The sequence below is a fragment of the Nannobrachium achirus genome, assembly GCF_963921795.1.
Source record: "Nannobrachium achirus genome assembly, chromosome: 3".
NCBI classification, from domain to species: Eukaryota; Metazoa; Chordata; class Actinopteri; order Myctophiformes; family Myctophidae; genus Nannobrachium; species Nannobrachium achirus.
In genome coordinates, this window is record NC_137812.1 from 45,853,485 (window position 1) to 45,925,573 (window position 72,089).

General features: G+C 41.7%; 3 protein-coding genes across 3 annotated transcripts in view; 2 read left to right on the forward strand and 1 right to left on the reverse strand.

The window, feature by feature from the left end:
• Positions 1–5,069: 5,069 nt before the first annotated feature.
• On the forward strand, positions 5,070–5,872 carry LOC308281747 (retinal cone rhodopsin-sensitive cGMP 3',5'-cyclic phosphodiesterase subunit gamma-like; the record flags this gene model as incomplete). The annotated part of the gene is made up of 2 exons (XM_080722032.1): positions 5,070–5,179; positions 5,755–5,872. The coding sequence occupies 2 exons, from the start codon at positions 5,070–5,072 to the stop codon at positions 5,870–5,872; spliced, it is 228 nt and encodes a 75-aa protein (XP_080578158.1).
• A 655-nt stretch (positions 5,873–6,527) lies between these two features.
• Positions 6,528–45,440, reverse strand: rbfox2 (RNA binding fox-1 homolog 2). Its single transcript, XM_080722306.1, has 13 exons — positions 44,413–45,440; positions 36,067–36,117; positions 23,929–24,135; positions 22,624–22,785; positions 20,907–20,960; positions 20,625–20,717; positions 15,898–15,997; positions 15,456–15,530; positions 14,971–15,121; positions 14,054–14,099; positions 10,926–11,017; positions 10,318–10,399; positions 6,528–10,219 (listed from the first exon to the last, which is right to left on the reverse strand). The coding sequence occupies exons 1-13, from the start codon at positions 44,659–44,661 to the stop codon at positions 10,175–10,177; spliced, it is 1,407 nt and encodes a 468-aa protein (XP_080578432.1). The 5' UTR covers positions 44,662–45,440; the 3' UTR covers positions 6,528–10,174.
• A 24,844-nt stretch (positions 45,441–70,284) lies between these two features.
• The window catches only part of LOC308281122 (epithelial membrane protein 1), a 6,160-nt gene continuing 4,355 nt past the window's right edge, over positions 70,285–72,089 (forward strand). Inside the window, exons 1-2 of the mRNA XM_080721215.1 lie at positions 70,285–70,334; positions 71,880–71,963. Coding sequence (XP_080577341.1) covers positions 71,889–71,963 — 75 coding nt within the window. The 5' untranslated portion in view covers positions 70,285–70,334; positions 71,880–71,888. The remainder of the gene's footprint in view (positions 70,335–71,879; positions 71,964–72,089) is intronic.

The following is a 72,089-nucleotide window of genomic DNA, read 5'->3' on the forward strand; positions in this document are numbered from 1 at the left end:
AGCGGGAGTTGCAACATCTGCCATTTTGTTCAGGTACTGACAAAGAAAGAGAAAAGGGTAAGCTACCAGAGAGTACTACCACCCTAAAGTCAGACTACTTTGCCATTGCGCCATATCTCATAATTTGCCATACCATATTAAAATAGTATTGAAAGCTTGCTTGTTAGCTTTGAACAAATGTCTTGTACTTACTACTTATACATCTCTCTTCAACTCCATAATTAAGCTCAAGTAAAGAGAAGAGTTGCTTAACTGACTAGTGTCTAATCTGGAAAGGTTTGTGCTGAAACATAATCAATTTCAGTCAAAACTCTCTGCAGGACCACACAGTAGATTCCACCTCCGCTGTGATATTCTATCAAGAGATCACTGCTGTGTCTAACTCTCTGACAGATCTCAAATATCAAATGAATCAAGTGTAGCAGGCTAAACATAATGTGGTTTCATCTCACCTGATTTGCAGTAGTGATACTGTAGATGATTCTGCTGGTGTCTCTCAGACGAGTTGCTTTCTTGCTTTCTTCTCTCTGTCAACCTGTGGCTCCCTTTATACTCATCCCGCTAATGCTAATCCCTTAAGATGTTCATTGATGTCATTACATCATCTCATGTTACGTCCCACTCTATCTTTGGTTTCAGCTCACCCACAAATAGACTAGAGATACCATAAAAGTATTCTTTGTCATCTGGAAATAAAAAGGTACAATCAATCATGTAAAGGGAAACAATACATAACAATAAACATCAAAATAACGCCACGTGCAAAATACTGTAGAAAACAGCAGAACACAGCACAGAATGAAGCAAAAAGGTTGCATCCTGCTGATGAAATACATTTCAACAAATACAGTATGCTACCATATTTGCCCCACATTTACCTTCTCATAACTCATCAAAATGGCACATTTGAGTATCTCAACATGTTTATATTTGAGTAGCCCAACATATTTACATTTGAGTATCCCAAAATGTGAGTAGCCCAACATATTTACATTTGAGTATCCCAACATGTTTATATTTGAGTATCCTAACATATTTACATTTGAGTATCCCAACATGTTTATATTTGAGTATCCTAACATATTTACATTTGAGTATCCTAACATATTTACATTTGAGTATCCCAACATGTTTATATTTGAGTATCCTAACATATTTACATTTGAGTATCCTAACATATTTACATTTGAGTAGCCCAACATATTTACACTTGGTTGAGTACAAGAAGCATCAAGCCTAAGTTGACTTTTTTGTGTCTCATCCATTTGCCGTTTTAACCTGTTGTACTGCTAATGTTTAAAAATGCCAAAAAAAAAAAAAAGATTCATCAATTAATTGTATTATTTGAAGCCTGCAATAATGAATTGAGTTATTCACTGTTTTAGGCAATGCAAGGTTTAAGTTGTTTCCTTCTCCCTTGTCTACTATAGTAGACCACATCGGTATTGCATTTTTTATACTGTACATTATTCAGCTATGTCCTCAACTGTCAGAAACCAAAACTAGTTAGATTTTAGCCTTGTCAAAAGTTTGGCCCTCATTTCTTCTTGTATAGTTAGTTGCCAGAAACACTATTTCTGTTGTAAGGTTAAAGTCAAAGTTATGAATAGAGGACTGTGTTAATTATCCTTGAGGGAATTAGTTACTCAGTGATTACTTTAAGAACAACCCACTGTTCCTTTCTATTTCAGTCCCCCAGTTCATCCATCAGAACCTATTTAGAGTGGAACGAAGAAGATTACATAAGAACAACACGGCACCAATATTTAACTAGTTAAACCACTGAATGTTAATTGGTATAAAATATGAATAATACATTTTGACTTTAAATGTAAATTAAACTTTGAACTTTCAGAAACAAAAAAGGCAAATGTTTGTTTAACCAAGGGTCTAAGGAGAACTATAACAGTAACGAATTAAGTGATATAGCTAGTTTACTGGTTAATGCACAGGAAGAGTTGAATTAACACATTCAAGAAGATTCTCATAATTTATGAAAAGTGGAAATCTAAAGCATATAGCTGAATGCAAATATTTCCGGGTAATGGAAGGCTCTACTGTATAATTCAAAGATATACGCGTATATAAACGTGCTGAATTAACCAAGAAACTCAGATTGTACCAAAAGTCATTATAAAGTCCTTACATAATACAGTACTTAATTTTCATGATTTGATAGCAGTTAAAGTTGTTTAATATTACAACTGGTCTGGATGGGAAACCTAACCTGTTCACTGTTAGATGTTACCAGTAAAATTTTCTGTGTGTGTATCCATACATATGCCCACACCTATGTGTACAGATCCATCTAAAATTAAAAAAATATTATTGTGTTAAAAAAAGAAGAAGAAGAAAAGCAGCAGATGCCATAGCACGCCAAATCATCACTGACTGCGGAACTTTGACTTCAAAATTTGACATTTCTGAATTATAAATCCTTGTTTTGGGTTGTCTCATGTAATAGTGTAATATTTTGAGATATGGATTTATCTAGAATATATGAAAGTTTCAAATTTTGAATTATATTACAGAAGAATATCAACTTTTACACACAATATTCTATCTGTATATCTGACTGTATATATCCATTGTATACTTTTGATGTATTAATAGACTGATGGACACTAGCTTATATTTGACCTGCTGTATATTTTAGATTACTTAAATTCCCAAACAATGGGTCGGGACCCATAAGTGGGTCACGGAAAAGAAATCACGGGTCGTGAGTGATTACCCTAACCTTAACCCTTTATTTTTTATTTACAATTTCTTTTTACATTATTATTATTTCAAAAGATTTTCAATTAATTCCCAGCAAAATGTTCAATTTCTTCACAAGTTAAAAGCAAATTCAAACGTGTTATTCAAAAGAATTCCATTAAAAACATCCATGATTTTTTTTTTTTACAATAATAATTAGATCTTTTATTTTGGGTCTAAAAAGTGTGGGAACCACTGCTGTACAGTATACTTAATACATTTGATGTATATTTCTCAACTATTTTATTTTTTTAAATTTAACATTGCAACTACAGTTGTTGGAAGCTTGCGCAAACAATTTCACCCACCGCTTTATACTTTGTAAAACTTTGTGACATACTAGTATCATGTCCAGTGGTACATCAATCTGCTTCATAGCCTATAAGGGAACAGGAGACAGGCCTATGGGACACATGACGTGGTAAACGTGGGTTCCCATGGCTACTTAATGGCCAGCTTATTTTAAACTGTGATGTTAAAATAAAGTTGAACCTTGAAAAGTCACCACAGAGCCTGTGATTGTAACTAAAGGTAACCCAGTTACCACATAAATGTAGTAGACTAAAATCCATCAACACGTTTGAAAAAGGTTGTCAAATAATAGCAGATTCTTTTGTACAGTTCAGGCAAAACTAATTTGTTTATCTGTCCAAGCGGTCATAGTGAAAGATAGTGTTATGTAAGGTAGCCAAGTAAAGCCAACAGCCCCTCCTAACAGAATGTCTCTTCTGTTTTTATCCTTAAAATTAGGCTGCTTTACCTGAAGTACGTGTTACACGTTGTCACCTTTTGATCCCTGACTTAATCTGGAGGCCAGAGGGAGCGTGTGAATGCGATCAGCATGTCAGAGGGATTAACAAGAGGAGTATAAAAGGGGACAGTTGGACAGAGAAGAAAGATACAAGCAAGCAAGCCCGAGACCAACCACAAGAATCTATTGCTACTGCAAGTGCAGGTAAGTTGAAACAACAACTGCTACCCAGGTTGGAGTTTTGGCTGATTAATTAGCTAATCAATCACTTGCTTTGTCAAAGGATGTTGAATATTGAGTTTCAGAGAGAAGGAGCAAAGGATGGCTTTATATTCAAAAGTAACTGGCTTCATACAAGTAGGCCTAGCCTAATATGAAATAATGGGTGTTTCAATAACAGTATTATTACATCATTGAAACAATATAATTGCATTTCTAGTGTTGGTTTCATTATGGAGGAATATAACCCTGTGAGATTAGCTTTGTTCATGGAATTGATCATCTTAATTGTTCAGTGATGTGAAGTCAGACATTAGCAGGATGGTTTATAATTTACTGTTCTGACACAAAATGAATATGTTGAGGAGATCATCAGAATGTTTTCATGATCACTGTCTCATTTCATTTGTCTTTATCTGATCATCTATTTTCAACAAATGAAACATTATTACATACATTATATATTATGTTTTAATATTTTATAATATATATATAGGCCATATCAATTGTTTGTAATCACTCTGCCTATATTGAATGAAATTCTAAAAAGTCTTATGAATGTAAAGATGTTGAGCTTCATTATAACCAACTAAGTTGCAATAGCATATCTGCTTATAATTGGTGCTCTTAGGCTTGTCCATTGGACAGTACTGTATATGTAGGATAAGGTTGCAATAGGAGTTATTTTGGGGATTATGTTGTTAGTGGTTGACATCAAGGCAGAAACTAATACAGTATAATACATACAGTATAGATCCAAGTTCACAGATAGGCTTAAATTAAAGCCTTATATATGTTTGTTTGCCCAGGGTAGCAACATGTTCTGGAGAATCTGGATCAATAGCTATGAGTTAATAAGGATTTTTTGTCAAGACCCCAGTCAACAGTTTACCAGAGCTCTCCTGTGTTGTAGTCAAGGGAGGTCAAAAAGGGATAAGATTAAAAGCAGACTGAAAATGAACTGTGTAGTGAAAACTCTTTGACACAAGCTAAACGAAGGAATTAGGTGGAATGGTTGCAAGATGTACCCTCTGCCAAGACTAATCTTTAAGCTAAGGTGCAAAAATAGACAGAGATTAGGCTAATTTTACAATTGGAGTGGTTTGCGTAACAGGTGCTTATGGAGTTATGTAACAGCTTTAGTCATTAATTTCAACTAATCTGAAGATTACAGAGATTATTGCTGTGGTATTAGGCCAGCAAACAACTTAAGGTGGGGTGGTTGGATAAACATAAATATAAGATAAACACGAGAAGAAGAAAAGAAAGAATAGATGAAAGAAAGAAAGAAAGAAATTGAATGGCTTTTGTCTTTCTTTCCTATAGCAACTGAAAAGAAATGGCAGACGCAGGTGTTGCAGCTCCCGCCGACAAGAAGGCACCTCCCAAGTTCAAGCAGAGGACCACCCGCACCTTCAAGAGCAAGGCCCCCAAGCCTGGCCAGAAGGGGTAAGCTGGACTTTAAGTACCACTTTAATTTAGCTCAGCAAAAACTCTTAATTTATAGTGTTTCACATCGTTGCCTGCTTATTTTTATGATGCCTCGTTTGTTGGATACAACAAATAAAAAATAAAAAAGCACCTCCCAACGAAGCTTAAGTAACTGAATACGTTAGAGATGTCATGATATTATTGGTTTAAATTGGTTGGGTCATGATTGGATTTCTTTTATATATATCAAAATACAAAGAAAAGAAAGATACAATTCTGGGAAATTGCAAGTGAGATTTCCTATAGTATGGATAGCCAAATGTCATGTGAAGCTTGACCAATAATCAAGCTTGCACCACTCCTCCATTGAACTCAATGGACTTTGGGGGTTTCTTTGAGAACAATAGTGTGTTGCCCTACAGGCAACCAGCCAACCACACTAATTACAAAACATGTGTACATGGTATGACAGAAGATGGGACCTAAAAGGCTGAAAACACACTGACTTTAAGTGGAATTTATTTCATACTCTATTAAGACTCTGATACCCTTTTTCTAGCAATTCATGAGGTCTCCTTTGTCTTATCAATCAGATTCGGTGATGATATCCCTGGCATGGAGGGTCTTGGCACAGACATCACAGTGGTCTGCCCATGGGAAGCCTTCGGTGACATGGAGCTCAGCGACCTGGCAAAATATGGAATTGTGTAGAATCCCTACAGCCTCTCGACTACTGCAACACCCCTGCATTCATCTTCCATAACTCCTCAGTCCCCTCCAGGGCTGGACACACTCTGAAGGACGTTACATCATGACACCATATCGCACAAGGCACCGTTTTGGTGCACACATGGATGTTGTTGGGACACAATTGACCTCCATTTGGATTCAATAGCCACACTGAAAATGTAAAGCTGCTTATTTTTCTATGAGTATGAGTATGGCTGTTCCCCTTTCCTCTCCTGCCTTTTCCTTACCCCACCCCCATCCCTGAAATTTATTTTTTATGATCGGTGAATGTAAATTTTGAAAGAAATTAGATCTGTCAATAAATGTTCCTATATTTTCCCAAGAAACATTGAGGTCTTCTTTCCTGATTATATCAAATGCAAGCTTACACGTAGTGGATATTTTTGATTTAGAGAAATAATAAAATCGATTGTCATTTCCATAGACTACATGACACTGACATCACAGAGTTCCATTTAAAATAGACTGCCAGACTATCAAACCAAACATAGCACACCGTATTTCAACAAAATAGATTACCCAAATGACAACAAACTCAGCGCATTTTCACAACAAAACATTTTATATAAAAGATTTTATATGGACATTCAATAACAAAATTAACATAATGGCAGTCAAGGGATATAGACATGACAGAGGGGAAGAAGATTAGTCATTGGGTTCCGTAGCAACTATGAAGAACAACCACATTGCTAATATAATACAATGAGGAGAACTGTGACAGGAAACTATCTACCTACCCCATGGTCTTTGGGGAGGCCATTTGCTGTCAGGAGGCCCTTTTACTAACCAGCACTGTGCTCTTCAGAACAGGGACATGCTGGGCCCCTGATTCAGCCCGGGAAAAAGAGTTGGAGAGGCTCATTGCGCGCTATAGAGAGAGATCTCTCTCTATAGCGCTCCTGCTATACTCAAAGATTTGCCATTTCAGATCATGACAAGTGACAAGCCAGTGGGCCAATTACATGAATTAGGCCTATATTTCGTTGTTGTTGGGTGGAAACCTTGTATGTCCAAAACCGTTTGTTTTGTATTTATCATTTTAAAAATGATTTAAACTATTGAAAACAGCCGATCTACAAGCACACGCCTCGCGGTGCGAGGCGTTGTGTGCTTGTAGATCTGCTGTTTTCACTACTTTTGTGCGACGGCCTTGTACGATGAAGCAAGGCTTTGCGAAAGAAATGTACAAATTTGAAACTTGGAGATACAAGGTTTCTGCCCAACAGTGACGATTTACTTTGTTGACTGCCCAGCCCCCAAAATGGAATGAAGGCTGACATTTTATTTTTAAATATTTCCTAATGAACCGGCCGTTCGGGAGTTGTCCCGCTTTTCCCAATGGCCAGCACGTCCCTGTACCTACCCCATGGTCTTTGGGGAGGCCATTTGCTGACAGCAGGCCCTTTTACTAACCAGCACTGTGCTCTTCAGAATTATAGCTAGCATTTAGCATGATGAAATAGCTAGCTGCCTATCATTCTCTGTGGGGTTCAGTGGTAAAGAAGGAAAAAAATGCAACTGGGTGCTGCTCAAAAAGTCAAATCTGAAAGACACAAGATCATGCAAAACAAATGTCAAACTACAAGTATCACTCATGCTGGTTGTCCATGCCTTCAATGGCTCAAGAGTCCATCTTTGTATATTTTGTGTAGCACTTCTCAAGTGGGGAACCGGAACGTATAGGGAGACAAATTGCTTCTTTGTTACTCATTTTTTTTTCTCCATGTTTCAGATCACATTCAACTGTAACACACAAATATTAAAGAGTCAAAAGTAACTAGTTTAACAAACCCCAGCAGCACATTTACTTACTTAAAATACCTCTTTGACTGTCTTTGAAGTGGTAAACACGTAGGCAGCAATGAGTCGAGAGTAAATCAGAAAATTGAGAAAACACAACGTTGTAATCATTGATTCTTGGTACTCATACCATGCTGAAATATTAACCGTCGTAGGAGTGATAAGATAACACTTTCAGAAGTTGTAAATCTGCTTCAAAATGAGGCTACCTTCCAAAAACCTGGAGTGACAACACTGTCTGAGCCAACAAAATGCACTATTGAAATGTAAGGAGTCATTAAAAGAAAAAGAAAAGAAATATATATAAATATATATTAATAACTAGAGGAAAAACAATAAAAAGTAACTGGCTTCAGCCTTGAGAAGTGCCACAGGCCTGTGCTCGTTCATGCTGAAGAAGGGCTCAGTCAACTGTAAACTTGGAATAAGAATAAAATGATAAGGACCAATGTATCCATCCATTTGTGCATACATTATGTTGATAATTCAACCTCAATGCCAGCCACCCTCAATGACCAAAAACTAAACCAAAACAAGTGGTGGGGGGTAAAAAAAAAAAGTCTCTGGATTGACTGAATTTTTGGCTGAGTAAAAAGTAGTGTAGTGTCAACATGCATTTCATGTTTTCTTCCTGTTTAACTATGAATGTGTTCCCTCTGCCTTAGAACACCAAAATAAAAAGGTTATTCTTGATGAATGAAACATTATTAGGAAGGAACAACTCTTAGTTAGAAAAATAGAACATGAAACTTAAGGGGGGGGGGAAACAGCAATAGGATCATCAGGGATCATGATAATAACCACAATAACAAAGATAACATACTTATACACAAGCAGAAAAATGTGCTTTCTACAAATCTTTGGAACCAAAAACAAAACAAAAGGCAAAAAACAACCACATTCGGAAATAGAGTATAAGGATATAGAAATATGCACAATAGTATCATGTTTTGCATTTAAATATTTTCTACTGACTCATATCGATGGAATCTCTTGTTCAGTACTTGTACTTGCTGACAGCATGTCAACTATAATAATCAACTATTTTTGTTTTTCAGGAAGACTCTTTTTTTATGTTTTACTTGCTCTATAAAAGATGGAGCAGGTGGGTTAATCCAAACAATAAATCTCAAAATTAAATTAAATAACTCAAGGAACAGCAAAGAATACTTAAACCCAAACGGTAATGGTAATGATCTGGTGATGGTGCTGGTATGACTGAGTCTAAGCCTAACATCAGCTAAGCAATGACACACTAGTAATATTCTGTAGTGTTTGTCACGTGTGACGTGCTCTGTGGCGATTACACATGGGGTTTTTGTGCATGGAAATTAGAACGGAGAAGACATGATAATATAGTAATGGTCATGGCGATGTATTAATCATAATCACATGGAGGCCATGTGATTATGGCCCATGAATGATGGAGAGGGCTTATTGTAGCATGATATCCCCAAGACTCCCCAGGCAACAGAATTGAAATGTTGGTGTACTAAGAGACCCACAACAGCAAAGTGAATGCTGAGTACTTGAGTCAATAATCATAGTAATAATAACGATAACTGTGGCATAACAATTTGGTAACTTTTCGACTCTAAACTAATTATCTTTGCATATTGTAACAATTTTAATTTTAAAGGTTCACCATTCCCACAAAGAAAACTTGAGGTAAGGAACAGCACTAATATCCTTTCCTCCTTCAGTCTTCTGTAGTGATTTATACTATTATAAATCATCACACCACCTTCTCAAGACACGTCTTCACCTCAGTCTCCCTATGTCAGAGCATTACACGAACGGAATTCCTGTCATCATCAACCGCCCAAAGGGGAATTGTAAAATCCACCCGTGGACATTTGAGCATTTTAAAAGTCTGTGTCTTGCCATTCTGATGTCGTTCAAATGCTGTAGGCTGCTCCTTTGACGTCGTCTCTCTCTCTCTCTCCCTCTCAAGTTTTGTTGAGAGAAATGCCAAAATTATTTCTCTGTTACTTGACCTCCATTTTCTTTATGTCATGTTTGTGCAGTCCACACATAACTTGGCTCACTCTTGTACACGGGTGATGGCTGTTTTAGTGTCTGTGGTCCATGCACCAGTTACAGCTACTGGAAGAACATCTGGGCATCCATCCCGTGTCTTGTGCTGCCGAGTGTCGAGGGTATAACGAGGGCAGGGAGGGGACGGGACTATAATACAGCCGTGCAATAGATTTAAGTTAAAATGTTCTTCTTTTTTTATATGTTGAGCCCATCTGTACGTCTTTAAAACAGCATTCCTTTATTTTTGTAGTAGTGTATGTAAGAAAAAGTAGGACTGCAGTAGGGTGGGATCTGAAATATCTTGATTGCAGTTGACTCCATAACCCATAAACAGGGTGTAGTCCACCGTCAGGACAACAGAGGGGGCTCTTTCAGAGTATTTCAATGGAAGTGAGAGGAACTCCTGGAAAGGTAACGTCTTTAGTAGGGGGCAAATCTACTGTAGCCGCCCCTGTACAGTGTGGCCTAGAAAAGAAAGAAAAGGACAACCATGAAATGCATACCGTATATAAATAATAGTTGCATGCTCATCACATTTAAGCCCATTATGAGTGCAGTCGTACCATGGCTCCAACACCGTAGGCAGCAGCTGTAGCTGGGTTTAATGCAGCGTGGTAGGGGTCTGTCGTATACACCCGTCCATAGCTAGGGGAAAAATAGGCACAATGGAAAACATCAAACCTCCAACAATTCAACAAGATCTTAATCGTTATATGATTCTGTTAATGTGAAATGTTGTTTTGTCACTCAACAGTAAACAAACTAACCCAACGATTAAGTGTATAGGGGTATCTGCACATTTCTAAAGTTACAATTTAAGGACTTTGTAATACCTCTAAAATGACAAATTAAACATTGGTCAAATGCTCAAATATTAGAGGCAGAAATTGTGAAAATAGCAGATCTACATGCTCACAACACCTTGCAAATATTAGAGGTAGAAATTGTGAAAAATAGCCGAAAAATAGCAGATCTACATACTCACAGGCGTTGTGAGCATGTAGATCTGCTATTTTCACAATATAACCGTGTTATATAAAATGTAATTCCTCAACTCATAGTGCTTGTCCCCAGTTAAAATATGATTATTTTGGGGGTTAGGGCCTGAAAAGGTTGAGAACCCCAGCTTTACACCGCTGCATCCAGCCACGGTGTTCTCATTCTCACTCACCTGTCACTGTAAGCTTGTGCTGCGGCGGCCGCTGCTGCTTGGGGAGTTGCTACAGCAGTGGGCTGGGCATAGCGATAAGCTGCATAGCCACCCTGAAGCATCAGAGAAAGAAAGAGGACAGTGAGTGATGGTGGTGGTGGTGGATTGGGGGGACATGGCAGAAAGAAAATAGTAAAATTCTTATTAGTGATGGTCTATCATGTCACTATAAAACACTGAACAGTGGTTAATCTAAAGGGTTATTATAGAGAAAGAGAGGAAACTGCTGAGAAGAGAGCTAGTGATTAAAAAGCAGACTGCAACATTTGGCTAATCTGGTGCATTATGGCATTCACAAGGCTGTAGCTCAGGCTCTGTGTCAATCTCTCCTTCCATGATGCATCTGAAATCATTTATTTTTGGTTGCATTTAAAAACACACTAAAATCTGTACAAATATGTTACTGTGTGTGCATGCATAAAGTGTACTACAAGTAGCATAATGAATTTAGTTTACTTTTTCTTTTCTTTTCTTAACATGATGGAAGAGTGTTCATAACCTTAGCAGTGACCCTCACCACCACCCCCCACCCTTCCGACAACATTAACACACAGGAGAATAATTGGGGAAGGCAAGGCAAGGTGATTGTGTGATTATTTATGCGGCTGATGAACCAACAAACACACAAACTACAGATGTGAGGAAGAAGAAAGTCAGCCAATCTGAATAAAGGAAAACACACTCACACACAAGCACACATCCAGCAACCGATCACTGAACAAACAGCATGCATTACCAAACGCAGAATGTATAGACTAGAGTATTACGCCAAACATCCCTAGATGCATAACCGCCCACATTCTCACACTCAAACCACTGCATTCTACCATATAGGATCAGTCATGATCAAGTCGAGGCATTCAGAACCAAACACTTGCTGCCATGTGAGGAGGAGGGGAGGGAAGGGAAGGGCAGAGAAAGGACTGAAATAAATGTGAAGGTAATTATAAGATATACTGTAAGGGGAGCTAAAAAGAAAGTCAATGTGAAACATAACATAAGGAGGAAGAAGAGCAGAGGGATGTAAAAAGAGAAGATACACAATGGGGGGGATTCACAGGAGGAAAATAAGGTGGTGGGAGGGAGGGAGGAAGGGCAGGAGGAAAGTTTGAAAGTCAGTATGCCAGCATGCCGACATTGATTCAGTTAGCATGCCACAGGTGAACTAGGTAGGGAGATTCCGAGAAGGGGTCTGAATCAACTACTGTTGAGTGGATGAATTACCTTATACCGTCTTAAATTACTTATTTTTTATTGTATTCAATCTAAGTCTTACTGCTCAGTTTTCAGTGAACATATCAAGTGTGAAAGAACTTAGTTCATATACTGGCAGTGGCATCATTTTGCCAGAAGCGTTTTGAGTCACAGTATACAGCATGCGAGGCTTGACGTCAGGAATGGCCTCAACAAAAATAAACTAAGTGGGGTGACCGCCACGTCCTGGTGTGAGAAATGTTATGTTAATATGGCCTGCTTTTTCAACACGTTTACCAAAATTGCCCCAGTTTTGGAGACTTCCATCATTGTTCAGTGTCATGGATTTAGAAGGCAGATTTCCAATGACTTCTTTATCCATGACATTGAAATCTGAGCATACGGTGTGAGGAAGAGTGTGCAAAATCTAGTCGCCTTAATACTACCCCAAACTATGACTGAGCAACTTCAGCCGTACTTTATAGTGTCGATGTTTTCCAAAATAGCAAAAATAGCTGATCTGCAAGCATTGTGACGTGTTGTGGAGCTTCACTGGCTATTTTCAGTGTTTTAGAATTTATTTAAAAATGTGTTTGAAAAGCTTTGGCTATAATGACATTCCCAAAAATAGTGTTAACACTTTTAAAGGACAACTTTGTTTCTTTACAAAAAGCGTTCATATTTTAGAAAAGAAAAGATGAGTGTTAAAATGTTTTAATTTACTACTTTCTATCGTTTTAGCGATTTTAAGGATTTTGATTTCAGTGTTTGGGGGCATGTGTACTGTAAACAGTAATAAAGAAATCACCAGCTTATTGTGTCTAAAAAGACATTTAGCCACTTGTACACATGCCCCCACCCACTGAAATCAAAATCATTACAATTGCTAAAACGATAGAAAGCAGTAAATGAAAACATGTTATCACTCTTATCTTTTCTTTTCTCTGATTACAATCTAAAATATGAACCCTAAAAAAAGTTGTCCTTTAAAGCGGTGACTTGGATACTCACTACATATACTGTAATATGTATTATATTGGGTGCACAGACCTTCCGCAACTCCACCAATATCAGATACCAGTGAGTTAGTAGATAAAAGACAGAGGGGGAAAAAGGCATTTCAATCTCAGATGGTCAATAATGTCTAGTGGCACACAGTCATCGGAGACGAAGAGGAAGATGTAGCACACTGGCTCTCACACACGGTGAGTCAACCCTACCTGGGGCAATCTGCCACTAATGTCCTGAAACACTAGTCTACAGAGAGAACAGAAACAGCTATTGTCAACCCGGTCTTACACTCTTCAGTGAACACCCGCTCCCCCCCCCCCCCCCCCCACACACACACACAAAAACACACACACACTCATAATCACGTTGGTGCACACCCACACATGCATGCATGGAGACAAAACCATAGAGCAGTCGATTCAGTGAGGTTTGTGCACTAGACATGATGTGGGATATTGCTTATTTCCAAATAGCTCAGGTCCCCTATGTGTGGGGCAGTCTGAACTTGCTTTTTCTGAAGATAGTGTACTGTATGTACACAGTAAACACCTTAAGAGTTAATTGAACTCTTGAGTGTGTAACATGGAACTAATGGACCCTCGCGGGTCCATTTGGTTCCATTATGTACACAATCAGGTGACAAAATGGATTAACAGAGGATGTTACTGTGTTTGCTTGATAATTTAGAAGAGCCCTCTAATAAATAACATTTATTCACAAATACGTATCCTTTGTAAAATACCCACAGCTCTACTCCAACTCTATGGGTTTGTCGATCCATGCCGTCTCACACTGGAATGCTTGCAGACCAAAGGGGAGACAGAGGGAATGAGTGAGAGTGTGGGGGACAGAGAGAGAGAGAGAGAGAGAGAAAGTATACTTACATAGAGTTCAGCAGCACCATAAAAGCCCTCCTGATATGCCATCATACTGAGTGGGAGAAGAGGAAGAGGAGGAAGGAACAAAAAGGGGGTGGTGGTGGTGGTGGTGGAATGTAGTAAAAGAAGGGGGGGGGGGGGAATGGAGAGATACGCCATCATGTGGCCATTGAGGGAAGAACAGAGTGAGGAGGGGGTGGGAAAACGGTGCCAAAAAAGGTTGTGAAGAAAGAAGAGAAAGGCAGGTGAGATTATTACACACCGTGCAACATGCAAGACTAAATACCACTTCTTTGTTTAGGAAAACACTTGGGGTCTTACTTATACATATTTTGGTTAAATTGAGTGTTTAATAGCTCTAAATATCTATAGCTCTGATTGCTAATATAGCAATGATTACCATCGAAATATAGAGCCATTTCATTTAATTATTTTAACCAAAAACACTATAGTATAGTATAGATTGTTTATTCAGTAACAGGGGTCTAACTGGAACACTACACATTTTAAGGTGATTAATTGTCTTGGGGTTCTCTCTCCTGATTGGATGAAATTGGTATCCCAAACTGAAAATGAATTGACTAAAGAGCTACTTTCCAGTTAATAATAGTACAGTAATAATAATACAAGGAAATGGTATTTCAATTCAGCATACAATCAATGGCATTAATTCAAAAATATTTATTTTATATTAAAACACACACCACCATGCACAATTCTACAATCCTAGTCTGAGGTAGGTGAAGGCATGCATTTGAGAAGGACGTCTGAATGCATAAGATATGTTTCTGAGTTTGCTTGTGTGGGCACGTGCATGTATTGTATTGTATGTATATGTCATTACTTTCCATTTTAACGTGTGTGTGTGTGTGTGTGTATGTGTGTGTGTGTGTGTGTGTGTGTGTGTGTGTGTGTGTACTTACCCAGGGTAGGTGGGGATGGCCTGTTGGGGTACAGCTGCTCTGACAGCGCTGTACACTGGTCGCCCACGACCGCGGAGGTGAGCTCCTCGAAAGGTGGCAGCATTGGAGGCAGCAGCAGCTGCTGCAGCTGCTGGGTATGAAAACCCCGGGACTACACCAGAGATGGAGGGAGAGAACTTAGAACAATCTCATGTTTTATACATCGTTGCCGTCGGGCAAAGATCTCTTATCTCCATATTGTTCATATGGTATGAAATGAATGCCCTAATTCATCACATTACAGAGTCAGACAAAAGTATCAAAAACAGCAGATCTGCCAGCTCGAAACGCAGCTCAAAGCGACACTTTTTGAGCTTGTAGATCTGCTAATTTTGAATTTGAACACTGAAAAGTTAATGTTTTGGACCCGACAGATATACAGTATATATATTTACATTTATGCATTGCATGCACAATATAAAACTGAATAGCATGTGCATTTTTACCAGTGTAGAGCTCAGGACTGTACATGGCTCCCATGGCTCCCATGGCTCCAACCATGGGACTCAGTTTCCATCCAGCTATGAGCAAAAAGACAATAAAACTTCCAACATTAATTACGGTACCAAGATGGAATTACAATCACAGCAATATCTTGGTTGGTAAGTATCATTCTTTTTCCTGTTTCAACCTATTTGTTTGTTCATCCAAACTGATCTCTAGCATATATTTTAATGTGTAAATATTTGCACTTAAATGCAAGGCAAACTTGAGTGTGTCTCAGTGGATGTGCGCTTCATTCTCAGTGCGTCTGAGCAAAGCTTCACAGTAAGTAAAATCCTGTTAATTTAACCGAATTGACCCTTTGTACAATCTCAGAGCCAAGTTAAAAGAGGATTTTACTGTGTATGAACTATGAAAAATGATTTTAAGAATGTCATTCCATACATAGAGCATTCCCATATGGTAGCGTTGCGAGCCCCTCTCCATTGGAGAACGGGGTGGTCATCTTCTTGTTGGTCATCACTCTGGCTGTGGCATTGTTGACCTGGACACCAGAACAAAACAAAGAGTCAACGCAAGTTCAATTCCCATCGAAGTGAACAACGATGCAGGCAGGGATATAAATCAATCACTACATAAAGGCCTGTGTTTTATGCTTTCTACATGCTGTCTGTCTGAAACATAACGGACACATCGTGCGTATTAAAGGTTTTCCTTTTTGAATCAATTCTACGGTACGTAATAATGAGATATGTCATTTGTCTAAGTCTTCGTTATTAGAGGTTAACCACATGAACCCTAGCGTCGCTTTTCTGGGAATGTCATAATACATGAACATTCAGAGAAATGGCCGATCTACAAGCTCACAATGCGTTGCGAGTCTCGCGACACACGCTGTGATTTTGGAGATCGGCTGGTTTCAGCGAAGAGATCTGGTGTAGAGGGGAAAAAAACGGAGGGGGACAAAGAATAGACCCCCGGGGGACCACGGTCGACAAAATATAAAGGGTTTAAGTGGTTAAATATGTCGATGAGAAGAAAATGGTACTGAAGACGCATGCACTTCTTTAGAGGGAAAAAGAGACGTTTAAAACAAGGATCCTGTGAGTAAATCAGGCAGTGTTGCACACATATAACATAACAATTGACATACGGAACAAAAAAACAACAAGAACAATAAACAACAAAAACATTTCAGATCATAGGCATTCAAAAATAAATCCAAGACCATTCCATTGCTACCTTCAAAAAAAGAGGGAAGAGAGAGGGTGAAGTATAAGCAGCAGATTCATCATTGAACACAATGCAACATCAATTTAAAAGGAGTTCATAAGACAAAATTACACACAGCCAATCAAAGAGCGCATTGCATGACCAGAGGTGAGCAAAACTAGCCAATCAGCAAGCATCAGATGCAGCAAAGAGACCAATCAAAACAAGTTTGCAGCCCTCCCAATTAAATACACGTCATACAGAAAAAAGGGGGGACAGACAGACAGACAGACACAGACAGACAGACAGACAGACAGACAGACAGACAGACAGACAGACAGAAAGAGAAGGGGATGCAGGAGGAAGATGAGCCAGTCCACATTGAGAGACGAGGGGAACACATACATGGTGGCAGGAGGGGAGAGAGAGAGTGAGATAGAGAGAGATAGAGAGAGAGAGGGAGAGGGAGATATAGAGATATAGAGAGAGATAGTGTAAGAGAGAGAGAACGTGAACAATCCATCCAAATGTGCAATTCCTCTAATGAAACGAAAATGAACATCAAGATGCGATACAAAACACACAAAATACATCTGGCCATTTGCCTAATTTGGATCTATTCATACATGAGCGAGAACAGAGTGATGGATGAATGAGCCAGAATGATGAAGAGAGACAGAGACAGAGAGAGAGAGAGAGAGAGAGAGAGAGAGAGAGGCGAGCTAGAGAGGATGGAGGATGCAAGTATCATTCCTCAAAATCAAATGAAAACCATGGTTGTGAAACACTGCCTTCATTCTACATCAGTGTCACACTAGAAAGAGAACTAGAAGCATACACCCGACACACCATCCAAAACCAAACTTGACTCATCCAAAAGAAAAGCACTTAAAAGAATTAATAAAATGAAAAGAAAAGACATCTGCCCATAAGAGATCAAGAGTGCTTCCGAGGACTTCCAACTTAAAAAGACGGTAAAAGGTCTTATTTGGGATGTTCCTTTTAGGTAGGGTGATTTAACTGTACTTGTAGTGCTGTACTACATTTCTATTGTATTGACTATACATGTACTGTTCTCCATTTTTGTCTAATAAAATCATCAATCAATCAAAAAAGTGCAAATCTGATGTTTTAGGTGCTGCTAATATTGTTTTATTAATAATAGCTTCATTTCTTGCTACTCTCAGATGCTTATTTCACTTTACATGTCAATAGAACATCAGCTTTGAGATATGATTATATGTGTATGTCCTGTACAGTAGGCCTACTACTCTATGACATGTCCACTCGGGCATGTTTTAGACAGCCATTGCTCTACAACTGTCCACAGTCTTATCAATCAGCACGACAACAGTACACCATTACAAAAGACAAAATATTATTGTCCTCTCTCCGTTAAAGCTAACAAAGCATTCATGCTTAAGCATGCTGTCCCACTAAAAAAGTGCACAAATGCAACTACTGACTAACACATTAAACAGAGAGATGACATAAGACTATATGACGTCATACAAATGACGAGAAAGAGAATAAACCATGCAGGATACAGCTCTGGAATTATATGCTTAATAATGCAGTTAGAGAAGGTGATTGGAATGAATGCATAAGTGGTAGTCACAGTTGTTGCACTTGCAGATAGATAGATGCCGTACATTCAGTTATATAAGTGGCCTTGATAATGCCATGCGGTCAATGGCTAATCTCGTAATCACCGTTACATTCACCACCTCCCCCAATCAATCACAGGATTAGCCAATCAGATCCGTTCCAATCAATCAATCAATCAAGCCCCCCCCCCCCCCCCCGGCAGTCCAGTGTTGGGTGAATTGTATTTTTATACTTGGGCGAATGGGGTGGGGTGGGGGGGGGGGGGGGAGGGGAAGGGGGGAGTCATTCAAAGATGATGCCATGTGTACACAACTTACCGTTGCTGGGGAAACGGCGTGAGGACACGCGAGCAGTTACCGTGGAGACTGACAACAACAACAACAACATACAAAAATCATCAGGGAAATAGAGAAAATATATGTAAGAAAAGAAAAAGGTGAACCGAAAAAAAAAACTAAAAGAAAACAAAACAAAACCAAAAAGAAACGAGGTAATGAAAAGCAACCCCCACCCTGAGGTAGAGACAGGAAGTGATGTCACAGACAGGTCACGTGTCAACAGACACCTACTCGTATCAAACAATCTGACCACTACTGGTTTAAACTCACTACGTACACATGGAGAAGAGGGGAGAGTCGATAAAGGAAACAAACAAACAAAGGAATCGGATAATGTCAAGACACTTAGGGGAGTGTAACGTGGGGAAAACACTACCTAACATTGCCTAAAATCATCATGTTCAAATAATTTACCAAATGAACACTATCAACACTGTGGCCAATAAATGTCCTACTTCAGTGGACAGAAGACAGCGGAATGGACAGAGAGAGAGATAGAGACAGAGAGAGAGAGAGAGAGAGAGAAGAGTATTGACAGTCAAGGTGGTTCACAAATGCATGTATATGGGGGGACGGAGACGGACACACACAAACAAACAGGGAGAGACAGACAGACTGGCATGGAGGGAATGAGTGGACAGAAATGGAGAGGAACCAAAAAGAAAGGAAAAGGAGAGGGAGAGGTAGACGACGCCGTCGACATTCTTTTCACTCGTTCTTTCTCTCCCTCTCTTTCCTCCCTCCTGTATTTCTCGGACGCAGCCACGCGTGACGTGTACATTCCCACAGACACACAAGAGAAGAGTGCAACACTTTTGAAGAGCATGCATGCAGAGGAGCTGAGTAGCAATATAAAGAGCAGAATTCAAAGCAAATGTGTTTTTTGGTTGTTTTTTTTTTTTAACCTTCAAGGCCAGTTGGAACTGAAATCTGAGGTCATGCTGACAAATAAAACATCACAACAAAAATGCACCTCCGTGAAGCCTAAAATTACTCAGTCGCATGATGGTGTCGGCTCCCTGAAAATTAGCGATTTTCAAGTGAAGAACGTGACACTTATTTTTGACCGTGTCGCGTTGTTAGCTTGAAAATCATTTATTCTGGGTGACCGACGCAGTCCCCACGACAGGGTAATAAATTAGGCTTGAGAGTTTGATGTTTCTTTTCAAGAGCGATGGATGCAGGTGATGTGAGAGCAATTAATCATCCATACAGCACATCTGAAATTAAACAACCCAGTCTACAAAGCATCAAAGATGACACCACACACTTCTCAGGGCAGTCTCATTAACAAATCTGCCTGGAAATACCTTGGTCATGCAGTCTCTGAACATATCAAACACTGACATTCTACCCCCAATGGCAAACCCTAAATATTCAAGGCAAACAGTGAATTCCAAGACATCATCCGACCTAGGTCTCATGAAACATCCATGCAAAAAAATCCTCTTATAAAACACCAGCAAGCATGACTTGTCAGAAGAAAATAAAACAGGCTAGTGTTTCCTATAGTGAATACAACCATAAACCAAAGTTCATCTTGATCATGGAAGAGGTGGTGGTGATAATGGAAAGAGTGCAGGTAAGAGATAAAAATGACAGATCCTACATGCCGTGATGTAAGCGGATATACCATCAGCAACCGTGTCAAAGCTCTTTCACATGTCGGCCATGCCCCGTTTCGTATAGCCACACCACCCAGCATGCTTTGCAAACCAGACCCACAAAGCTAGAGATCAAGGTGCAATGGACAGCCCATAGCGACGACATAACGACATAAACATCAACAGGAAGTGGCATCAAACCAGACATCTCTGTGTGAGGTACCACTGCACCATGCTATAGTGAAGCCAGGGAGGGGAAGGGGGGGGTTAGAATTGAACACACACAGCCGCCCCGGGAACCTTCTCACAGGCAGAATCAACCGGAACAAAACTCATTCTCACTGTTGGATATGGAGGAAAACAGAGGAAAATGGCCACCGTTTAGAGAAGGGGGAGGGTGGTGAATTACCTCGACTTTACGTCCCTCCACCAGGGTGCCATGAAGCTTCTCTCTGGCCCGCTCAGCGTCGTCACTCGTTTCGAATGTGACAAAGCCAAAGCCCTGGTACGAGAGGAGAGACAAACAACACGTACAAAAGAACGAGGGGTGAGCAAGGGTTGAAAATAGCAACAAAGCCATTGCAGTGCGGGATAATTAATAATTCATTAGCTGTGGAGATGCATAAATCAATCGATACGTTAATACGTTGATACTGTTAATTATATTTAGGGATTTACAAGGATGTCCTACCTTAGATCCCCTCTCGTTGAAAATGATCTCCACATCGAGAATCTTCCCATATTGCTGCATGGAAAAGAGAAAAAACAGGAACTTTAACAAATGGGTATATTTATACCATATCTCTCCACAGGGTGTCAGTATTGTACATCACGTATAATCTGGCACTGATACAGCACTGTTCTTCTATTCCACCATGTCTATGCTGCCTCTGCACCGCAGTGCAACAGCACAGGTATTCTCCTGAAAATTACAGTGCTTTTTGGAACCATACAAATCCAACAGTGTACGGCTCAGACGCATTGAAATTGCTCGAACAACCGTCATTTCATTGCATTTATTTTATCAAAGATTTTATTCAATTCTATGTAAAATAAGAGTAAAACCTGATTCCTTCCTGGTAATTTAACCCATTTAGGCCTGAACACATTATGACGCAATATTTTATGCTTTAAATATTGAAAAACAGCAGATATACAAGCTCACAGCGCGGCACCGAGTGCCGCGCTGCGAGCTTGTAGATCTGCTATTTTTTTTAAATCGTGAAAATTAGAATTTTGACCCGATTCTATAAGTGTCTTTTGAATCCTTCTAAGATTTTTGGAAAAAACCTATGTTTCCATGTCAGCAATCTGGCCGGCCATCGTCAAAGAAAAGGTCCTTTTCACACAAGCAAACCAAATTCTTTCAGATGTTGGCCCTGTGGGTAAGGATAACTATGCATCCCTAAGCAGAACACTGAGATCCAGTGCTGAGGCCACAAAAGGGAGGCTGGTAAGTGGGGCCTAAGACTTGTCGAAAATAATCTCCAATGACATGATCTGATCTAATGCCGCTTTCCTCCGGGGAGAAAGTGTATGTGGAAGCAGTGGTGGAAAAAGTACTCACATATTTTACTTAAGTAAAAGTATCAATACTGCAATGTAGAATTAGGGTGCCCTCACACCAAAATACCTATGAGAGTGGAATCTGCGTTCCGCCAATGCATTTCAATGATAAGGGAGCGTTTTTTGCAGAACCGCTTCACTCTCATTGAAATGCATTGGCGGAACGCGGATTCCACTCTCATAGGTACTTTGGTGTGAGGGCACCCTTACACAGAAGTAAAAGTCTGGAATCTACTATGTACTTGAGTAAAAGTATGACAGTATTGGATTGCATCTTAAAGTAAAAGTAAGAAATGTTTGAAAATAGCAGAGCTTATAGATCGGCTATTTTCAAATATCCATGGTATAAATTAGGGCTAAAGTTGTTTATGTATGTTTTATAATGTCATAATTCATATCTGCAAAGTAACAAGTAACTTAAGTTTTCAAATAAATGTAGTGGAGTAAAAGTACAATATTCAGAACCGAGATATAGTGGAGTAGAAGTAAAAGTACTGAAAACTGGAAATACTCAAGTAAAGTACAAATAGCTCAAAAGTGGGCCACTTCACCTCTGGGACAACCCGATCTTATTTTATTGTTGTTTGGGACACGATCAACACAATCCTGAGTTGCATTTTGCATCATCAGTGATGCGTTTTGCATCACTAGTACATGCTGAAATACTAAAATATCTAAAAAAACAGATTGAACACAAAAAATAACTCAGAGTTGTGTTGATCGTGTCCCAAACAACAATAAAATAAGATCGGTTGTCCCAAAGGTGAAGTGGACCTTTAAGTAAATCTACTTGGTTACTTTACAACGCTGATGTGGAAGTAGGCGGGAACTGCGTTACAAACCCCAAACATCTGCCGTAGGTCGGGGTCCCTGAAGCGGAAGGGGATGTTGGAGACGTGGAGACGTTTTGGGGTCCCTTTTTCATCGTCCCCGATGCTCCCTCCGCCGCCTCCTACTGAAACCACCACTGACTGGCCGTCGATCTGGGAAGAGCCATCCGACTGCTGTGATGAGGAGGAGGAAGAAAGGGCAAAGAGAGAAGGGGGATGGCGGGCAGAGATTGAGAGGGGGAAGGGGGATAAACGTCCAAACAGTGAGCGAAACAAAAGAGAATTTGGAGTCTAGAACACCTCAAATTCTTTCCAAACCCGACCATACCCGAATCTGACATTTAGGCAGGGGTTAAAGCCAAAAAAAATCCCACTGAAATGTATTTTTAGACCATGTCCCAATATGTGATTTTAGAAACATGGCACACGCAGCGCGCACCAATATTTGGTGTGTTTCCCTGAAGTTCTGAACTGCCTTCACTGAATGTGTGTGTGCCAATTCATGCTTCATTTTATAGAAGTATCTTCTGAAGTTCTGTTGTATTCTATTGCTAGTCTGGCCATTTCAAATACTCATATTGAAATTATAACTGCTTTTTAGTTTGGAGATAACTTGACTAGCGTTTCATTCACACCGCAGTCATCACTACACCTCCCCCTTATTTATTTTGCGGATCTGCACTGATCTCAGAAATAGCCCCTCTTGAATCCTCAAGACTGAAATCAGTCCCCAGGACTGAGAACTTTAACCCCTGCATTTAGGGTAGGGTAGGGCCTAAAATGTATGCTAACTAGTCGGGCCGGGTGGGGCCTCGGGCTGGCCCAGTCAGGGCCGGGCCTTAATTTTCAGGCCCGTTGAGAACTGTAGTTGCACAAGGGGTTCTCAAAAGTGTGACCATAACCCTGAAGGGGTTCCAGGCAGTAGGTTCCAAGCTAAATTAGTTAACAATCAGTTTAACCACTTATAACCCCATTTTATTTTTCAGCCATTCAAAAAGAGCTGATCTAAGGTGAAAATGTTTGAAAAGTCTTTAAAGAATGAAGAATAATTTCGAAATGAAGTTCTCTTCTGGAGGTCCCTGAAGAGAACAAAAAGGGGGGTTGTGGCCTAATACATATAAAATTGGGGGTCCCTGACATGAAAATCTTTGATAACAACTGTATATTACAAACACACACACACACACACACACACACACACACACACACACACACACACACACACACACACACACACACACACACACACACACACACACATACACAGGCAAACAGAAAGAACCAATGTGGTGGGCTGCACATAAACACAGCACTCACTTGGGCACCGAGGCTGTTGGGGACGTTGGCGGAGACGTTAGCAGACCCCCCGGCCTCCAGGGGTCCTTGAACGGCCCCTGCTGCGTACAGGCTGCCCCCGTACTCCAGGGCCAGGCCGTTCTGGGGGGGCGGCGGGGGAGGAGGGGGGAAGGTGGAGAACGGTGGGGGGACAAGACCCTCCTGGCCACCAGCGCTATCCTGAGAGCCCTGGAAGAGCAGAGAGAGAGCGACAGACAGACAGACAGACAGACAGAGAGAAAGAATGGGTGGTAAGTGACTGGTTGGCGATATTCCACAGTCTCATTTACTGAGCATCACTAGGCCACACAGAGACCACTTTCTCAAGAGTTTCAGTCTTAACGTCTTACAGGCATGGATATAAAATTTCCATTCCTCTCAGTGTGTGTGTGTGTGTGTGTGTGTGTGTGTGTCTCGTCTCCCATTAAATATTCACTACAGCCACATCTATTATTGAGGGTCAGAAACCTACATGCATTGTACAATAGTGAACACTTCTGACGGCGCGCTGCATACACACACACATTCACAAACACCTCTGACACGCCAACGCCGCTCATATGATCGGCCTGCAAAAAAACAAAACAAAAACTATGACGACCGAGCGATAAAGGCCTGCCCAAGCAATATATACATACACAAAATGACCCCCTGGAAATTCTTCTGAGAGTACAATACATTGAAGAGTCCAGAAGAACAATGGCAAGTGTCACACAATCACACTAATACACTCACGTGCACGTGTGCACATTCCTTGCCTGCTGGCAGAGGGGGCATTGCTACCCTAAATGGTAATAGTTAGGAGGGCTGAGAGTGTGAAGACAGACAGGCAGGAGAAAGGGGGGTAGAGACAGAAAGGGGTGATGACTGAGAGAAGAGGCATTGGCTTGATCCACAGTCTAAACTAGATACCAGTTTTTCCACGCATAATTAACATGAAATGGCTGCTCGGAATGTAACCGATAAACTGTAATAGTAATGATCAATATGATAAAACTGTTGTGCTCTTTGAACAACACACTTCACTGTACATAATGTGTGTGTGTGTGTGTGTGTGTGTGTGTGTGTGTGTGTGTGTGTGTGTGTGTGTGTGTCTGTGTGTGTGTGTGTGTTTAAAGAGGTGAGCGAATGATGATCTGCATTGAACAATAGATCTCTGTCCCTTTGGGAGTGTTACAAGTGCATGGGTTGTTGGGAGTGTGTGTGTGTGCGTGCGTGCGTGTGTGTGTGTGTGCATGTGCGTACACCATCTGTCTCCCAGCTTCTGACCTTTTTCAGCCTTGCATCTGTGACACAGTAGCCAGGTCCCTCAACTGTAGGTGATAAACTAGGGGACGTGGACATGGGGTGAGTTGGATAAATATGCAGTAACGGGGAAAGGCTAAGGGGATGTAGATGGGGTGAGTTGGATTCATATCTAGCAACAGTACAGATTATTACGATTTTTGAAAAATCTTGAAAGTTCAGAATAATTTTTAATTACGAAAAGGTTTGAGAACTACTGATTTAGAAGGCATTTGTAGAATCGGCCTCAGGTCTTAATTAAGACGATATTGTCAATCTTATACAACTTTCCATATCAGTGAGTAATTTTAAATATCACACTGTGCCGGAAGCATCAACATGCACAACTTCCAAACAGGTTTATTTCATGTTTTTGCATTACTAGAACAATCACATTTCGCTGTTTTGCATGTGGAGATTTTGGACTGGCACGACAAATGACCGTCGGGAGGAATGACTAATACTTGCTGCGTGGTGGAGGCTAAAAATGTATTGAGAACAGATTGGGCTTCTTTTTAGAGAGCGTAATGGTAAGCACAAAGTTATTGATGCACAAAGAACAATAGTTTCTACTGTGCTATAAATGTGCTCCTATTTAACAGTCAGATCAGAAAATAGAACATTGATATTGAAACATTTACATCATTACCAGATCCCTCAAAAGTCAAGTTGTAGGCAGTGGTGTAAAGTAACTAAGTACATTTAATTTTGAGGTATTTGTACTTTACTTGAGTATTTCCAATTTCCAATACTTTTACTTCTACTCCACTAGATCTCAGATCCAAATATTCTACTTTTACTCCACTACATATTTGAAAACTTTAGTTACTAGTTACTTTGCCGATATAAATTATAATATTATATAAACACATTAACCACTTCTTTAGCCTTATTTTATACCATGGTTATTTGAAAATAGACGATCTACAAGCTCACAACGCATCACGCTTTGTAGATCAGCTATTTTCAAACATTTTTGTACTTTTACTTTCTTTTTTTTTATTACTTTAAGTACATTTTGATCCAACACTTTCATACTTTTACTCAAGTACATTCTGAATTCCGGACTTTTACTTAAGTAAAACATCTGAGTACTTTTTCCACCACTGCTTGTACAGTGAATGCTGCAAGAGGACTTTTACAGGTTCTCCACTAAAGAGTAGGCAGAAATATACAGCATAGCATGAGAGGGATTGTGCTATATGGAACAAATAATTAACAATGATCATAATACTGCAGTCTACCTGCATTCTACTAAAAGTGATTGAAAGCACTGATGATGACTCCTGTGGTTTCATCAGTGTGATGCGCTTTGTTATACCAGCCATGCCTTTTGCCTGATCTGTACTTGGCTGAACATCATGTAGCGCAACATAATAATAGCCAATCTACACTTGTAGATCTGCTATTTTTGCTGTTCAAATCAAGCCATACTCTTCACTGCATATTCCAACGACGTAACACTCAATAAGACCTGCATGATGTTGAACATTAGGATATCATTCACAACACTTATGACATAGTGGGGAGATTATGGATGCACAATTTTGAGTTAAATTATTACAATTACTTTTAACACTTAAACCCTTTATATTTCGGTTGATCGGAGTCCCCTCTTTTTTCTTTTACCTCTTTGACGAAATAACCAATCTGGTAGGTCTGCTAATTTCACTGAATGTTTGGCTATTTTGTAAAATAATATGCCAATTATAACATGTCCAGAATAGGGAACAAGGGTTCATGTGGCTAAACGATTTGGGGAAGAAATTCATTCCATACTAGGGCATTCACCAACTATTCCATATATTCAAATATTCGAATATCAAAGTCACTATTCAACGTTGTTCACCTAAGTCGAATATTTGCTTATTTTTTTTTATTGTTTTCTCTTTAAAAGATATATAGTTTATAAAGCTTGGCTAGATAGGAAGTCATAAGAATGAGTTGTCAAAACGTTTTAGGTTGTGACCCCCAAAATAAATATATTTGAACTGGGGACCCCCACCCTGACAAACACTTGGAATTGTAGGTATTACATTTAATGTGAATTGGTTCCGCAGATAAATATTGTGAAAATAGCAGCTCTACATGCTGACAACGCCTCGCGTGAGCATGTAGATCGGCTATTTTCACAGTGTTCGCCTCTTGCTTACTTAATATTTGACAGTTTGGCCAGTCCTGTCGAATATTCGACTATTCGAATACTTTGAGGTCGAATAATTAGAATACTAAAAATCACTATTTGTGAATGCCCTATTCCATACTACTCATTTTCATGGCTGATCCTCTATCCTGCCAACAGTGTGCTCTCTGATTATCTTTTTCCCCCCCATTATGCCTCTGAATGTCTGAAATTACTTTTATTTAGGCATGTTTATTCTTGCCTCTTCTGACCTTTAATGCTGTTACACGGGTATAATAACACATGGGCAACACCTGTAACAACACACCCTGAATACATGGTGTTTACTCTCTTATGTGCAGAGCGGGAAAAGGAAGAGTACAAAGTGGACTGGTTAGATAGGGCTCTGTGGACTACATGTGACAAAAATGATGATAAATGATACTTGTGATAACCTTGCCTTGCAGTGACCCATCCTGAATTAACTGTATTTGTTCGCTATGTGGAGGTGAAAATGATAGTGGGCGGAGCTAGTCATACTGGGTCACCAGGTAAACGCTAACCTGGACTAGATTCCTAAATAGAGAGAGGAGACGCATCATGCCTGTGTTGTTTCTGGAAAAGGAAAGTCCATCGCCTAACTTATGGCATTATAGAAAAGGGAGATTATCAGTAAAGTAATTATAAAAAGGTGAGGATATGTGAGCAAGATTTTGAGGCAAGGTGGATGGGAAATATTCACTTCATGCGGGACAAGGATTAGGTATGAATGCAGATAGTAACCCTGGTTACAAAATAAAAAGTAATGAAAAGAATACCCTTATAGGTACACAGAAGCAGGGGAGTGACAAGCCAGGACAGATCAACCCCGAGATACAGAAAGTCAATTTGCTCGCTCAACCTCTCCACGTTGGGTCAAAACAAAGGTCATTTTAAACACTTGAGCCCTACTAAAAAACATTTTATGTGGTTAATGTAATTTATATTCCGTCCTACGACTGTTGTCGCGTGCCGAAAATAACTGATTTGCACATCACTTTCAAAATTATGTGAATAGTAGCGGCCTTGTCCTTTCATCAGAGTAGATTCAGTAGACACATCTCCTGAATAGGTACAGTACATACAGAAAACATGTGAGAGGACATTCTTTGTTGCCCTGTACACCACGTACACTGTAGATACGTTGTACTTTCTGTGTGATGACTGCGTGTGCGTGCGTGCGTGCATGCGTGTGTGTGTGTGCAGGGACGTGCAGAGAATGTTAGAGAGGCAGGGGCTGACATTTCTAAAAGGGCCTTTTGGTGAAAATATCGAAAATAGCAGACCTCCAAGCTCACAGAGGTTGGCTATTCTCGATGCTTGATTTCCACACAGAGGGGGCAATTATTTCAACATAAGCCGCTGCATTCAAGTTCAGGATTTGCATTTCTTTCACCATAGTAAAAACTGCCTTCATGGTCTGTTGAGGGCACTTTTTACAGACAGATTAAAGGGCAGGGGCTCAAGCCCCCTTTGATGTCTATGTGTGCACGTGCCGTGTGTGTGTGTGTGTGTGTGTGTGTGTGTGTGTGTGTGTGTGTGTGTGTGTGTGTGTGCTGTACAGTCATGTGCACATGTTAAAGGGTTGTGTAAGTAGTGTGTGCACTGGTTAGGCAATGACTCAGAGCAGTAGCTGTAGCTAGTTTACTTTCGGGTCAGTTAGCAGCAGCTAAAGTCTGAGGAGGATGTTATAAAATGCACTCGTCTGCTGCAGTGTCACTCTGTTATGGAGAGGAGGAGGAGGAGAGAACTAGAAGGAGAAGGAAAAGGAGAGGAGAGAGAGAACATGGCTAAGAGCGTTAACTAGGACAGCACTGGGCCATTTCACATGAATAATGACTTTTCACAATCTTCTTTTCCAGGCTTAAAGCCATTAGTCTACAGCCTAATTCAACAAACTTGAGGATGGAAAATGTGACTCGTATTGTTAGCAGCAAACTAGCAATTCATATTTTTGGCCCAATAAGCATATCGTTGCTGTCAGGCAGAAAACCTTGCATCTCCATATTTCATCCTTTTGTTTTCCTACGAATAAATGCCCTATATGCTTTTGTCGTATGACGGGGTCGCGCAAATGCAACGCTATTTTTCAAAAGATGACATGAAATGAGGATGCTAGGTTCAAAAGTCTTTCTGTGTGTTTTATAAATAATTATCCAATGAAAAGTATTAACAAGAGCTTATAGCTAAATACTAACTACACTGGATCTATTGGAACAAAGGCTATTTTTTTTAAATGGAATGGTTTTTGGACACGCAAGATTTCCGGCCAACAGTGGCGATAACTGAGCGAGTTGTACACCAATTCAGAGGCAGGCTTTTGACATTGCGTTGTTGTTGGTTCGTGACCAGAGCCGCAAAACAGCTGGAGAAACATTGTACAATGTGTCTGCGGCATACCGATGAGCTAGGAGACCCCCCTCCTTGATAAATTATTCCATCCCAATTCCACCCACCCTTATTTCCCCCTCCCCCATCACTCCTTTCCTCCTCCCCCTCTCTCTCTTCTCCTCCGGTGCTGCTGCTGTTCTCTCTTCCTCTCACTCTCCCTGCTTTGCTTTTTTACGCTTCATAAAATCCAGACGGGACCCTTGCATCTGTCCCGCCCCCCGCATGTGTCAATCAGGCCTGCTGCTTCATAGCAACGGGTCCTCCGTTGGGCCCAAGCGCCGCCTCCCATCATGTTCCTCATCTCCTTATAGGGTAGCGGTATCTGCTCGTCAATAAATCTCCGCCCCCTCCCACTCCACCCCCATCCATTTCCTTGTAGGGTCTTGTCTGTGCTCCAAATCCCCACCGCTACAAAACTCTTGCCAAACCCCCCCCCCCTCCTTCCACACGCGTGTACGCACGCACGCACACGCACGCACACACACACACACACACACACACCACCTGTGCGCAAGTATGAACATACACACACCCGCCTCTCTAGTACTGACTTTCCCTGTCATCCTCTGAATAGCAGTATGAATTGTTCGCTAGGCTCCAGCGAAGCATTTTATGAAAAGTACACAACCCACACAAAGACGGCTGACATTATCTGTCGATATACACGCATATATATTTCTCATTAAACCAACACAATGGCCCCGACAAGCACTATAAGCAGGTGAACAAACAAAATACAGAGAGACATGTATTTACTCATCACTTACACTCCTCCACCCATACATTCAGTACCACCATCATGGAACTAGTTAATCTTGTTTAGAGTGGAGTGAAGGCTCAGTAGCAAAAACAAATGCACTCGGGTAGATGTCCTATGCGGTGCAGAGGTACACACAAAACCACCTGGAATTACAGTGTTGTCATTGTCCATAGCCACCGTCCAAAGACAGGGAGAGGGGAAAGCCCTCTCCGTTTCAAAGACAGGCTCTTTTGAAAGCCACACAAGCATGTCCTAACAGGTGCAGGACTCATATAGACATTAAATCTGATCGCTAATGTGAACAATTTAGTAACAGCTTTCCTGCAGTAAACAGAGCTATTATTTTTAGAAGTACAGAGTAATGTCAGAGGTGTTGTTTCCAAACGGCTGTGTAGTCTACTCACACCTTACCTTTCCCATGGCACCTATACACACACACCCACCACAAATGATAAAAGAACCTTATCAATGAATGAGTCATGCACGTCGTCATAGTAACAGGGCTCGGTGTGATCATTCAGCCGCTGTTGTTTACTGTATACAAAAATCGATAGGGAGCCGGTGCAGAAAGGAAAGTCTCGGCCTGGCAGCTGAACTTCCTTTGCGGCACGGCTTGATATAACTTGGTGCACGCGTGGCAGTGTGTGCATATGTGCATGCTTCTCACACCAGGTAGGCGTCTCAGCCTCAGGGCACATGCTAAGGTGGGGCTCAGCAAATATGTCAGCTTTTTGCTCACTTTCTTTCACTCTTATCATTAGAGCGAGTGCAAAAAGGAAAATCAGAAAAGCAAGAAGAACAGATAAGACTGTAAGTGTGCAAAGTGCACTATAAGCGAGCACATAAATCACAGGCTATAATTTATTCAGTGCTGTGCTTGCCTGCAGAGATCTCTCATTATTGCCATCATAAAACAACTCTGAATGCATACACTCTGCCAAGTCAGCATTACAGTCCGGCATTGCGTCACCGGGCAAACTAGCTCTCCTGCTAACCTACAAATAGGATATCGACTCATTCCAATATCGTATCTCTGTGCGACTCTCTCCAGATATCTATGAGCCGTATCTCTCAATCTGTCCATCTCCACATAATCTCGGCTCCTTACGACATCTCTGGGGTTTCCTGGTAAATGAGGGTGGCCTGTCACCTTTTAAAATCAATTTCCATTCTCCTGTTCTCATTCTCCTTTTTCTCCCCCCCTCCCCCTTCCAGGGGCTCTTAAAGGAAAACATTGAGATAACAGCTGCCAGGGCCCCAGGGAGGAGAGGGAGAGAGAGAGAGAGAGAGAGAGAGAGAGAGAAAGAAAAGAGGTCAAACAGTAAAGAGAGCAGGATTCCAAGGTACAGCTGAAAGAGAAGACACGCAACGCAAACGCAGGCAGGAAGAGACAGTGGCAGAACTCACACCCAGGACCACCGACTCCCCCACATCCACCCATTGAAATGTAATGATATGAACGTGACACTTCACTCACTAACCCTGCTGCTCAGCATGCTTGAAATGGTTGTTTTTGAGTGTGTGCATACAGTACAGTATGTATATGTGAGCAAGTGTGAGATACAGAGATTACAGGAGTGGTTAGAAAGAAAGAGAGAGAGAGAGAGAGAGAGAAAGAAAGAAAGAAAGAAGGGGGAAAGAAAAGAACAACTGTTCTGTCGACACCTGTCCTTTTCGCTCACAGGCTGAGGGACATGCAGGGACAGCTGCAGGGGCAATAAAGGCCCATTCCCTCTCACTCACCATATTGCCTACAGAGTTAGAATATACTGTACATACTAACAGTTAGTAGCGTAGGATACAGCGAGACGTTAGGCCCCTACTTGGTCATCGTCAACAACAAGGGAACAGTAATTGTACTGCATAGCAAACAATTAAAAATACACTCTCCGGTACATAATACATGACAGAGTACAGTTTCTGGCAGTGGCAGCTTTAATGTTCAGAAAGTGTGCGTAACTAGCCTCAGGCAGGGTAACAGATGCCGTGACAATGGCGCACAATACAGCGCTGCTCCTGTTATTTCAGAATAACAAAATCATAATTTGCAGCCGAGCATCAAAAAGCTAAATCCGAAGCCTGTATCTTACGGTCATCAATAGGCAAGCCCCACACCATTCATTTCACTGTTTTTGTTTCTATCCCAGCCACAGAGGCACTGACCGACGACTGACTAGACCACTCTGTGTAAAAAGGGGGTCAAGTAGAGTCCTCGTCCGTTAGTGCTGAATTAACATTTCATGCTCAATGACAGCCCTGTCCGCTTTAATGTCATTTAATGTACAGCCGAGTGCTTCTGATGGGGAAGGAGGCTACAGCGAGGAGAGCCTGTCCCTTCCCCAGGACGAAATGAAAAGATGTGAAGACAAGCAACTCACCGATAACATGGAAGGATAGTACAGCCCCATCATCGTATTCTGTGCAAAAACACAAATCGGCGTTTCTCCTCCAGTCCTCTCTCTCTCTCCTTTTGCTCCTCTCGCTCTCTCTCTCTTCAGAGTCTGTGTCCCCTCTCTCCAGCTCTCTCTGCTGTCTGTGTCTGTCTCCCAGATTCAAAATCTCCCTCTCTCTTCCCCCGCTCGCTCAGTCTGTCCTCCCAATCCCCCCCCCTCCCCACCTCTTCTGCTGGCCTCTGTCCCTGTCACTCTCGCTCGCTCGCTCCTTTCCTCTTGTGTAGCTCAAGCTCTCTCGCTCCGTTCCTTCCCTCTACTACCCCCAGCCTTCTGTTTCACTGCTATGCCCTTGCCTGCTCATCTCTCTCTCTCTCTCTCTCTCTCTCTCTCTCTCTCTCGCTCTCTCTCTCTCAGCTTGTGTCTTTTCTCTCACCCTCCTCTCCTCCACCCCTCTCACCCAGATAGCCTGACGCTTCTCCCTCCTACTTCTCTCCCTCTCTGTCACACCTGCAAACTTTCCCCTCCCATGTCGCAGTCTCTCTCTCTCTCTCCCTCTCCCTGACTCTCTCTCTCTGCTCTTCTGTTCTCTTTCTACATGTAGGTGAGTTAACTGGGGCTGCTGGCACCACTGGGATAGAAAAAGAAGATTTTCCTTCGGTCTCTCTCTCTCTCTCTCTCTCTCTCTCAGTGTGTGTGTGTGTGTGTGTGTGTGTGTGTGTGTGTGTGTGTGTGTGTGTGTGTGTGTGTGTGTGTGTGTGTGTGTGTGTGTGTATTACTGTATAGGCTCTTCCCTCCAGCAGCCTTTGATCACATCAGTCTCACACTCCTGTTGACAGTTTAGCACCTCAGTGCTGAGGGAGTCTTCCCTGCATACAACATATGTCTTCTGTATCTTTTCTTTCCTATCCGTTTCCCCCTTTCCTTTATTGCTCGTGGGAGATCACTTCAAACACCTCAAGCTGACAGTGAGATCACACTTATTTGCCTATATTCAATTAAAAGGTTACAAACATTGATATAATGGCGGACGACAAAGTAGCAAACAGATAGGGCACTGGGGATAAACATTAAAAGCTACAATCTGGGACCGACAAGAACATCTGCAGCGGTTGGATCTGCGGTCTGCCTACTATTCCTCAAGTCTTCTGAGTGGGCGAAAGTCCTCCAGCTGGGCGGAAGAAATGTGCGACTTGTGCATCAGGATTGCAGCCAGTCCGTTTACATTATGCAGCTAGTTAGCTCGGGTTAGCTTAGCTACCAAGCTTCAAGCGCATGAGCTGTCAAGCAGACAAGCGCTATGTGCAATTGTGAAATAGATGATGACTGATTCCTACCCTGTCTGTATGCAACTTGGCTGGCATTGAGTCAACAGTGCAGCTATCGCACTGCTCAGTGTAACGTACAGAATCCTCTGAAGACTACTGCATGGCTACAGCTGAAGGATACCTAGACCAGGGGTTCCCAGACTTTTTTGTCTCAGGGCACCCCATGAATATTTTATTAATCCGAGGCACCCCTACATTATAATTCTCAAAATCTGCTGTTTTCACTAGTTTTGTGCGACAGTCTTGTATGATGCTTTGCTTTACCAAAAGATGTACACATTTGAAACTTGGAGATACGAGGTTTCTGCCCGACAGTGACGATATTTTAGTGATTGTGTTGCGAGGAAAACATTGAGATAATAGCCATTTTGGTTAGAACTGACTGAAAATAACTTTGTACTTCAAGTTTAAAATGATACTAAATATTTTTGTATCCAAATAAATTCCAAATATTATCAAATTATCTCGCGGCACCCCTGGACTGCCGTCACGGCAAACCACAACAGACAAATCCTACCTACTGGTTATACTTGTAGACCTTACCCGTTCGAATATATGTGCTGCAAAATATGTGCAGAGTGTGGGTTATGGGGAAAGTAACTGTAACTGCATGGTGTGTGCGTGAGAATATGTCGGAGCATCATAATGTAAGGAGCAGCCCATGGAGGAGTGTATATTTATGATGGATACAAATAATTTAACAGCTAAATTAGGTGAATAGAAGTATGAGGATGTATTTGCTCCACATAATTTTTCTATACCCGTTGGAAGATGAGACACACATCACCCGTTGCATGCGTGACCCATGCAGAGAGAGAGAGAGAGAGAGAGAGAGAGAGAGAGAGAGAGAGAGAGAGAGAGAGAGAGAGAGAGAGAGAGAGAGAGAGAGAGAGAGAGAGACTGCAACATTCCTACGTAACCCTGACAACAGGCTGTAGAGCTGTAGAGTGAAGAAACGCTAATAAATAGCTATAATTTTGGGAAAAATGAAATTCGGGCTCCGTCACCGTGTGTATAATGCTAATGGCCAATGCCATGTTAAATTTGAGATCAGTCGCTGAAGCGAGTGAATAGATAATGCATTTTGTGACCTACTGACTGACTGACTGACTGACTGACCTCTCTCCCTAATTAGTATATGGATGTACAATTACTAGGATCAACCTCCTACATTAGGGTCATTAGAACACTGTAGTCAGCAGTGAAGGCCCAACATTGGCAAAGTGAAAATAAATCAACAAGCTTTGCCAACAGATGCCATGGAAAGCAAGGTTTGAGGGGATTATGGGCCAAACGTGAGAGGATGAGTGGATGAATGAAGGATAATCTAAAGATTAACCACTTAAACTGAACCATCAGCAGGCTAATACAATGGTTCTCAACCTGTGGGCTGGGACCCTGAATTATTTTGGGGGGTCCCCACCCAGATGATTAACTTAATGTCCAACATTGTTTTCTCACTCAACAGTGAACAAACCAACGTAACGTTTAATTGTATAGATGGTTTATGCACATTTCTGAAGTGACAATTTAAGGACTTTTAAACCTCTAAAATGATAAACTAAACATTAGCCAAATTGTCAAATATTAGAGGCAGAAATTGTGAAAATAGCAGATCTACATGCTCACAACGCCTCGAGTTGCGAGGTGTGAGCATGTAGAATCGTGTTATACAAAATGTAATGCCTCAACTCTTAGTCAAGGTAGCTGAAAAATGCAGATAGAATGTTTCTGCCCGACAGCAGTGATATGATCTTTTATAGATACTGTAAATACAGAATGTCTAATGTGAGATTGTGGTCTTACCTGACTGTGAGGAGGGTAACCATGGTAACTGAGGGTCAGGGGGTCGTTGTTCTGAAAGAGAGGAAAGCAGATGTTTTGATACAGGAACAATAACCTTAATGGGTGAGGCAACTACACAGGTCACATGTCACAGGTCAGGTCGCTTCGGGTAACATTAGGTTCACTTGTTCAGTTGATGACTGACAATAAGGTTGAAAGTGATATTAGTCTCCCTTCATGGCACAGCCCAAACCTAGGATGTGTGTAATTCAAGTTGTTCAAGGTTTCTCCCCCCCCACACACACACACACTAGAGCCTGATCGATCTTTGGGTCCAATGTCGATCCCGACTTTGGAGAGTGTTGGACTATCTATGATTACCAATGTATTGAATATCTTGTCAAAAATGTTAAATCAGTGATTGAAGTTCTTAAACTTTTGAAAATTTCAACCCATGACGACATGCCCAAAATAGTGATGCCAGTTTTAAAGATGCTTGATGTATACATTACTGATTAATTGGAACGCGTATTTTTCTCTATACACAGCAAAAAGTGTCATTTACTCATTCATAACTCTGAGAATCAGTGGATAAATGGACATTCGCACACTCTCAGAGTTAACACAGAGGATTTTATTGTGTACCTGCCCAGTCAATCATCCCCCGCCGAGTTTTCACCCCACTGACCCGCTGTCTGTCTATTAAATTCATCCCACCAGAGCCGGGAGTTCAAGCGCACAGTGAGGAGCAAGAAATAAAGCGAGATAGAGTGTGTCACGTTGGCCGTTAAATCATAAAATAGGTCAGCGGTGTCAGTGAATATGTCGCCTATTGGCATGACATGGCGTCATCGGCCCTGATGCAATCGCCTACACATTCTTGTCATTTTCTCTGGCTGTGAAAAGCACAGTGGCGTAAGGGAGACATCAAACATTTTGGTGAGTAATTGCGCTAAAAGAGAAATTCGAGAAAAACACTTCGTTCTCTCCGTTGAAGCAATTGCAAATCATGTCACTACGACCTAAAAATAGGGAGTGTAGCACATTTTTTCGCGCGTAGGTTAACACTGTATTCCGGCGTTTATGCAAATATGGTTCATAAAAATATGGTTCATAAAAATAAATAGAAAGTGTGTGTGTGTGAGAGAGTTTATATTATATTATATATATATAATATATATATACGGTATATATAAAACATACACAATTATTATTATATATATATTTTTTAACAGCAATTACCATGTGCTTTGAGGAGGGGGGAATCTTATCTGCCTCTCTGGCTTCATACTGTTAAATTAGAAAAACATCATCTCGTCCCACATTTATCTTCTTTTCATCTGGATACCAATGTCCGTCTGCAGTGTCCCCAAGGGGAACACTTTGCTCTGCGTGCATCACAGCTTGAATCCTCTTGATTAATACTGTAGCCTTCTACCTCCAAACCCCATGGGGGCCTGTTTTACTAAAGCACACACTCACTAATATGAGTCTCCTAAGTAGATGCCTGGTCGAGGAGAGGGGGGGGGAAGAAAAAGGACAAAAAGGACAATTTGTGCATGGTTCTAATGCCTAATTTACTGTAGGCTCTGCAATACGATGGATGGCAGCAATCCGGCAAGCGCCGAAAATAGCAGATCTACATAATGCTCACATCCGCGGCACATTGTGAGCTTGTAGATCCGCTATTTCCAGTGCGTGACACCACCGTCAAGTATGTATCAAGCAAGGTTTTTTCCTCAGAGCCAAAAATGGACTTAATGTACCGGCTTTGGGAGGTAGAACCTGTAAATAATGCATCCCCTTTTAGAGGTTTGACTGTCATGAATAAAGTATTAACTGTGCCTATTTTACAACAAGGTCCAATTCTTTCTGTGAACAAGATGCAACTGAAAGGCATGCGACCTGGAGGAAGTAGCCTATTAGGGCTGCATCTGTCTATATTTTTCTTAGTGGTTATTCTTATCGATTACTTTTCTGAGTAATCGAATATTTGAGGAGCAGTGAGCACGTTTACGTCCCTGCTGGCTAATACAACTTTGGTGCAGGTTTGTATGGGTGGGAACTACCCTATGTGAAGTTAACTAGCATCTGGAATATATATTGGCGGGGGAATGGGGGATGTGGAAATGGAAATGGACGAGGGGTGGAGTGAGAGACTGAGGGAGGAACCAGGGCTAGACGAATAGAAGGGGAGGAGAAGGGAAACGGGGGAAAAAAACACAGCAAAGGGAGGAAGGGAGGAAAGACAATGACTCATACATGAGCAGAGTCATGTGCTTAATTTCCTTGAGGAGCTAGGAAGGAGGGAACACAGTCATACACACTCAAATATGCTACAGGGTGAAACTGCTGCGATAATTCTCCGCAACCATTGTATGGTGGTGTCACGCGCAGGAAATAGCAGATCTACAAGCTCACAACACTTGAAGATCTGCCACTTCCTGCCATTTCCGTACAAAGTATTTAGAGCTTAATATGGTTTCGTCTGGTCTTGAATGTTTGGTCTGAAGTGGATTTATTACAACTGTTGGCAAAGCCTACATAGAATAGAGTAACACATTCATAGCAGCTGTGGGCTGAGAGAATGTTTTTTTTTTTGCTGGTGTCGATGCATCAGACACGGCGGGAAGCATTAAAAAGAGGAGGACTGAACCGCAGGGGAAAGACAGTGTGAGCAATCAGGAGAAAGTAACAAGATGACTGGAAGTAAACAGATGGTGAATAAGAGAGGAGGTGGAAGAGGGGGGGAGGAGGATGGGAGGAAGGATAGAAAAGGCTTGGAGGGGTAGGGAACTGGATAGGGCTTAATGGAGGTGGAAGAGAAATCTCCAACGAGCATAAGATGAGTGCAAAAGTGTGTGTTACGTGTGTGTGTGTGTGTGTGTGTGTGTGTGTGTGTGTGTGTGTGTGCAACCATGCGTATGTGTGTATGACTGCTTGGATTTGTGTGTACACATACTGTATGTGAGTGTGTACATGCAAAGCTGAATATCTCAAATCATTTATATTCACAACAATTCACTGGGTTGCAGTTAGCAAGAACAGTGTAAAATCCTCAATGCTGATTTAACTCTGAGACAGTAAATGTAACCAAAAGCACCCTCACTCTCAAGAGTTACACATAATAGTATTATTTTTACTGTGCAGTCAGTGGCTCTCCATAACACTTGCTGACATCTGAGATACAAATTGTCCCCTTCAGGTCCTGGTTTACCTCTAGGTCATACATGGGCAACTGGCGGCCCGGGGCCACATGCCACATGCGGCCCTATTGGATTAATAATAATACTGATAGAGGCCTATTATTGATTTCAGCTGAGTTACAATTACAAACATGCAAACATGACCCTCTTTAATTACTTCACTCTATATTAGTAACGCCATGACTAGTATTTTATGTCCAATGTTTTTGTATTTAAGTTCATGAAGTTAACATAAGTATAACTAAATGCATTTGAAATGAATTAAAAATGAAAATGTTCAGGATTCCAATTAAAAAAATGCAAAAATAACAGATCTACAATCTGCTATTTTTGCTATACTTTTGTCTGACATAGAATGACGAAGTATGGCATTGATTTACATTAAGATACGGAGATAAGAGTATTAATTTGAATATTATGTAAAAGTACCTTTTTCTTGCCACTTTCATATATTTCTTGAAACTTTCATATATTCTTGATACATTGGACATTCAGTGAATTATTCCCAAACTTTTATGGCATACAGCTCATGAATATCAAAAGTCCAAGTTCAAAATATTACAATATTAAACGAGACCACTCAAAACAAGGATTTATAATAGAGAAATGTCAACCTTCTGAAGTCAGAGTTGCTTGAAGTCCAGTGGGAAGTTTCCTCAGTCAGTTTTGATTTGTGGTGCTATGGCATCTGCAATTTTTTTTTTACACAATATTCCATTTTTTTAGAAGGATCTGTATATGCAGTGTGGCCCTCTGGAGTGAGTGTGAAAATATAGTGGCCCTCTCCATCATTAAAGTTGCCCACCCCTGCTCAAGGGTAATTTCTCATTTTGCCCAAAATGAGAAATAGAGGCAAAAGAAACTTGGTGGTATGTGTTTAGATTTAGAATATGATTGCCTTTCAGCTTTAGACATCTTTTTTTCTCGTTACAAAACACCTTGCAATGTACTCTTGATTAACGCTTAAAAGTAGAAAGTTGAGCATTATGTTCTATCTATACAAGCAGAGGTAACCAACCGGTCGATCTTTAAAACCGCCACAAACAATGTGTTTGTAAGCATGTATATTATGAAGTCCCTAATTCTACTGTATGCATGTCGCTTCTTTGCTACTGTACCTCTCATCCTGCAATAGGACGGCTATTCAGAAGGAACCACATATAGGGATGGGACGATACACGATAGAGACACATGGAGACACATGCTCACAACGTGAGCTTGTAGATATGCTATTTTTTGGCAAATGTTCCGCCCCAGGATAATGGATTTTGATCATGGCGATAATATCGTAAATCGCGATCTCTTTTGTCACAATAATCGTGATATGAAATGTTCATATCGTCCCATCCCTAACCACATGTCATTGCTATGGAAGTCATATTACCCAACTGTAAAGCAGGGCACACCGTGCACTCAAGAGGATGTGAATCCGTTTCATCCGCTGAGCACTTATGTGCTAAGCCTGCAACCAGTCAGCCAGAAGACCCGCCGTTTATTTTCTCTCAGTACAGTTCACATTCTCCTGGCTCTCCACAGTAAACTTACACTTGTTTTTTCAAGGACCCGCTGCCTGGAGTACAAGTGGATTTGGGGAGCTTGTTTAGCAGTTAGGTAAATAAATTTGAACTAGTTACTGGTGTGTAAACATTAGTCTAGAAGGCCATCTTTTTCTTTTCTTTTTTTTTGCATAGGCTGCTCTCAACAGCCAATTGTATATAACTCATTACACTGAAGGGAAAGTACTTGTCATGCTTGGAAAAAGCCAACATATGAAATCCTTGCCAACACCAGAAATGAGTGTAACAAATGATCCTCTTTCTTGATACATTGCATTACTTAAGGTATGGCAAACGAACACTTAACCTCCACGAGAGTAGACTGTGCCCAAAGTCTCCCTTCCCGGTCTCTATCATAATTCAGTCAACAGAGCGCAGCCAGTGATCCTTCAAAGGGAAGCAGGGACCCAAAAAAAAAACTAAATAAATATTCTCAACGTGCAGCAGGAGTACATTTTTCTTGCTGACGTTTTCATTCTATTTCAGTGCCATGGCTGAGATGAAAGTACGTACATGGGGGTGATTCACCTACATTAATGCTCTAGTCAAGTCATCTATCCTTAGCTCTGTCATCCCAGGCAAGACCTTATTAGGTTAGAGGAGCTGGAGTTCCAATACAGTGACAACACAACGTGGGCCACTCCGCACACAGGATGGAAATTGAAGCAGACAACCCTCCTCTCAACATCCTCCCAAAATCTCACTTGGGCTGGAGACACAGTGTGCCGGTTATGAATGCCTGTCAGCCTGAAAAAATGCAAGGCTTTCTGGATGCTGCAAGGTATTGGGATTGGTGGCATGTTGCTTGTTCATTACTGTGTTAGAATCATCCAATTCTCTTATCCAAAGAAATAAGGTGTTCATTTACAGGATGTTAATTAAAATTGTATAATTTAGCATTAAGTAAAAGAGAGCGAGAGTGGGAGATTATTGGCACTGGTGTGTGCACTGCCGTCACACATCTGCGCTTCAGCATTTGCTGATCCAGCCTACATGTGGTGTATGGATCTGTGTGCTACACCATGATCTCATCTCATATCCAGTTTACCTTAACAATAACGAAAAATGTGTGTGTGTGTGTGTGTGTGTGTGTGTGTGTGTGAGTGAGTGAGATATCACTTTTAAATCAGAGCCAGTGAAATTCCACAACTAACATAAATAGAAGAATATTAATACAATGAATTAAAGCCAAGACAATAAAATATAACAGATATAAAAACCCAATAAGCAACAGCCCTGCCGTTTGTTAATCATCTAGTCAGTAGTGCATCACATTTACTAATGCATTATTGCTCAACTGAAAGTGCATAATCATGAAAACAGCAATATGAACATGTGGGAAATGCCATCATTGGTCTGTGGTTTCACAAATGGATTGTTCCTTACTATAAAACCACACCCCACTGGCCTTAGAGACAGGGCAGAGTTCAATGCTGCTATGATGTCTGCCATAAAGAAAATGGTTCTGAACAGTGATGGATGGCGGAGCGATAGAGGGAGAGAGCTATAAATCACAAAGTACTTTAAGAGGGACATGATTCCATTTACTGCAATATTTTCCATTTTTCACTTTCCCCACCCAGACAAACAGCTTCTACAGAAGTGCATGTGTGTGTGCACATTACAACGTTGTTTCTTGGAAAGCTAAGCGGCGTCGTTTTTTAAAGTAGGAAAATTGAACTTCGCTCAGCCTAATTTACTGCTGTAATATTAATGGTGTCAATGGGTCAGAGAGGAATGAAAATACGTCAGTGTTATTTTTATTCAATCCAGGATGGGAGGTTTATACCGTGTGTGTATGAATCACAGAGCAAGGTAGAACAACTGCTTACTGAAATACACTTAGGAGGTCCATGTCTGGCCAAGATTATAGCCAATATGGTCCTCATAAACCATAATCACATTAAGTTGTGTTGATATGTGTGTGTGTGCGTGTATTGGATTAATCCTCTCTCTTTAGATAAGGATCTCAGGGATCAGTTTGGTTATAATGCCCCCTCCAGTACAAGCAGTGATCCTGTTGGATCAAAACAAAGCCTCTTTACTGCCAGTGATAGGGCAAATCTGTTCCTGCACTCACTTAAAGAGTGGGGCCCCCTCCACTCCCCTCCCCTCGCTTTTTCATTTCCGGACTGCCCTGCCAGCTGACGCTCAATACTTTTTAGGGGCTGAAGCTATTGATCCATACCTCACATGGATAGACACACAAACACAAGCAAACACACACAGACGTTCCCTTTTCCACTCTTGTCTTGTTTTTTAAGTGCATTACCCCTCTAAGCCTGTCTTTCAGCACTCCTCGACAGCAGCAATGTAAAGTAGCTGGCCATTAGTTTCCCAATACCAGAGAGCAGAGAGCTGCAAACCGACCACTTCACCTCCATTACCGCTGCTTGCAATGGCAGAGAAATAGCTTTCTATCTTCCCATGATGCTCTTAACCCAGTGTAACGCAATATAATGATGTCTAGTGCATCTGCCCAGCCCACTGTAATGCTCTATGAAGAAAATGATCTGCCGTTTATAAATTACGCTACTTGAGGAAAGGAAAAAGAAGTTTCATTTGATTTTGTTGACTTGGGAGAGAAAAGCCTTTGACTGTCACTAATTGAAATGGAATGTGATATCATACAACACAAATCTGAACATAGATACTTTGTGCTTGAGTTCAGAAGCACATTATGTAGAATGTTAAGTTGCTTACACCTCATAGAATGGTTGGTCATTGTTCTACCTCAAACACCTTTGCCAACCTATAGCTTCTCCACAAAGATCACACATGCAAACATTGACATATACATTCACATTCTAAACCAAATGTTATCCACGCCATTGCTCCACATGACAGAGGGTGTTTTAGCATTACAAAAGGTCAGGTTTGTTTACATTCCCTGCTGCTTCTATGCATCTATCAACGCTTACAAATAACCATAGGCGTCTGCCTACTGTAGGCCACGTAGCAGTAGCAGACGTGAATAAATGTAATGTATGCATGATCTACAGCTGCCAGAGTTCTACTGTTTCGTTTCCACTTTCCTAGCAGCAAATAATGTTTGCAATTGACTGAGCAGAATACATGGGAGCAATGCATGTGGCTCGTATTGGTAGCAATGGCATCACGGGTCAACCCGCATTATCATCCTTTGCTTCTTGACCCCTTGGGGCCAATTAATTAGTTCAGGGAATAGATTACAATGCACGAGCCATATAGGCTAACTAGAGAACATTTTCATTCTTAATGCTGTTTATGAGATTATAGCAGTGGCTCTCAACAGTGGATTCCAGGGAATCGGTTATTTTAGGAGGGGTCTAAATGAACCCTTACAAGTCTGTAATTATACAAATTGGAACTAAATCATTTGGTTTCATTTGTATACTATCAGAGTTAAGGGAATACCTTGACATTTAAAAGATTGAGAACCACTGGATTATAGGATTTTCAAGAATGTTATCACACACATAGCACACACTCACTCACAGGCAGGCCCAAAAAGTCACGACCAAGGCAACGCACTGAAAGCAGCACCATGTTTTACACAGCAATGGTGTGTTTTGGCTCAAGTTGGTGACGGTGTACACAACATTTAGGTCATGATAAATCCTCACCTGGCCAACCTCGCCGATTCCAGAGCCGTCGATTCGGGGACGCTTGCACTCTGCCCCGGCCGACTCGATGAGAGCTGCCGCTGTCTGAGCATCGGGCTCCGGATCTCCTCGCTTCATCCCTCGGACGGAACCAGGAGCGCCGATCGGGTTGGGATGGACTCCAGCCATTGCTTCCAGCTCTCGATCCCGGTCCATTAGACCCCGGGACACGGGAAGCATGATTGATGCTACGTCGGTCGACATTAACATTTAAAATCTTCTGATGTCCGCCTGTCTCTTTCTAAAAAATGGGAATAACTGTCACCTATTCTTGGCCACCTCTGTGCTATGTATGGCCTGTGTTAAGACTCCTCTCTGCAGTGGAAAATAGCCAAACTGAAACGAGGTTTTAAGCTTTAACTGTGGTAATGTTTGCCTGTGCAATGTTTCGATAAGGCCTTTGAATGACCCCACAAGGAGTTGGAAGGATTCGGAACTGTTTTGATTATGCGAGCAGGCTATTTAAGGACCGCTTGTTTTAAAACACACGGACGAAATAGCCAATTAGCACCACTTGTCCGGCAGAAAACACGGCGGTCCCAAATTCACAAGATACAAAACATGCCTGTCGGCTGAATTCCCATCTATATTACAGTCCTGCGGTTGCTGATCGTGCATCTACAGTAGGCTACCCAAGGCCCAAGCTATATCAGATCATAACAAACAAATTAAACACTGATTAAAAACAATGGGTCAAGAACATACCGCCAATTACTATTACACTCTTTATTGCGCAAGAGAGAGGTTTCAAAACCATCCTACTACTGCAACCTCAAGACTAGAATCCCATAACATGTCTTCCCTATCGCTTTGCCTTTTCCTCTACAACAGCGAGACTTTTACCACAAAGGTTACTGAGAGGCAATCGTCGTCAGGAGCAGCTCTCCTCCCCCATCTTATAGTCCTCTATTCTGCGTAAAGTGTCTCCCCAAAACAAAGACAAACAGGGTTGCGGTGTTTCCTTCTGCCTCTTCCCTTATGTTTTTTTTGTCTGGATCCCGGTGTATGTTCTTGTGGCGTGTGCGCTACAGAAAGGAAATCGTCTTCCCTCCCCCTCTTCGTGTAGTCTTTCCCCTTCCCTCCCTCGTCTCCCTTCGTGCACCCTCCTCCTCCCCTCCTCCTATCTTCCGCTCTCCCTTTGAACGTTCAGCCAGGCAGCCATCAAATAAACGCAGTGTGCCGCAGTGCTTACATCCACTTCTATGGGAGCCTTGCGAAGCTGCTGCCATGCGTCCCCTCAACATTTGACGTATTGTTTCGTTCCGTTAGGCGACTGGTGTACCATTTCTGCCAAATTAAGTCTATATTAAAACATAATATATAGCCTATAATACTATTTTAAGCTGACAAGTTTAGGAGCTTGAGCATGTGAAATAAAAGGGGGCTCTGCATTAAATCAAGTTGGCTTTTCACTGGGTGCTGTTGGTAAAAAAAGAAGAAGGAAAAAGCATTCCTAAATCATTACACAACAGTTAAACCAATACACACAGGCCGCCAAGGTCTTTGGAGACCTGCAGTGAGTCATGGAGCATGTTTCCCTAGCATTTTTATAGCTTGGATGACACCCAGTGGTCAAACTCAAAAACAACAAACGAGCACTTGTACAAGTACAACTACCATATGTGGTCAAGCTTTGTCATTCATTGTCACAACATTAAAGTAATAACTAGCTTTAAGCGGGCATTCTGACTTGCTATTAATTAATGTACAAGGGGGAAACCCAGGAAGTCCTTTTGGGCCAGAGTGTTTGGAACATATGGAGGCTTAATAACAAACAATGCTGGTGGAGCACTTTTTTTTTTGACAGAGTGACACTTCCTGCTATAAAACCTAATGGCTGCTAGCTAGGGAGCAGAAATACACAACACACACACACAGCTTCCTTTGAGGATTTTATTGACAGCGAACAAGTGATGCCTTTGGCCTGGAAAGAAGAGTAGAGATACGTGCAATTCACAATAGCGTACCTCTGCTACATCTTTCTCTGAGAAGAATTCGTTGTTGGGTATGAGTCAGGAGCTTATCAAAATCATCGACAGACTGGTCTCCCCACATCTGAAAAACAGGAAACAGATCAGTGTTAAATAATTCAAACCACTCATTACTAATCCATAAACCTGCTGTTATATTGGACTATGGCCAGTCTTCACTCTTGTGCTCTTTCTAGTGAATTGTCTGATGGGACTCAGATGGGCGTTATTCATGCATTCTTTCAGAGTTCAAAATGGGTGTGGTGGGTGATTCAAAACAGAACAGCGTACCGTCTTTTTTGCCTTATCGTCATTGACCAAAGCATCCCTCGACACATGGGCCATCAAGCGGAGAGCAAACTTCAGTTGAACACATGAAGTAGATCTGAGAAGAGGGTAAGAAAAAGGAATAAATGCATTCTCCAATCTCAAAACATTGTAATATTGTACAGCGGCACACATGGAACAAATCAGCTCTTAATAAGCAACAGCTGTCTGTTGTTGTTTTTTTTCCTTTAAGGTTATGATTTTCACTTGTGCCTGTTCAGAAATTTTAAGTTTAGAGCTTGCTCCCAGAGCGTCTGAACAACTACATGCAGGGCCAACATTTCAAGTTCACCATGAGGGTTGAAAACAATGCAAATATGTCAATCATTTTAAATGAGTTCATGCAAAAACACAATAAAATAAAATATCACAATGTGGATAGGGCTAGCTATTTTTGTAATCCATTTTGATACCCTTATCAATCATTCCTTATCGATCACACGAGTGATCCTTTTCTATCATTGGTAATTGTTGCTGGCAAATTTGGCAAATTTTAACATATTATGGCCTATCATTAACACTTCCGATGCCAATTACGTCCAGGAACGTGATAGGAATTACCGCTGTGCGACACCACGGCCCCGTTATCACGTCCAGGGACGCGTTACCAGGTTACCATGGTTACCATGGTTAACAGGTGTGCTGGCGCGGCTGCTGGTGAGCGAAAAAAAATGTCAAATATCATGATGCAACTCGGCCGCCATCATCAGGAAGTGTGTAATCTCCATAGGCTCCTATTCATTGCTGCAGCAAAGAAGAGAAAACGGCGACACTGGGCCACGGCGGTCGGCCGCATTAGAATTTTTGATTTCCGTGTGAAAGTAAACACCCGGTCTACATCCCGATTTAGTGAATTTCCACAACATGGACACGATCGTGGCTTCCGGGGCTCTTCAAAATAAAGCGCAGTGAATGGCGGCACTCTGTATCCAAATCATTACAAAAACAATGGCATCCCAAGTGTTAGTTCTTGCAGACAAGGCAATGTATGTACCGTCACAAGCCTAATTTAGACTTTGCCACACGATTGTGTCACACACTAGAAATAGCCTAGATCTACAAGCTCACAACGCGTCACACCTTGTTGTGAGCTTGTGGATCTGCCATTTGCTCTTTACTGTACTCTGTTCTTGTTTTTCTTTTACCGTATCTTTTTCTTACTTCTCTGTAACTTTGTAAATAACCTTATACTGCTGTGCTGCCTCTGGGCAACTGATTTTCCCCCTAGGGATAATAAAGGTATCTATCTATTTTCATGGGGGAAGGGGGGTTATTTACATGACACCACAGCCACTGGTGAGTTGGTTCAGACACCACAGTAGCCTACCTCCGCTGAGATATAGGACGATGATCGCATCTTTTATGATGCCAATTAATGTTTCCAGACAACTACAACAAGTGATAACATTCCTGCCTGGCTCAGGCAGGAACAGTGTTGCCAAGTCTGCTTATTTACTGCAACTTTTGGCAAGTTTTTTCCCCAGAGTTGTGTGAAATGCTGTGTCGTGGGTTGCGTTTTTGGGGGCATGTTTTGAAAACACGATGGCTTCTTTGGCAAATCTAACATGCCAAAATATCTTTGATGCATCTACTATAATTACCCATAGGTTTTGTGGAGGAGTGTGAATCACATTGACTGACAGAATCTGTCTGGTGTCTACTTTCGAGGTGTGAAGTGGCTTATCTCTCTAGCAAGACTTGGCTTGTTTTGGGAGGTCGGTTGGCTTATTTCTGTCACAAGACTTGGCAACACTGCTAACAAAACAAACATTAAGATTATGATGCTCGCTAGTCGTCGCCCGACCAGTTAAATTCAGCACAGCAGAAACAAACAGCAAACAAATGTATTAGTTTGGACAGCAGCCTGTGGGGGCCCCTAGCAATTCCCGGGACCCTAAGCGGCCACGTTGTTCGTGTATCGGGCGGGCTGGGACAAACTACATGTGTAGGAACAGCTGCATTCTTTCCCTCAACATTTTTTAACCACTTAAACTCTATACATTTCTAATCTATACACTTGGTCCCCTCCTGTTTTCACTTTACACCAACTCTTTGCAGAAAATACAAGCCTACAAATACAATTTGCTGAATGTTCGCCTACGGATGCTATGGTTCATGTGATTAAGTACGTTCGTGTGTGTAAGGTTGAAACCCATTTTCAATTAAAAAAAAAGAGCCTCCGTCAATTACCTCCTCCTGCTCAGCAGTCTTGCCGCTGTTAAGGAACTGGAAGGTGCTGATGGTGAATCTGCGTATTTGCTTTTGCGGAGAGGGTGGTGATGGAGGAGGGAGGACAGCCTGCTGGGGGGCTGGATCCAAGGGGTTAGGACATCTAAAAGTAGAAGACGTAAACACTTAAAAACTAAATATTGAATATCAAAAACATTTACAACACTAGAAAAGTTCGCTCCTCAGAGCGCAGGTCTCCGCCAGGCCGGGTTGCCTACCCAGAATTTGGAAGGCAGTCATAGCCAATTGGAATGGAATCCGAAAAGTCTGACAGATACGTCTTGATCACGTGACCACAGACAACTACACATGACTTTGGCAGCATTATGATGTCACTATGACATCAGTCCTGCCCAAATACGGAAGTTCATGACTGGCCCTAGTATTCTGCAGGCAATATTGGCAGACAACCACAACAACCTGATAAACAAACATATCAGGTAAACACAGTAATGTTATCAACAAATGTTTTAATGTTATTGTTGCCTGTTTCTCTGTGTTCATCAATATGAGCTGTCCTGATCATATAAACAAAAAAAAACAAAAAAAAAGTACAACGAAAAATAGAAAGAGGGGGAAAAAATAGGAGAAAAAAAACTATATCAACAGCTAGAAAACTATAGTGGGTGGGACTTGAAAAACAAGAGGTAGGAAAGAAGAGATAAAATGAGGCATTCACTGTCCATGATGCAGTTTTAGATATGACAATTTGTTACATTATGTATCTTTCTTAATATTCTCTTGAAACGAACTGAGGGCCAACCTACCCGTTGTAAAGTATCACCCATGCAGCATTTCCTGAGTGGGGGTAGGCCACACAATAATGCACCAACAGCACCAGTCTGGGGTCTGGGGGGTTGAGCATCCGCAGCTCCAGGTAGAGCGGTTCCCGCAGCAGCTTTTGCAGGGGCCGGTGTAAATCAGGGTAATAACTCTTGTAATGGGGGTCTGGCAGAAGAAATGGTGTTAGGGTTAGGGTTAGGAAGTGTTCACTTGAGCCAAGATGTTGCTTTTTCAAGAGCTGAACATGGCCAACTGGACAACAGAAGTATTCATATGGTGTTGTCGTTTGTACTATTTAGTACTATAAACAGTACAATAATTAAGTCAGATTAAAATACATTTCTTTTTGAGCGGTGCAAACCGCTCCTACATTTCACTTTGTGTGTATTAGTACAGATCTCCATGTATGGATAGCAAAAATGTATTAGCCAAAATGTATTAGTATGGATCTCCATGCATGGAGATCTGCGCTGACGTCACGGACAGAACAGCCCATACAAGGAGATATGCACGTGTGTCGTGTTTGCACCGCTCACTTCACACTGTTTACTCACAAAGTATGTAGTGGTATAAATTATGACCATTTACCTTTGGCAATCCTGAGCTGTACTCCAAATATCCCCTGGGATTGAATTGGGGAACCCAGAGTAGGGCTTTTGACCATGTAACCCACACTGACCACAGTGCCTGGCAGATACCTGCATTCTACCAATAATCTAGACAGGGAGGGACACAATCAGAGGTGTGCAATTCTAAAACAGTAAAAGATACTCAATGGATCTCTCACGACGGCAATAATCAATTACATTCATATCCACATAGTTTCTATGTGATTCTCGGAACAAATTACTTGATCTTGCACACTGTCTCGAGCTTGCAGCTACAACTTTTAATTCAAACTAGATGTTCAGGCTGCTATGCGGTATGCGCCCTTCACATAATCCACGTGGGGCCCCTCTAAAATGTATGCTAATTAGTCAGGTCGGGCCGGGCCTTGAGCTCAATGAAAAATATTTTTAAATAATTGTGTTACTTTTACTCTGTGATAGAGTTCTCAAATTCTTCCGGCGACGCGCTGTGAGCTTGCAGATCGTCTATTTTTCAGACTGAGAAACTTGCAGAATGAGTGTGCTGTGCAGCGAGTCACTAGTCAGACCAGATGTGCAGCGCAGCGCACGTTACTATATTATATTATTTAATAATCAACATACTATTTAAAACACTTTCACAAGTCACAATGTGGCTTAATAATATTCATATTAAGGGTAAAACGCAGGCAAGCTGCATGCTCTGAACATGAGAATACGTTTGCTAGACTATAGTTATTGTAATCCGCGGCTTCCTCAAAGAAAAAGGAGGGGAAAAAGCGGTGGCAAATACACGGGTCGTACACATTTTAATGATTAAGCTTGATCGCAGCTCTAGTGGTGACCCAGCTGAAGTTAGCCACACCCACAGTGTTGAGTGTATGGTAAAAGGGGAGGGGATAATTTTATGACGTCATTAAATCAGTGTTTTTTTTACTCGGGAGGCTTTCAGCTTTCAAGAAGAAACCAAAAATACACAACAGAAAAAGTACAAAACTATGACACCACCTCTTTGAGAACCCCTGGCCTACAACACAATTTGGGCAAGACAAGTGATCATTATGAGGTCAGAGATCCACACTGTTTTTAAACCCCTTTCAACCAGGCGTAACAAACGTTTAAAAAATGAAGTAAATAAACAGAGCTTGTCGATTTTTGCTATTTGTATTGGGCTGAGTGGTTAACAAAACGGTGGCCCAAAAGACGAAGAAAAATAAAATGACAATGATTCTGACCTAACAGGAGTGTCTCTGGTGATGGTTCCATAGTTGAGGGTTATTGCGTGGATGACGCTGGTAATTTCCACCATATAGATCACCGTCTTACCCACCTCCTGTAAAGACAGGGTAGAAGAAATGATCAAGACTTCTGCACAGCACTAAAAAAAACACCACCAAAACATGATGGCTTTGGTGAGCCAAATGTGCGGTTCATATACTCAAAATACTATGTTTCTGAGATATGACCACTGACTGTTAAAGCTCACCAGTCTCACAGCCCCACAGCCATCCATTGGAATCTTGAAGAGGGCATAGTCGCGCGTCACCTTCACAGGGGTGCAGGAGGAGTTGCCAGCAGCAAACAGCGAGGCAGGGGACAGAAGGCGCTCGTTGAGGGACGACGGGACAGAGAAGACAAAGTGACGGTCCATAGTGCACTCTGACAGCGGAGGGACACACAGGAACGATCAGATACACAAAAATCCCAAACTCAGGGGTAATTGATAATGTGACCCAAGGTGTGTCATTGCCAGCATGACTATATGCCTTTTCACACATCTAGCAACAACAACTTGAACTTGATCCAGCTGAATAGCATGAAAATGCCTTTGGCAACAGAAGCACAGCTCACCATCCATTGGATAGTAGCAGGCAGGGGGGGACTTGCTGAAGCAGCAGCCCACAGAGAGGCACTGTTTCTGGGATGAAGAGATGGATCCACAGGGGAGACGCTGGTCAATGGGAAGGTTGCACTCTGTGCGACAGCATGACAAATGTCAGTCAGTTAACATTAAACTGACTGAATAAAAGCAATCATTAGCATAGCAAGCATTGGATCTCAATATTTAATCTTTTTCATAAATGAATGCCCCATTCCATACTTTATCATATGCAGGGTTGTGCTAAAGTTCTACAAGGTCACAATTGTGAGCTTTCAGATTTAGCATTTTCACCATTTTAAGATTTCACATCATTTTCATGACACGCAAGGTTGAAAGTGGGCAAGTCTGTGCCTTTTATAAATATGAATGAAAACTATTAACAAGAGTTTGTCACCAAATCGAATTAGAATCATATGGATCTCGGGATACACAAGGAATGGTGTGGCTTCAATGCAGATATCAGACTTCAATGGCCAACCTGTGACGTCAATCACAGAGCCCCTTTGACTTCCATTATAAAATGTATAAAAAGTTAAATAAAAACATTCCATTACCTGAAAAGTAAAAGATTTCAGTAAAATGTTCTGTCCTGACAGCAATCAAATAATTTCTGAATATGTCTACCTGTGTGAGACACTGGAATAGAAACTGGACAGGACAATTGAGCCTCTCTTCTTCCAAGCAGTGTTGTGTAGACAACATTGATGAGGTGATCCTTTCCCTTTAAAAAAAGAAAATGTGCATGGATCAAATATTCAAATAATACAGGGCTCCGTTTGAAATATGGGTTTCAATACTTTACTGTAGACTAGGTTTTGATACTTGCCTGTAAACTCATATGACAGTCTGAATTGAGGGGGAGTTTTAGAATTATTCTGCCATCTTTTTCCTTGCTGGCAGAATAACCACAATGCTTAGGGGCATCCTGAAGTTTCATCTGGTTCCCTTTGTCATCTAAAAATGTAAGGAAATGCAGTGAAGTCTGAGTTAATAACCAAAAATTAACCATGTACAAATGGAGACAGAAGTTGTTTCAATTTAGATCCAAAAACACGAAGGTGCAAGAAAATGACTGCATCCAAAACATTAAAGCACCATGGTTAGTATAGACTCACAAAACTAAACTAAACAACTATTCCCACCTCCACTCATCTCAGTATGCACCAGTGCTTGGAAAGTCAGAACCACAAACCATGTTGCAATTCAACTCATGCAGAGATGATGACAACCATATGCACCTGAAAAACAGACTATACGATACACACAAGCAAAACACACCCTTAACAACAATTCCAGCGATGAGACCAGGGGGGAGTTCTACAGTCATACGGTGAGCTGAACAGTACACTTTAGGCCTGGGGATAATGGAAGGGGTGCTCGGGTTCAGAGTGCTGCTTGGTTGAGAAGGCAAGCTGGTGGGCGACACTGGGGATTCAGTAGGAGGTTGGTATGGAGATGGACATTGCACCTCCAGGGTCCTATTCTTTGCCAGGGCCAGGTCCCAAAAGCTCACAAAAAGGATAGTGCTAGCCTATGTGGAGAAGATAGGAAACTGATCAGCAAGATCCAAAATCCTTCCAAAACAAAAATGGTTGTGTAAGTGGAAATGTACAATATGTCAGAACACAGAATTAATAAATACTAAATACCATATACCATTACAGATGCATTTGGAAGTGAGGCAGGGAACATTTTGCCCGGGGCTGGAGGTGACTGGATGGGGCATGCAGGATGTGGAGAGTGGAGAGTCACTCCAAGGCCTTGTGTGTACTCCAACATGTATTTGCAATGTGGTAGCACACTCCAGTGTGGTTGCCATGTCTTCACTGCATCAACGTCAGAAATAATATGTTAGATGGCACCGTTTCTGCCAACTAGAATACAGAAAATGTTCTAGATCTGTTCCAAATAACAGAACAATCCAAAAGGCACACGTTGTGTGTCATAAGCTGTGACTAGCTCTTTGTTTGCGCTCGAAAAGGTTTTTTACCAACCAACAGAGTGGATTATACTAGCTGCGTGTTTGCACTGCAGCACAAAAAAATATAGTTTAGTCATTATTCAAATAATTGACATGCATGTATTCACACAAGGCTGGAAATGTGATATAATGCATTAACACCCCACAGACATACAGTACCACCTCCACCGCCCATGTAGCGTCATCTTAAGGTTCAGGATATACAGTACATGATTTTGCCGCTACTGTTCTGGCCCGCTTAGACAACTACAATATGCAATTTTCCACATCTGGCCTTAAAGAAACAAATGTGAAGCCTGCACTGAGGGATGCTCGGCAGTCGGCAGTCCCTTTATTCTATATTTGGCTCTCTGTGAAGAGGTGAAGAGCCACATTTCTGGCGAGTGAAACTAGACAGACAATGTTGACATTAAAATCTCCCCACTGACCTTGAACCCGGATGGAGTCTGGGTCAGCAGAAGGCAACGAAACACTCATCCTCCCTGCCAGACACTGGAGGGAAGGGGAAAGCTGAAGGGGTTGAGTGACGGTGGTGGGAGGAAAAGTGGGGATAGTTGTTGATTCAGTCTCTGGGATAGCAGGAGATTCAGTCACTGAGATAGTAAAAGATTCAGTCTCTGGGGTAGTAGGAGATTCAGTCACTGGGGTAGCAGGAGCTTCAGTCTCTGGGATGGCAGGAGGAATGGCAGTGGTTGGATAAGGATGCTGGGGCACAGCGTATTGGGGTGGATAGAAAGCATGGTAGGGATAGTAGCTACAGAGGGCATGAGCATTTGGAGGGCAGATGGGTCGTGCATAAGGTTGCGTAGGTTGAACAACGGGCACTGCTGTGTCAATTGGACCCGAGGGTTGTTCCTGAGAAACATGAGGTGGCCCCTTGGCAGGTGGAGACATGGTTACATAAATGTGCCCATAGGGGTAATAGGGGTCAAATGAACTAGGTGGATAATATTCACCAGAGGAATAGGGGGGAGCATGGGGTTCTTCTGGAGGAGGGGTGGGCGGTATTTGCGGCTGTGGATAGTGCATTGGATAAAAGGGGTTATAATATCCAGGTGGATAGAACGGACCAACTGGATGCTGTGGGTATTGTGGACCCAAAGGTTGCCTCGGAAATTGGGGAGCAGATGTAGGTGGAAGAGGAAGTGGTCCCTGGAAATGTGGTTCTGTAGTCGTGGGTGAGGGGTAGTAGTGTGGAGGAGGAGAATACTGACCCATAGGTAGTTTGGGGGGCTGGGTAGTTGAAGGGAGGTCTGGAATAAAGGGCTGGGAAGGGGAATTTGGGTTGATTCCAGGAGAATAGGGAAACTGGCCAGGCCATAAGGGGTGCTGGGGCTGGGAAGACTGCGGTCCTGGGGGACTGCCTGGTGTAGGCCGTGGGAGATGCGTAGTAGAAAGTTGATAGTCAATGTAAAGTTGTTGAGTTGGTGGTTGAGGAGGAGGTTCGCTTGGAGCTTCAGTAGTCTTGGGGTCTGGGGAATAAGGATACTCAGGGTCACCAGGAAATGGGGGTTGCGAGTATGGAGGAGATGGGAATTGGGGGAATAGATGAGGGTAGACTGGACAGGAGAGATTAAATTCCTGTCTGTTCAAAAGCAGTTTGAGATGTACTCCATCCTGGAAAAAGAAAGATTCATACATAAATATGCCCTGGTCACATGCCAGTTGCTGAGAATGACAATAAATCAAACTGTATAACCAAAACTTACGCCAACAGTAACACAGGGAGCACTGAGGGGAATGAAGAAAAGACATTGACCAGGTTGGGAGTCTATAAGGTAAGCACACGCTGTTGATGCAAAAGGATCCCACTCATCATTCACTGAGAACAAAGGATAGAAAGACATGCCTTTAGGATTCCAATTCACTGCTTGTATAAAATGTACCTTGATGGCTCAGCCAGTAAGAAATGTGCAGCATCTTGGCCAGGGACCATTGCTTTCTCTCACATTCCTGATCCATTTGAATAAATACATTAAATGGCCTAAAAAATAAACTATTAAAAGACTTACCTTAAAGTGGCACTAATTAAGTTTTATAATACATTTGATCCAATCTGTATGACAAGAGTATGTTAATACAATATAACTTGTACAATTGGGGTGGTTGTATTTTGTCTCCCTGCTCTTCTATTGAGACAGATTGTGTCAAAGCAAGGTAAAGCTATGTTTCACCTAGACAAGATCTGACACAAATTGTGGGACTCACTCCCGCCGTAAGACTCCACCGTAACCCATAACATTTACCGTAGAACTTGACTACCCTCAATGACCATACATGTAATTTAGATAGCATTTTTTATGTTTTTAGTTTTTTACTGTTTTTACTGAATTTTTTCTTAGATGACTATTGCGATGCATTTGATGTATTGATGTATTACCTTGCTTATTGTAAGTCGCTCTGGAGCGTCTGCTAAATGCCTAAATTGTAAATTGATTACTAGACAAACAAACCAGCACAGGATCCTCCAACTTACCCTTGACCCAAGCTGCAGAGCAACCCCCCTCCTCCCCATAGAGATGGACAACCATGCCATAAGGGGAACAGAGGACCAGGGGTGATGGAGGAGAAGCAGGACAGGAGAGCTTCAGTGAGGCTCCCAACCACAGCATGGGTAAAACATAACTGCCATTCTAACAGAGGAAGAAGGGGGACAGATACCACATGAGGAGATGAGAGATTATTAATGTTTTAATGTCACAGCAGTGACACATTTTTCTTGGACCATCTTGAATGGTCTTTTTGTTTGCTGTTAAAAAAAAGGTAAAAAAAAACATCTAAGGAAGTAGGCAAGAAAACGTGTCCTATAAATGTGTCCTATATTAATATTGGTGATGGAAGGTTGTCACTCCATATACTCCTGAATAAGCCCTTTTTGTGTATAGTATACAGGTGTGACTGATTGTGTGCCTAAACTCCTAATAAAAATCAAACCCAAGTTTGAAGTGAGCGGTGGTGTGTGTGTGTGTGTGTGTGTGTGTGTGTGTGTGTGTGTGTGTGTGTGTGTGTGTGTGTGTGCGCGTGCGTGTGCGTGCGTGCCACCACTGCTATTGCAGTTGATGCTCAGGGCAGGCTAGACTCAACAGCACCTCTCTGGTCACCCAGGGGTACTGAGGCTACACCAGAGGCTACATACAGACACACATACATACATACATACATACATACATACACGGATACACACACAGCCACGCTATGGAGACGGTGTGACCACCGCTCAAAAAGGAAGTCATTTCAACTACCCTTGAATTCCATTCTACACTTTCAGAATTAAATGAACACTACAGATGTTATTGTGTACATACAGTAGCTGTGACACAATGAATAATAAAAGAACACGACAGACAGCAAACAGTACTGTAAAAGGCATTCTCAACAGAAATCAAGACCTGCGTAGCCCTGCATGAGAGCTACAAGCCCCCAAAGTCCTGACTCTACCTCCTGTGTGATGTAACATCCATCATAAGGTGCTGTCATCACAAGGTCTCTCCGTGATGTCCTCACCGAGTAACCACAGTCTGATGGCAACTGGAACGGGGAGATGGGAGTGCCATCCTCTGTAACAGAAATTGTGAGTAGAGTGCAGTGGTTTTCAAGTCAAGGACCCCCAAATGAATGAATATGGCCACTGACCCTGATTTTGTGCCAGTACTCCATGCAATATTTGTGTTTTTGTGTTTGATGTTACAAAATAAGGATTTTCAAGATGTTTTGAAGTGATGCATTGTGCTATTTTAAAACAGTCAATATAGGGTTAATATAAAATGGTTAAACTGAATTTGATGGTATATTAAGTAGCTGGGACCCCCTGGACCTCACTTTGAGAACCACTAATTTCTTGAACAAACAGCGTGTTAAATGAGGCATACTGTGGAAATTATTAACCACTTGAACCCCAGTGTCCATTCGGTTGTAGTTTTCATATTCATGGATGACATCACTGGAGTAAACCTTTTGGCACAACTGTGGCAAGTTTTATGGCTGCTAATGGAACATTAGCCCTACAACAAACAACGCTAATATTCCCCCAATAATGTCCCTTTAAGCAATGGGCAGTGGTTTACAAGACTTTTGGGGACCAAGATTTCCAAATGAATTGCTCACATAACCCAAAATAAAATTTAACAGCCATCACGTGGGCAGCTAAACAAAGAACAATAATTTATATAATTATTTCACAAAATGCATTGGCCAGGGATTTTGAAGTGCATACAGTAATGAAGCCTTCAGAAGAAAAAGAACATTCCACTCAAAACGCTGATTTCATCAGGATTATCCGTTTCGATACATATAAATCCAAGCCCAGTATAAAGCTCTCCTTTGGAAGAATCCTGCACATTGTGCACAAGCAACATCCTGTACTAGCCTTACATTAATCTTCTCCTGTAGTAGCTTCTGCTTTGATGACGTCTATGGCTACAGGAGAGTCTTAACGCTTTGACAGACAGGTCGGGAGTATGGTCTGCAAAACTGCTACTGTGGCTCTACACATGCATACATGCGAGACATATCTTCCGTACAAGTTCTGCAAGGTGTAGGCGACTTGTACGGTAGCCTTGTTTAATGTATTAGTCCGTATTTTTAAATAACATTAGTTTTTACCAAGTGTACAGCTTTTCCTCGTTTGCTACAATGTTAGCTGCAACAGCGCCCGTTGGTGGCTGGAAGCATTATTCCGTACATACGTCATGTCCTTGTATGAACGAATGGGGGAATGGATGAACGTCACGTGATAAGTGCAGCCATCTTTAACCAGACCAGAGCTGCTCGATTTGGAAAAGACACACACTTGGTAAAAACTCATTTTATTTAACAATACGGACTTATACATTAAACAAGGCTACCGTACAAGTCGCATACACCTTGCAGAACTTGTACGGAAGATGTGTCTCGCATGTATGCATGTGTAGAGCCGCAGTAGCAGTTTTGCAGACCATACTCCCGACCTGTCTGTCAAAGCGTTAAGACTCTCCTGTAGCCATAGACGTCATCAAAGCAGAAGCTACTACAGGAGAGGATTAATGTAAGGCTAATCCTGTACCATATCTGACAATAAGAGAGGATTGTGGAAGTCCAAACTTTTATATGGGTGTTTTATACCTGCCACATCCTATATAGGATGAACTCTCATACCCACTCACCTCTTTGTACAAGTAGGTAGGCGCATCCTCGTCCAGTGGCTGTGAGAGTCATGATGTTGTCATTGCACTCTACCAGAGGCCTCATAGCCAGCCATTCAGGAACAAAGGTGTGGGAATCAAATAATGGGCCCACTACCCTCCCAGCTTTGACACTTTGGACGCCTATATGAATACAAAAAGGCAATGCAGTCAATAATGAATAAGTTCCCAGTGATACTAGGCTATTAGGCCTAAAGGTTCTGCTGAAGTTCAGTCAACTCTATGCTTTTAAATAGCTCTATATAATGATATCAATTAATCGTTAGACTACAGTACTAGAGTGTTTGTCCAGTGAAAACAGGAGTCTCCCCAATCTGTAAACACTACAGAAAATGAGATGCACATTTCATTCAATCAGGAGAAAGAACATCATCACACAGGAAGGATAAACAAGTGAAATTGGAAGTGATAAAATTGAAGCTGATACATAGGGTACCATCTCTTAATTGGCTGATGAAAATGTATTTTATATTTTAGAGCTGGAGATACAGGGCCCCCATACAAACAAACACTCTAGCAGTGATTAGGAAGGCCTAGAATATAGAGCTTTAACTTAACGAAAAACGTTTTGTTCCATAAAATATATATAACTTGTTTTACCTTTGGTTATGCCACGTAATCAAGCAAAGCAACTTTTACCTGGGGGATCGGCTTGATATCCAGCATCGATATAGGGATCCTTGTGCCTTTTGTGCGCAGGCCTACTAACATTACCAAAAGTCCAAGCCTGGGGGAAATCCATCACATCTTCTACAAGGCTATTGGCGACTTCTTTCACTTTGGCTTCTATGTCACGGGTGAACTGAATGTGGTCAGACTTGTGCAGAGGAGCAGAATCTCCTATGTTCTTCTCTGTATCGTGTTTTGATTGCCATCTGTTAAAGGGTGACACTTTTTCTTGGGGAATCGTTGTCGAATCACCGGCATGAAATGTGCAAATAGCTAGAAATATTAGGATACATAAAAGGAAAGACGTTTTTCCTTTGTGTTCGCGAGACATCGCCAGGTTGATGTCAGGTAGACTCTCGTGTGCCCACACACAGCAGGGCTGTGGAAACTAATGTGATCAAAAACAATTACGCGTCATTAGTTGTGGGTGGGCCAATAAAAAAAGCAACGAGATTGAACTTTTAGAAACCTAGAGAGCTGCGAGCGCAAACTAGCATGGTGCACTCCAGACCAGCAGGAGCCAGGACAGGAGTCAGGAGTCAGGACGTTTGCTTGGGTTAACAGCAGGTGTCGGTGATGAGTGATGACACATTCACTTAGCCTACAATAGGGGTTTATCAAGCAACAAATAGCCCATGAATGAATAGGCGGCTAGGCCTACAAAATTCAAATAGAAAAGTGCGCTCCTTGGACAGCAGGTCTCCACCAGGCCGGGTTTGCCTGCAGGCGGGCAGGCAGCCAGGTCCAGTCAAGTAACCCTCACTGCATACATGGGCAACTGGCGGCCCGGGGGCCACATGCGGCCCCCACCTTCACTTAATGCGGCCCTAAGGTTAATATTGGAATACTGATGTATTATTGATTTCAGCTGTTACAATTCTGAACACGCAAACATGACTCACTTATTACTTCATTCTATAGTAGCTTAATGACATTTGCAGCAATAGTATATTTTACATTTTTATATCCAATATGTTTGTATTTAAGTTCACAAAGTTAACATAAGAACATATAAATGCATTTGAAATTAAATAGAATTGTTACTTTTCAGGATTCCAAATCCAAAAGATTTCAAAAAGAGCAAAAATAGCAGATCTACAAGCAGATCTACAAGCAAAAATACCAGATCTACAAGCTCAAAACGCATCGCACTGCGGCGCGTTTTGAGCTTGTAGATCTACTATTTTTGCTCTTTTTGACAGTATATGCATTGTGGCCCTCTGGAGTGAATGTGAAAATATATTGGCCCTCTCCATCATCAAAGTTGCCCACCCCTGCCTCACTGCATATAGTCTAGCGGAAAGATGCTGATTTCAATGCATAATAGTTCAGTTGGTGATAAAAGCATGAAATTTGGCACAAATGACCTTCATATGACCCTAATTGATAATCAACCTCTGGCCACGCAAAATTCCAACATTTTCAAGATGGCCAGCCAGTTTGAAAAATGGCTGCACTGGACCTACGTTTTGGACAATATCACTTTGCTTGGGCTGTAAATCTTTGATTTTCCTCTCATTTTGATATAAGAGAATGTTCTGGAGGTATTACAACCAGGCAAGTTCAGAAATAATATTAGGTTCCAATATGGTGGCATATTTTCCAATATGGCTGCCGATACATTGCATAAATGTACATCTGCTCATAGTTAATCCACAGTTGGTGATACAACCACCATGAAATTTGGCACAGCTGACCTTTATACTACCCTAATTGATAACCAACCTCTGGCCACACAAAATTCCATAATTTTCAAGATGGCCACCAGTTTTCAAAATCGATGCCCAGCCTAATTGAACAGGGCACACTGGTTGACACTATAGCACACTAGTCGCATGGGGTTCGATGTTAGCTATTAGTGAATACATTTTCTAATTTCACTTACAAGGAAGCTGACACAAGGATGTTCCTTTATGCAGCCTATGCTGCGAATCATGGAGTGTCAGCTGCCATCATCTGAAGCTCAGATACTGACGTTCATTGACATAGCAGTTTCAGCCATAGCTGAATGGTTAGTGAGCCCGCCTGGAGAACCAGAGCCCCAGGTTCGATTCCAGGCCAGGCCAGCAATGTCGATCTGTGTCCCTGAGCAAGACTCTTAACCCCTCATTGCTCACACGCTCCTTGTGGGCAGCAAATCAGCTGGGTTGGGCTGAATTTCCCTCGCGGGAGGGGTAGGTAACCATTATAATTATTATTTCACTTGGCTTGAAAAATCTGTGGATTGACATTGGAAGGGGACAGATAGATCCCAATTCATGAAATTGCATCAGCTATGGGATCAAATTCATCAGGTTCTTTCATGCATTCAGCGAATGCAATACAGTTTCGTCCTTCCATGGACGGTCAGCATGGCAGACATGTAACGTGTTTGAGAAGATATCCCGGGTCTTCACCAAATTAGGTTCAACACCTGTTGCAGTAACTGATGAAGACATGGAAGTCATTGAGGAGTTTGTAGTACTCACGTAGGCTGCACTTGTCTGCAAGAAAGCAGCGATCATATGACTGTATTCTACCAACATGCTGCTCTGAAAGAACACTGCAAGAGATCTACATTCCAAGCAGGACATATATGGGGCCTGTCACTCTAATGTAGTCTTGTTTTGCCAAGTCCAATTCACTTGGGATAGCACCAGAGGGACAGAACCTGGCTTCCACAATGGATGGATCTTCCAGCAATGGCCAAATCATGCCAGGAGCTGACGCGATGTCAATGTAAAAAGGAACTTTCTGGATGCTGCAAAAACTTTAAGTCTGGACTAATCTACACACCCCTCTGTGGTTGCAGTTGCTAGCACAGGCCTGTCACTTTCCCAGCCACCATTAGAAATGAGAATGTGTTTATAATGATTTGCCTGATAAAAAAAAGCAAAAATAAATAAATAATAAATACAATACAAAATAAATGTAAAAAGATGCTAAGTTTTATAGGATCTAAGTGTGTGTATGGTGACCATATTTAAAAACATTTCAACCTATTTGAACCTATAGGTCATTCTAAAGCTACAGAATCACTTTAAAATGTGCCATAAAGGGATTCTGTGAAGTGGTAATTTACACAAATATGTGTTACAAGCTCATGTGGATTAACCATAAGCAATAAATGTCAATTTATTGGCAACCATATTGGAAAATGTGCCGCCATAAATCAAAGATTTATAGCACCAGCAAAGTGATCTAGTCCAAAGCGTAGGCCCAGTTGCAATGCAGCCATTATAAAAACTGGTGGCCATCTCGAAAATGGAGGAATTACGTGTGGCCAGATGTTGATTATCAATTAGGGTAGTCTAAATGTGATCTGTGCCAAATTTCAAGCTTGTATCTCCAACTGTGGATTAACTAGTATGAGCAGCTGTACATTTCTGTAATGTATCTGCTGCCATATTGGGAAATATGACGCCATATTGAAACCTAATGTAATTTGTTATCTTGTTTGATTGAAATACCTCTAGAACATTATTCTTAGATCAAAATGAGCTGAGAATCAAATATTTACAGCCCCAGCAAAGTTATGTAGTCCAAAACGTAGGTCCAGTTGCAGCCATTCTGACGACTGGCGTCCATCTTGAAAAATGTTGGAATTTTGTGTGGCCAGAGGTTGATTATCAATTAGGGTCATATGAAAGTCATCTGTGCCAAATTTCATGCTTTTATCACCAACTGAAATATCATGTCAACTTTCCGCTAGACTAATAGTGCAGAACGGGGGCATGGCGGGATCACTTACGCTCCTCCCACATCCGGGCGGTTGCGACAGACGTTACACAATATGATGTTGCGATTGGCTTTTGGCTTTGAATTGCTAAAATAATATTACAAAAAAAGAAAACGTTTCTTAATAATGAAAAATGACTTTTAATAATATCAGCGGCGAGGGACCCCCGGGGACCCCCCCTGAGGAGCGCCGGTCAGCGGGAGGCACCCCGGTGGAGACCCCGGTGGAGGGTCTCCGGCGACGGACCCCCGCACGGTGGCTGTGAGTCGGCCGCCGGGGCGACCGCAGTGGAGGTCCGCGAGAGGTGCCGTGGGAGTGTGGGAGTGGGACCCCGGACCGGTAGAGGGTCGCCGGCAACGGACCCCTGCAGGGCGGCCGACACACGGCCACCAACCGTGGGGCGACCGCAGTGGAGGTCCGCTAGAGGTGCCGTGGGACCCCGGTGGAGGGTCGCCGGCGACCGCGACTCACGGGTGGTCCGTCGCCATGTAGCTGTCTCTAAAAACGACTGGGCACCGGAGGCAGAAAACAGCCGATCTACAAGCCCACAAAGCGTTGCGCTTGATTTCAGGGACTCGTGGGGGGTGGGAGCTCGAAACACTAAACGGCCTACAATGGGACGTCACGGGACGTCCCGCTCCTCCCACATCCCGCCACGCCCCCGTTCTGCTCGGTCCAGTGCATTGAGGAATACCAGAAAATTCGCTAGAAAGAAACCCGCCTGGGCTGATGGTTTATGCATTTTGATTGATTGATTGAGGTATTTATGAAGTTTTGGATAGGAAAAGGTACAGTTTCATGACAGTAGCTTACCTAACAGTTCACTGATACAATGTCAACTAAAAGGAAACTTGGGTAAGGCAAGGTTTATTTGTTATTTTCCATTGAGATCCTTAAAATGTCATGAAACCCAAAATCACTTTTTCTATAACCTCTATAACCTCTATATTATATAAATGAGTCACTTGTGATATAGGGAGCAATGATATGGTTCAATTTGCCCATATAGGCTTGTGGATTCAGAGCTTTCTGCTGTCTCTGTAGCTATTTCTGTGCGCTTCCAGTTTCTGGGTAGAAAATAAGTATTTGGCGCCAATCATGACATAATTGCTCACTGCATTCAATAAGTTCCCACTGTACTTGCGTTTCTGACCAGAGAGAAGCACCGCAGTCACACTGTGTAGTGACTGTCTGTTTCCTGGTTCTCTTTCACAAGTCGGACTTTAGGGTATAGTTTAGGGTATAGTATGGTTTTAGTCGGATATATTCAATTTGAGTATTTTAGCCATGGCTTGTTGTCTCGTTCCGAGACGAAACCAACGTGACAGAACGTTGCGCGGCAGCTGTGGTCAGCCTGTCGTCTGACACAGTGGAAAATATACTCAAATGTTTTACTTGAGTAAAGTATCAATACTGCAATGTAGAACCACTCAATACAAGTAACCGTCCGGAATTAAACGTGTACTCGAGTAAAAGTAAAAATAGCCGATCTACAAGTTCACAGCGCGTCGCTTCCGTGACGCGTTGTGAGCTTGTAGATCGGCTCCCTCGCCTCACAACAACAGATATCCACGCCTACATTTTAGATTTCTTTTCATAATCTGAATTCTGATCAAACAAATAAAGAGGTGGGGTTTCTCGCTCCTTTAATATCCTTACCTCTGTAAACTATGCCTAAACGGTTAAACCTAACCTTAACCTCAGTAAAACGTGCCAAAACCTAACCCTATTCCTAATCTTAACCTCAGAAAGATATGGGTATTGGGTAATCCTAAACGTATTTCTAACCTTATTCTCGGAATCTCTGTAAAACAAATATACAAGAATAAAAATCTCGGCAAGTTTCTTTCCAGTGACTCTACCGTTTACCTTCTCCCTTGGCACTGTGCAACTGTGCATGCAAGGTTTCACACTGATCAGTCCAATGGTGCCAGAGATTAGCTGCTCACAGAATGACTGACTGACACACAGAGTGAAAACATAATTATATAGTCTCCTGCCTTCTGCCGTCTGGCCTGGCAGAGATAAATGTCAGTGACAACAATGGGCTTCTACCCATGGGCCTGCGACGGCCTCAGGTCCCCCATCCCATCCTGCCTCATTCCCCCCAACTCACAAATGCTTAGGCTACTGGTGCCACTGCCAGAACCAGTGCTACACCAACACGTACACTCCACACAACTGCCTGCCTATTTACATTTAGCCTATAGGAAGCCATAAACACATGCAGGGATGTGCAGAGAATGTTGGAGAGGCAGGGTCTGAAATTTCTAAAATGGCCTTGATAAAAGTAGGTTATTTCTAAACCTTTGGATAAAAAACACTGAGTCTGAAAACACTCAAGTAACCAATGAAGCGAAGCCAAAATAGGTGGGAGAACACGGAGTTGAATACAACCTGGTTTATTCGAGAAGTTCTCTAGAATACAGCGAAGTATAGGCTATTGGAATTAAGTCACTCCTCTACAAGACAACCCTCCAAGGTACAAGCAGGAAGTTACTCAACAAGCAGTCATGGGACAATCAAAAGCTGATAGCTTTTATTGGATTAATCGGTTTACATTCTTTGACCACAGTTAAATTTGACAACAAGTCATTGTATGTTTGAGTTAGGTACAAGTTTAGCCTCCTTTCCCATTGTGAAGGCCCGAGATCCTCATCAGCACAGCAGGATGTGTCAATAGATGCAGAGACAGCAGAGGAGTGGTCAAAGTCTGAGTCTGACATCTTATATTCCAATATTTCCTTTTAGTGGTTTCTTCTTTCCAACATATGAATAAACAAAATGCATATGTTTAAAATAAAAGCACACTATAAAATCATTTCTATAAGGCCTTTTGGGGAAAATAGCGAAAAATATATATATAATAGCGGACCTCCAAGCTCACGCGTAGCAGCGTGACGGCTATTTTCAGTGCTTGACACCACGCTGAAAAGCACAATCAAGTCAATACTGGAGATGTGGCATGAGCTTGGAGGCGTGAGTTGGAGGTCGGCTATTTTCGGTGCTTGATACCACACTGAACTAAGCATAATCGAGTCAATACTGGAGATGTGGCGTAACGACATGGATTTCTACACAGAGAGCCGAGAGAGGGTAATTCTTTCAACATACTGTAAGATGCTGCATTCAAGTTCAGGAGAGTTTGGACAAGGCAGTTCTCTTGAATGCTGCCTTCAGGTATGGCATGGAAAGAAGGCATTTGCATTTCTTTCACCATAGTGAAAACGGCATTCATCGTCTGGAGAGGGCACTTTTTACAGACAGGTAAAAGGGCAGGGGCTCAAACCCCCTTTTATATCTATGTGTGATAGGTGCCTGAACACATACTATTCGTAATTTACCGGTATATATTATATAATGAATGAATGAGTAAATAGCACATACAGGATTTAAAAAACACTGATTATTTAGAATAAAGATTATTTAGAATAAATTCTACATGGCCCCCAGAGCTTTGGGCACCTTTGGGCCCTGGGCATGGGCCCTAAAGGCCCATTCAGGAATTGAGCTCTATACAAAATATGTTATGATGTAAAAGCGTATAATGTACTTTTGCTTATTGAAATGTAAATTATGCCACCAGTCATACTGAAACATACATGGGGATCTGTGGATTTATAAAAAGTTTCCACAGATCCAACTAACTTCTTACCACCGGGGTCCTCAGTGACACACACACAGCAAGTTTGAAGCTGAACGGTTGGATGATTCTTGAGATATAGGCCTAAGGACATAGGAGATTCTATGCATTTATAGTTGATTAACACACTACCGTAGAGATTGGTTAAAGGGGTTCAATGTTGTAAGAAAAAGTCCCCCCCCCCCCCCCCCCCCCCTTCTGTGTTGCCTAGAACTGGAGGACTGATTTGGGGGTTTGTATTGCAAATCACACCGTAATGATGTCATCACGGTGTGATTTGCAATACAAACCCCAAAATCAATGTTGAAAATGGGTGGTCCTCCCCTTTAAAAAGTTTTATTCTCTAAAAAGTTATGCATTTCAGCTTTAACAAACCTTCATTTTGAAAAGGTAAAAGATGCCTGTTCTTCTAAGGCATGCTCGGAATTGCAATGTCTAACAATGAAGTATTTGAACTTTGGTCTCCCGAAAGGAGGCCAAACCCTGCTCATTCTGGCCAAAGGGAGAAGCATTTTTTTGGAATAATTGAGTTTTTCTGTGAATCCTTTTGTTCAACAAATGAGGTTTGTCTGGAAGTAGAGGGGAAGCAATGACTGTGCCAATCCTTACCCTACCTCAAAGAGAATAAATTCATTGTATTGTATGATCGAATCGACCCAAGTGCAAGTGCACTGAGATGCAAGAGCCTGAGGCTATTTTGAACAGCCAGAGGATGTCATGAGGTCTACTAGGAAAAACTAGACCAGGTCAACCTGGTTGTGCCAGACCCCCTGTCTGTCATCATCATTTATGACATCATGCCTTTTGTAGGCATGTCATCATCATGTCATCATCATATATACCCTTTATATAGAAAACCCGGACAGACCGACATTTGCTTATGTAGGCCTACCCATTTCATGGGTCTGGCAAACATCCACATTATTTATTGAAAACAATATTGTATTTCACTATAAGCAACTTTGACACAAAGGAATATCCTTTATTCCTGACATTTTTACCTTCTAGTTCAAGACTACAATAATCCTCGAATAGCATTGTGTTAATCCAAGGACTATACCGTTTTTGGATTGGTGGCTATTATTCTGTAAGTGAATTTGGGAAACTTCTGAAGATACATCTGACTTCCACGAGGCTTTGCGTTATAATTAATTTGATTAACACCGGACTTTCTTCTCCCATTGAAAAAAGGTTGTGCTCATGGAATGTAATTATCATGAAATCAGTCCCGCAGCAAATGGAAGGGACACACACTAAAATCCTCAGTGTTGGACAAATAGACCTTTATTGATCTGGGGAAATGCTGTCGCTAGAGGCAGTACAGCAGTTAAGTACCCTATAGCCTACTGAGTAAAAATAAATAGCCTACTGAATGAATGAATGATTATTATTATTACTAGAAGCTCGGCCGCCCGCCTGGCCAACTCGGGAACGATGTAAATAGGGGATGAATGATTCGCCCTTTAATGCAAACCCCATTATACCTGTTGTCATAGGACCCGTTTTGACCATCTGTTTGCCTGTTTCCATTTATTCCCAAATATGGAGATATCTGTATCTGTCTGTCTGCGTCCATTTTATGCCCATATATGGAGATCTCTGCAGACACAGTGCCGGTTCCGGAATACCTGATCAGACATCAGCTCCGCATACGGAGAATCCGAACCTTTCGCGCCGGTTCCGGAATATCGACCTGACCCGCATATCGGGTCAGGTCAAGGCCCGGCACTGCACTACCTGCTGCGGCGGGGAACGTGTGTGCCGAATTTGAAGCCGTTGGGACGAACGGTTCTCGAGATACGCGGATTAGCCTACATACATACATACACACTCACAGAGATTTTTTGTTGACTCATGTGGCGTAAGTGATGTCAGAGACTTCTCGCATTTATTGTAAGATGTTTTTCTTTTCTTAAAAAGGTCTTAAATGTCCTTCACTGTCATCTGGGGGCCGCCCCAAAATCATGTGGGGCCCCCTGAGGGTCCTGACCCACAGGTTGAGAACCACTGCATTAACTAACCCCATATTGTCTTCTCACAGGTGTCCCTGTGAGAAGACAATCCTGTCCACTAGTGTCCACTGTTAATGAGATCGATCTTCATATAGGCTAGTTTAGCCTACTTGAAATTAGGAATCACTGGTGCAATCCGGTGTGACATAATGTATTGAAAGGCACAGCTGATTGATTTTAATTTGGGTGAAGTCATGAAGATGTCCAGCTCACATGGGCCAATAGGCTACTTCATTTCAAGTTTAATTTGCAGGGAAATTAGGGAATTGTGTCATATATGTTAGCTCTCAAAATCACTGTAAAAACAATCATGTAAAGTTTGCAAACGGCACAATATTCCAGTAAAAGACAACACAAATACACACTTGAGTTGTGGCACAGTGCAAGATAATTCAAAGTTTGGTCTGGAGAAAAGGGGAAATGGGCGGTCACTAAAATCTCAATAGGCTACTAAAAGCTGTTAAAACCAGGGGAGTAGGTTTAGCAACAGAACAGAGCGCTCTTTAGAGCTCGAGGCTACTTTTCTGTCCCTCAAGTAAAGAGGCTTATTTCCAACAGCTAGAAATGCAAAAACAATTACAAAACATAGTCCAAATGTGTAAAATAAGCGTTCTATTTAACCAAGACGCTATAAGCCTACTCTTCTTGCAGTTCTTGGCGCACTGTTTGTCTCAGGGCAGAGACTGGGGAACCAGTCGAACCACTCACTGCTGGCCATTTGACTCTAAAAAGTTTTCAGTGAGGAAAAAGTTGAGGATATGGGTGGGGTTTGGTCGGGGGGAGGGTAGGAAGGGGCTGGAGAAAGAAAATAGGGTGATGTGTATGCTATGAATTCGAAGCTGGGTGGGTCTACTACAGCATTTCAGATTCCAAATAACTGTCGTTCGTAAAAGTGCTCACAGGTAAGGGTTATTCATATTGTTTAGATTGTGTCTGACTAATGCATTCGGGTCATAATTGCTAATGATATTTCAACATGTGTTTGGAGGGATTTAAAAATGCGTGAACTTGGTAAAACTGAACAACAGCATAATTGGTTTTCATCAGGGCTTTGGCGAATAGCATATGGTTTGGTTTTCATTTGGCGAGCACAAAATTAAGCTATAACAGAGACACGGGATTGTAAATTATTTCCAATAATGTGATTAAGTTAAAAGCGTTTATGTGTCGCATATACCGTAGACATAGTGTGATTATTTTCTGTCGTCGTATTCTCGCGCTCTTTTCATAGTAGTTGGCTATAGGGCCTGTGCCCATGATCTATTCTAACGGGAGTAACAACAGCTGCAGCGCAGCACCCATCCCGAACGGGAATGTCCCAATAAGGGCACAGCGTGTAATTACCATTGGTGGAAAAAGTAGGCCTACTCAATATGTTTTGCATAAAGTATCAATGCTACAATGTAGAAAGACTGTTACAAGTAAAAGTCTGGAATTCGATTTGTAGGCCTACTTGAGTAAAAGTACAAAAGTAAAACCAAAAGTAAAAGTAGCCTACTCATTATGCAGAATTATGAAAAACCTTTTGAAAATAGCAGATCTACAAGCTCACAACCGCATTGTGTAGATCGGCTGTTTTCAAATGGACATATAGGGTTGAAGTGATTATTGTATGTTTTGTAATAATAATCAATCTACAAAGTAACTAACTAAAGTTCTCAAATAGATGTAGTGGAGTAGGTCTACAATATTTGGATCAGAGATGTAGTGGAGTAGGCCTATATATACTCCACTACATCTATAAGTAAAAGTATTGGAAATTGGAAATACTCTAGTAAAGTACAAATACCTCAACATTGTACTTAAGTACAGTACTTGAGTAAATATACTTAGTTGCTTTACATTACACCACTGGTAATTACATTTTCTTTTCTTGTCAAAGCAATTAATCTAAAAGGGACAGAGTTCGTAGTCAGATGTTTTTTAGTCTATGGAAAACCATTAGGGGGGCAAAGAAAAAGAAGAAGGGGGGAAAAAGACCGAAAACCTATTTATGACACATGGAAGCATGGGTGAGTCTCATATACTAGGCCTATAGATGTTCAGTTCACTGCCTGGTTCCAAAGATGTCCTCGTATAGAAAAATGCTCACACTTTTAAAGACCCTCTTAAACCAGTCTGATCTTCCCTTTGTGAAGCGAGGTAAAACACTCAGCCAGGGAAATCCTCTGTGGGAGTAAGTGGGGGTCTGTTTGACAGCAGATGGCCCATGTAGTTATTCAAAAAAATGGACTGTTTGTGAGACTACTGTACAGAGACGAGTTTGGACTTGTTGCAATGGCTCTCATTTTTTTCAGTTCATCTCTCTGTCTGAGACAGTGGTTATTTGTAACAGCTGTGTGTGTAGTGGACCTACCTCAAGTCAAAGATGGGTTATATAACTCTACAGAATGTTTGAAAATAAATATTGTACATCCTTCCCTCTTCCTCTGCTCTATCTGTTTCAGGGAGATAAAATGTTGATCCTGGCCGGAATAGTCGTTCTGCACATTACAACCATCATCCTGCTTCTGGTGGCAACCATAGATAATGTGAGTCCTTAGTCCATTCTTTAAATAATCCTTGCCTTCTAAATTCTCCTGAAAGGCCCGCCTCTGTCTAAACACAGTGAAAAGAAAGGACCAAATAACATCTGATAACCACATGCTGTCTGTGCA

Bases quoted from the DNA above. Each gene is read 5' to 3' on its own strand.
- rbfox2 (XM_080722306.1), bottom strand. From the start codon at position 44,661: ATGTTAATGTCGACCGACGTAGCATCAATCATGCTTCCCGTGTCCCGG. The intron at 20,961-22,623 runs GTTTGTAACGCA...TTTTCCATGCAG, and splicing joins ACCTACGGCAGATGTTTGGG to CAATATGGGAAGATTCTCGA. The intron at 10,220-10,317 runs GTACGACTGCAC...TTTCTTTTCTAG, and splicing joins CCTACGGTGTTGGAGCCATG to GCCACACTGTACAGGGGCGG.